The 59359-nt window shown below is 41.0% G+C and overlaps 3 protein-coding genes across 7 annotated transcripts in view; all 3 read left to right on the forward strand.

Moving 5' to 3' along the window:
- The first annotated feature begins 6650 nt into the window (after positions 1 to 6650).
- MED7 (mediator complex subunit 7) lies at positions 6651 to 14911 on the forward strand. Its single transcript, XM_021697418.1, has 2 exons — positions 6651 to 6718; positions 13889 to 14911. The coding sequence occupies exon 2, from the start codon at positions 13906 to 13908 to the stop codon at positions 14605 to 14607; it is 702 nt and encodes a 233-aa protein (XP_021553093.1). The 5' UTR covers positions 6651 to 6718; positions 13889 to 13905; the 3' UTR covers positions 14608 to 14911.
- Positions 14912 to 27432: 12521 nt separating this feature from the next.
- Positions 27433 to 41615, forward strand: HAVCR2 (hepatitis A virus cellular receptor 2). The gene is made up of 7 exons (XM_021697408.1): positions 27433 to 27635; positions 28865 to 29203; positions 30304 to 30387; positions 34406 to 34446; positions 36146 to 36272; positions 39566 to 39602; positions 41420 to 41615. The coding sequence occupies exons 1-7, from the start codon at positions 27581 to 27583 to the stop codon at positions 41577 to 41579; spliced, it is 843 nt and encodes a 280-aa protein (XP_021553083.1). The 5' UTR covers positions 27433 to 27580; the 3' UTR covers positions 41580 to 41615.
- A 13924-nt stretch (positions 41616 to 55539) lies between these two features.
- Positions 55540 to 59359, forward strand: part of HAVCR1 (hepatitis A virus cellular receptor 1) — a 17833-nt gene continuing 14013 nt past the window's right edge. For all 5 annotated transcript variants that reach the window (XM_021697362.1, XM_021697371.1, XM_021697379.1 and 2 more), the window contains exons 1-2: positions 55540 to 55604; positions 57896 to 58234. In XM_021697362.1, coding sequence (XP_021553037.1) covers positions 55559 to 55604; positions 57896 to 58234 — 385 coding nt within the window. In that variant the 5' untranslated portion in view covers positions 55540 to 55558. The remainder of the gene's footprint in view (positions 55605 to 57895; positions 58235 to 59359) is intronic.

The raw sequence follows: 59359 nt of genomic DNA on the forward strand, positions 1-59359 counted from the left end.
AAAGAAAGAAAGAAAGAAAGAAAGAAAGAAAGAAAGAAAGAAAGAAAACATGGGAAAAATCTTTGTCACTTTGGGTTAGGCAAAGATTTCTTAGACTACAAAAAGTATAAACCATAAAAAGAAAACAACAGATAAATAGGACTTCATCAAAACTAAAAACTTCTGCTCTTTGAAAGACACTGTTAAGAAAATGAAAGGATTAGCTACAGACTGGGAGGAAATATTTACAAAACCCATATCTGATAAAGGACTTACATCCTGGGTGTGTGTGTGTGCACCTGCGATCTTAAAACAGAATAGTAAGAAAACAGAAAAGCCAATTGAAAAATGGGCAAAAAATTTGAACAGATAGTTTGCCAAAGAAGGTACAAATGGCAAATAAGTACACAAAAGATATTCAACACTAGGGAAGTGCAAACTAAAGCACTACATAGCTATTAAAGAGTAAAAGGAAAATACCAAGTACAGTTGAAAATGCAGAGTAACTGCAAGTCTTAGTTTGCTAGCAGAAATGAAAAATGATACAGCCTCTTGAGAAAACTGCTTGACACTTACATAGCTAAACATAGCAATCCCATTCCTATGTAGTTATTCAAAAGAAATGAAAACATATGTGTATATGAATCTTTATAGGAAAATAACCCAAGCGTCCATCAACTGGTGAATGAAGAAATGAATTTTGGTGCATCCACACAATATAATTCTCCTTGTCCGTAAAAAGGAACAAACTGTTGATACATTCAACAACACTGATGAACCTCAAAGGTTTTTATGCTATGTGAAATGTCCACATACTGTATGATTTCATTTATATGACATTCTGGAAAAGGCAAAGCTATATGAACAGAAATCAGATCAGTGGTTACTAGGCGCTGGGGGTGAAGGGAGGGGGTTGAATACAAAGGATGCACAAAAAGAATTGCTTGGGGTGATAGAAGTATTTTATATCTTAATTCTGGTGGTGGTTGTTCTAGGACAGTATGTATTCATCAAAACTCATTGAACTGAAATTAACCTGAAGTTAATTTTATTGTATGTAAACTATTCCTCAATAAACTAATCTTAAAAAAAATCAACAAGGTAGAGAAAATATTTCTGCTGCCATTTAGGCTCAAATGATAAATAATGATGCCCTTTTATGATGTGCCAAACTCCTAAAGGTAAGATGCCAGTCACCATGGACCCCTGCCTGTTTCTGCCCCTCATCTACCACTCTTTCTTTGCTCATTAGTTGGAGAGAATGCAGGCCCCCTGTCTCTGTAACTCGGGAAGATCATGGCAGCCTGGGGCTCTTCGTGCCTGCTATCTTCCAGGACTTTGCATGGTTGTCTCCTTGTCATCATTCATGTCCTATCTTCAAAGTCACCTCTGGGAGAGGCTTCCCTGATCATCCTCAATAAAATAGCCGCCCCACCAAAGCACATAATTATCACATTATTTTGCATTATTTTTTTCCTCCATAGCCCTATCACTACCTGGAATTCTTATTTGTTTGCATATTGCTGTCTGTGTCTCTCCATTAGAAGGCAAGACTTTGTCTTTTTTACCTTCTAGTAAAGTGCCTGGCACAGTAGACATACAGTAAAGATTTGTTGAATGGACATATTCCTTGTCAAGCTATAGAAGGCATCTTTAAGGAGTAAACTTTCCTTTCAGTTCTGAAAATATAGCCACATAAATAAATATTTATTACATGCTATATTTTCACTAGCCCCTTTCACAATATGAATTTCATACCATTATTTATTTGTAGTTTATTGTAAAGAACACCAGACTGAGAGTTAAGAGTTCTAGATTCTAGCCTTGATCCTGCTATTACCTGAAAGACACTGCACCTTTGGGTCCAGCAATTCAATTTCCAGGAGTTTATTTCAAGGAAAAAATTGGACAGATGTACAAACAGATATGCACCAGGATGTTCATCCAGTGTATTAATAATAGCAAAAATTAGAGGAAGATAATTTCACACAATGGGGCTTTGGCTAAATAGACTGATTTATCCTTCCATGTCACACTGTGAATTCATTTGAAAATGATGATTGAATTCATTTTGTTACTTATACAATAAATGTCCATTGAGTACTTGCCGATTTCAGCCACCTTTCTAGGTGCTGAGAATGTAGCAGTGAATGAAACAAAGGTCCTAACATTCATGAACCTTGTATTTTGATGGGGAAGAAAGACAATAAAAATAAATAAATATACTTCATAATATGATATCATATCACATAATATGATATCACTTCATAATATGATATCATAATATGATATCACATATAAGTTCTATGAAGAAAGAATAATGCATTGTAAAGGGATTGGGGCATCCCCCAACAGAATGATTAGGGAACCTGCTATTTTATATAGTGACCAGGAAAGACCTCTCTGAGAGGGTCACATCTGACCAGAGACCTGAATGAAGTGAGAAAGTGAGGCATGTCAATATCTGTGGAAGAGAGTTCCAGGCAAATACAATGCTCCTGAGGCAAGAGTTATGGTGGCAATTTTGAGGGAAAGAAATAAGGCCTGGAGAATAGTGAGCATGGAAAAAAATGGTAGGAAATAATATTGGGGAAGCAGCCAAGGACTGGGTTTTGTAGGGCCTTATATAGGCCATTGTGAGGACATTAGATTTTTATTGTAAATATGACAGAAAACCTTGGAGAATTCTGAATAAAGATAAGTCTTATATTTTAAGACTGTGATAAGTAGGCTAGGGAAGGACAGAAGTAGGAGCAAGGAAACCATTTAGAAGGCTATTTCCGGTTTCCAGTCCTGTGGCATGGTACCATGGCAGTAGGAATGGTGAAAATTGGTTATATTTGGGACTTCTACTTATTCTAAATAAAAGTAATACAAAAAGAAGGTATGGTAGTCTCAGAGAAAGAGGAGTATAACATCTTTAGATTTGAGTCTTTGCAATTGAGTGAAGTGCAATTGAGTAAAGGATGTGTGATAGTGTTGGTTAAGGGGGTCCAGGGATAAAAAAGAGTGTGTTGTCAGGGCGTGGATATCACCTGGATATTATCACCTGGATGAGATCCCACTAAGAAGTGAGAACTGAGTGCTGGGGCAATTCAAAGGATCAAATGTGCCAAATGTTGCTGAGCGTGGAGTAAAATGAGGACTAAGAATAACCATGGGAGGGCCTGGTGTAGGTCACATTGAATAAGGAAAGGGTTAAGGTCCAGGCAGGAAATATAGGAGGCCCCTGACTCTCCTGACTAGGCTCACGAGGGGGCTACGTGACCAGGCTCACAGAAATCCCAGATGTGGAGAAATGCTGAGGCGTACAAAACCAGAGATAAAGGGAACAAATCAGACTGCCTGGCCCTGAATGTTAGGGAGTGTTTCATTTGTTTGTTTGTTTGTTTGCAGCTACATTGTAATCACAGAAACTGACCAGACCTCAAAGAAGTAAGCCGTTAAGGATGTTATCAACCATCCTTGCTCAAACTAAGACAGCACAAGATTTTCAAGGCCACAAACTTCCTGGTCATTTCTCAATAAAAGACTGCCAGTAAAAGCCCACAGTGGCAACTCATTTGGGACCCCTCTCACTCTAGAGAGTTTTTTCTTTCCTTTCTGTTCTCACCTTCACTTAATAAACTTTCACTTCACTTCACCTTTCATTCTTCCACTCTGTGAGACAAGAATCTCGCAACCCTGTAACAACATTAGTGTTAGTGGGGGAGAAAAGTCTGATTGGGGTATGCTCACAAGTGAATGGATTTTTTCAACAAATACATTGATATGGGGGGGAAATTGAGATTAAAAAGAAAACCACAAAGGGGTGCCTGGGTGGCTCAGTCGGTTAAGTGTCTGACTCTTGGCTTTGGCTCAAGTCATGATCTCAGGGTTGTGGGATGGAGCCCTGTGGGCTCCATGCTGTGCCAGGAGTCTGCTTCTCTCCCTCCATCTGTCCCTCTTCCCGCTCACATGAGCGTCATGTGCTCTCTTTCTCTAAAATGAATAGATAAATCTTAAAAAAAAAGAAAAGAAAACCATCCAGGTCCAAGGTGGAGTCACTTGCCTCCAGGATAGCAAACTAAGACTTAATTGCAGTTTCAACCTTTCCAGGAGCGGAATTTTGTTATTATTATTTTTTTAATTTTTAATTTTTTTAAAGATTTTTTTGAGTTTTTGATCTGAATTTTTTAAAAAGATTTTTATTTATTTATTTGAGAGACAGAGAGAGAGCGAGAGAGCACAAGAAGGGGGGAGTGGGAGAGGAGAGGGAGAGTCAGGCTCCCGGGTGAACAGGGAGCCTGATGTTGGGCTCCATCCCAGCACCCTGAGATAATGACCTGAGCCAAAGTCAGATGCTTAACTGACTGAGCCACCCAGGTGCCGCAAGGAGTGGAATTTTATTTATTTATTTATTTATTATTTAATTAACTTATTATGTTCAGTTAGCTAACATATAGTACATCATTAGTTTTTGACGTAGTGTTCAACGATTCATTAGTTGCTTATAACACCCAGTGTTCATCACAACACATGCCCTCCTTAATGCCCATCACCCAGTTACCCAATCCCCCCAAGCTCCTCCCTTCCGTAATCCTCAGTTTGTTTCCCTGAGTCCAGAGTCTCTCCTGGTTTGATTTTAAACCGATCCATCTGAAATTTTCTGGTCAGCACCAAATGAGGTAATCTATGGCATAGGACATTGCCCCTCACTCCCAAAGGAAGAAGAGGTAATCTTCACAATAAGGCCCCTGCTCTTCCCCTTAAGGCAATGTGACCTTGTGTGAAACAAAACTTTCTTTTGCTAATAACTTCTTTGCTGCACCCTCCTTTCTATAAAAACCTTCCATTTTATACAAATCCTTAGAGTTCCCGTTTACTTACTGGGAGGGAGTCTGCCCAATTCATGAATAGATTAAGATAGCCAATTAGGGGGCGCCTGGGTGGCTCAGTCGTTAAGCGTCTGCCTTCTGCTCAGGTCATGATCCCAGGGTCCTGGGTTCGAGCCCCACATCGGGCTCCCTGCTCCGCGGGGAGCCTGCTTCTCCCTCTCCCACTTCCCCTGCTTGTGTTCCCTCTCTCGTTGTGTCTCTCTCTGCCAATAAATAAATAAAAATCTTCTTTAAAAAAAAAAAAAAAGATAGCCAATTAGGGGCCCTGGGTGGCTCAGTTGGTTAAGCGACTGCTTTCGGCTCAGGTCATGATCCCGGAGTCCTGGGATCAAGTCCCACATCGGGCTCCCGGCTCAGCGGGGAGCCTGCTTCTCCCTCTGACCCTATCCCCTCTCATGCTGTTTCTCTCTCTCTCTCTCTCAAATAAATAAATAAAATCTTAAAAAAAAAAAAAAAGATAGCCGACTAGATCTTTTAAAATTTACTGGGTTAAATTTTTATTACTTAACAGAACCTTTAGATTAAAAGGTAATTGAAAGACACATCAGCCAGTCACAAAGGCTTATTGGCTCCTGAAACAATTGGTGTCCAAATAATGACTTGATTTTGATGATTTTTTTTTTTTCTTAGGGATAGAGAGGTGGGGAGGGAGGGGCAGAGGGAGAGAGACAATTTCAAGCAGACTCCAGGCTGAGCACAGAGCCTGACACAGGGCTGGATCTCATGACCCTGAGCCAAAATCAAGAGTAAGATGCTTTAGGGCGCCTGGGTGGCTCAGATGGTTAGGCGTCTGCCTTCGGCTCAGGTCATGATCCCAGAGTCCTGGGATCGAGTCCCGCATCGGGCTCCCTGCTCCTTGGGAGTCTGCTTCTCCCTCTGCCTTTCTCTCTCGCTCTGTCTCTCATGAATAAAAAAAAAAAAAAAAGAGTAAGATGCTTTAACTGACTGAGCCACCCAGGCGCCCCTGATTTTGAGGATTTTAAGTAATTACTAATTTATTTTTAAATGAAGTAATGGTTCTGTGTTTATAGGGGAAAATAAGAGTCCTATTTGAGAGATGCATGTTGAAATAATGTCTGGCTTTAATGGGTAGCTACTCATTGAAGGTGGATGAGTACACTTCTGTCTACTTTTGTATATACTTGAACCCCATAATTTTGTAAAAAATGAAATTCAAATAATCTTATTTTAAAGAGGTAAAGTTGAAAACTTTTTATCAGAATAACAACCTTATTTTTTATGTCCAATATGCTCTTGTAAGATCCCCACGAATTTATAAATTTGTGACTTATGAAAATTACCTCCGAAAGAAATTTTTGATACATTTTTTAATTTGTTAATCTGTTACCTGGAAATATAATTACACATGTTTCAATTTCTAAATGAGAATAAATATGAACGTATAGTGAAGAAATGGAAACTGAGAATGTTATTCCCAATCATGTTCACAAATATTTCCTGATTAAAAATAAATTTAATGTTATTTTTGACAGTGGGATTAGATATAATTTTAAAAAATTAAAACATCTGCTTATCTGTATTTTCTAACTTCATGTAAGGGATACGGATGCGTTGTTTAAAAAGGAGTGAAGCTACCAATTGCTACTTTTACTGATAGAAAGTACTAACACATACGCCCCCACCTCCAATCCCGCAGGCGACTAAACCTCCAACGTGCGGGGAGATATGCGCAGGCGCATTAGCAAGCTATTGGTTGGAGGAGGAACTAGAGCCTCAGCTAAAAGACAGCTCTTTCAGCCAATCAAAGGACACCGTCAGGGGCTTCTTCCTGTAGGAGGCGGCCGGAAGTCGGATTTCGGTTGCGGAGGCGAAGGCGGCTACGGTGTAAACCCTGAGCTGAGGTGAGTGGGCGGCGACGGCGTGGGGCTTCGTTCGGTGTGCATTACTCCTTCCGGACCTCGCGGCTTCCTCAAGGCGGGCTGGGAATGGGGAAGGCTTGGCGCGGGGTATACTCTCTCACCTTCCTCTCCCGAGTCCGTCGGAGGTTGCCGCCTCTCTGCTGCTCGTGGGGAGCCGGGTGGAAGGTGCCCTCGGTGGGCTTTCTCTGTGTGGGGAGGCTGAGCCGGACCTCAGGTTGGGAGACCTGAGTTCTAGTTCTGCGCGCCGCTGGTTTGCTAAGCTGTGGACTTGGCGAGTACTTTGGCCTCCGGTTATTGTCAGATTAGAGTGACCATCCCTGCTCTCCCTCCTCGGGGAGAGATGCTGAAACCGGCTGAGTTAGCCGGGGGGGGGGCGGGGAGGGGGCCTGTGTGAAGGAGGCCGGCTGATCCCAAGCCTAATGGTCACGTTCATCTGGAGAGTTTTTTAAAAGCTGCTTTCCAGGGGCGCCTGGGTGCCTCAGATGGTTAAGCGTCTGCCTTCGGCTCAGGTCATGATCCCAGGGTCCTGGATCGAGTCCCGCATCGGGCTCCCTGCTGGGTGGGGAGCCTGCTTCTCCCTCTGTCTCTGCCTCTCTCTCTCTCTCTCTCTCTCTCTCTCTCTGACTCTCATGAATAAATAAATAAAACATTAAAAAAAAAAAGCTGCTTTCCAGCGGCCCCATTCACCGTAGACGAAACGAATCACATGTCTGGGGGCGGGACCCTAGAATACCTTCCTTTTTTGGTTAAGCCCCTAGCTTGGAACATAAACACTATAGAAGGTGAATCTTGAGTCAGATAACCGACTGTAACGCTTGGCGGTGGTTTTACTGAAGATACTGCCTTTGAAAAGTTCATTCTAGAGAAGTGATAGAGAAATAAACATAACTTCTGTAATATGTCAAGTTCCTTTTATACAGTTAAGATTCATGGTTTACTGACTCAAGAGAGCTTATACTGTGTAACGAAAAGGACCCAGAATAAGAATTCTTGCTGTGCTTTTTACTACCCTTTTGATCTGGTGCAAACACTTCTTCTCTGAAATGAAATCTACAGTAGTACTTAAGAATTTGTAGGAAGACGGAGAGGATTTAAAACGCACCTGTCACGGAGTTGGCCTTTGGAAAATGGCAGCTTGAAAAGAGGAATGCACGTGGTGTTGGGAAACACAAAACAGGACGCCCAACTAAAAATGCTTGAGTGAGGTGAAACTTGGGCTGTCTGAAAGTGCTTTTGAAGTACCAGATCAATGCTAATTTTCGGATTTTGGTAGTAGTATGGTTATAAGGAAACATTCTTATTTGGGGGAGAACAGTAAGGCAAGTGAGGGAAAATGTTAACATTTGGAGATTCTGGGTGAAGAATATGGAATGTTCTTTGTACTTTTAATTCAGCTTTCTATAAATCAGAATTTACGTTAAAAAATTGTCACTATTTGCAGCTATCCTGTGTTGTAAATTAGTGAAACAGAACAGTGGGTATAACCTCCACCCTCATGAAGTTTTACCCCTTTTTCCTTAAGAGCTGCATAATATTATATAGAAATATTTTATCCACTCATATTGATGAAGTTATGTATTATTTCTGACTTTTCGTACTCTTCAAACATTGCTGCATTAAACACCCTTAATACACATTTTTATGTACTTGTGATGTGGAACAAGTGATTTTATACCTTGAGGTTGAGAGCAGTAAAGATAAGGGAAGTTCCAAAAGGACTTTCATATGTAAAGACTCGCAGGATCCTGGAAGAGTGTTATAATCTGCCTATCTCAAGTATTTGTCAATGGGCTGCAGTTTTATAAGGAGATTTAATTTTATCTACATTCCTTCTGCCTTTGTTTCCCACCTTACTTTCTCTAATTTTCTTCATTCAGAAGGTCATCCCAGTTTTAGAGCTGTTCTGGCCCTGTAGGGAAACTGGTTGGGGTGGAAAGGACCCATTCACCTCAGTTCTCACAGAAGCCATCATCACAACCACCCCACAACATTCTTGGGTGGTGGGCCAGTACTACCCAAGAGAATATGGGAGAATTCTCACACACAGCTGACAGGAAACAAATATATATTTGGAATTTAATTTGGCAGTATCAAAATTTTAAATGCTGATATTCTTTGAACCAACAATTCTAACTTCTAGAATTTTATCTTGTAAAAATATTGGTACAGGCGATGTGGGAAACAAGAATTACTAAATTTCCTTACCACCTACAGCCCATTGACAAGTCCTTAAAAGAGGCAGAGTGACATTCCTCTAGGGATTCAGCTGCCTTGATGTAAATATTTTGCTAAGGGCAACAGGTAATCTTAGCCCAACCCCCAGGATCCTGTGAGTCTACTTTAACATATAAAAATTCTGTTGGAAACTTCGTCTCTACCCCCAGATACATGTTAGCAATCATACTGATAGACATATGAAGGGTCTCATGACTTAGTTTTTACTAAGTTTTTACTAACCAGTAATAAATGACCTTTCCTAACAATAGCTAGCCCCCTCAGGATCCTGGAAACTTTGTTTCCTGGGAGGCTTACGCTATCCCTAACTCCCTCCCAACTTTATTTAATGGGCCACTCCTCAGGACCCCAGTGCAGTTCTTTCTGCCCATGGGTCCTGTCCCTGTGCTTTAATAAAACCACCTTTTTGTACCAAAGGCGTCTCAAGAATTCTTTCTTGGCTGTCGGCTCCAGACGCCATCAAACTTCACCAAGAACATTCCAAAAGAACTACATCAAAAGGATAATGTGACCTCTGCTGGAATCCAGCGCCTGTCACATGGAAGGTGTTCTATATTATATAAATATATAGTACTATATTCCATAGTGATGGAATATTTGAAATCTTGATAGTCTGTTAGATGAAAAGCATCCTTTTTAGAAATTTGCTTTTAGAAATGTATTAGTCTGAATATTTTCCTGCCTTTATTCAGCATATGCTTTTCCTCTTTTGTCTCTTTTTCTAGGTTTTAAAAAATAGAGGTTAAAAAAAAAACCTCATCCTGGGGGCTGTCCTGGGGGCCTTTATTGAGGATCTTCTGGGTGTTGAGATGGTGGAAGTGGAGTTGTGTACAAGATAGGCAGTTCCTGAAGTCCTGGTGCTTTCCTTCTGGTGGGGGTGGAGTCAAAAAATGTTTTTAAAAAGTCAAAGTAAAATTTCTAGTGTTTGCTCTTGGTTAGCTTGCAAGCATTTTTCTTCTAGAAGAATGGGATTGTCTTTTAATTTTGCTTATGATGCATTTTCCTATTTTTAGATTTATTTTTGGTAGTTAGATCTGTTGGTCTTTTGTAGTAGCCTTAGAACTTCGTAGTTAATTTTTGTCTGTTTTCCTTGATATTTTAAGCAACACTAGGATGGAGGGAGTGTTTTGTTTATCCTTGAAAGATAGTATAGTGTAGTGTTTGAGATCTTTAGACTCTGGATCCTTTACTGATGAGGTTTTGGGATACAGGTGAGGTTCAGTGGAGTGGAGTCCGGAGCCCACGATGTTTTATTAAAGCACGGGGACAGGACCCATGGACAGAAAGAGCTGCTCCACCGGGGTTGTGAGGGGTGGCTGATTTTGTACTCTGGGGTTGGGGGAGGTAAGGAAAAAGGGAGGTTTCCAAAAGAACTTTCATATGCTAAAGACTCACAGGATACCGGAGGCCTTGCCATTGTCAAGTTAAGGTGTTTACCCCTCTAGGAGGGCATTAACATTAATTAAGGTAGTTGGGAACTTCCTGGAGGAACATTACGCTGCCCACTTCAAGTATCTGTCAATGGGCTGCAGGTTATAAGGGCATTTAATTGTATCTACATTTCCTTCTGAAAGCTAGGTTATTGATAATAGGAATGCTTTGTTCTTGTAGATTGCTAAGACATTTATAAACTGAGGGAGACACCTGTCTTGTAGGATTGTGATCTAAGTTAACTGTTTTTCCTTTAGGGCAGCCAGGCGTGCCTGAGGAATGTCACATGTATCCTGGGGGAGGGGGGGTCAGCATCTGCTTTGTCATCAGCTTGCCTTCTGTTCCCTGATCATTTACTACTTAATCTGTGACTTTATGCAAGTGGTTCAACCTTTCTGAGCCACAACTGTCTCATCTCCAAAATGGAAAGAGCACCTTTTCTCACAGCCCTGAGAAAAGTAAACTGTCTGGCACATAGTATGTACTCAGATATTATCTGTTGTCAAAATCATCATCCCTGGATACTCATTGTCCTATATTAGACAAACAATAAAGAATCAAAAGAGTGAATACACTAAGGATGTTTGTACATATTTCCAAATTCCATTGATTTGGAGCCCTCTTGAAATGGATGAAGCTGCTCAACAAATATTTATGAAGCTTATGTGTGCGCAAGGTTGTGGGCGTAGAACTATGATAGAGTCCTTCCCGTCATGGAGCCTATAGTCTGGCCAGGGAGAGACATCAGATACTGGTTCAGAGAATAAAAGAGGGAAGGTAGGATCTGGTTTTGATGACTAATCAACTAAGTTATTTCTTTAGAGGTTACATTTTAAGCCACTGCCTGAAGCAGGAAAAAAAGCATATGAAAAGACCCAAAGGCAGAAGAAGTTGGTATAGTTAAAGAATAGTGTAGAAATACTAGATTAAAGACAGTATTGCTAGGATGTAATGAAAGAGAAGGAATGTTGGATGAAAACAGTTATGCTGGCTATTATGTGGAAGAACAGTAGTGAAAGCAAAAAGAGCCCTGGGGAAACCATTATATTCCTGGCAAGAAGAAATGGTGGCTTGGTCAGAATTGATGAACTTGAGATGGTGAAGGTGTGGAATCAAAAAAATTTGATAAATTTGGGAGGGGGGGGGGGGGGGGTCTGAATATTTTGTGAACCACCCAGGAGTTCAGGCAGTCTGGATTGGAGGCAGAAAGTACAGAGTCATAAACACAGAACAGGGTTTCTCCACTTTGGCACAATATTTTGTTGACATTTGGGGCTGGATAATTCTTCTTTGGGGGCTGTCATATGCATTGTGTTTAGCAGCATCCCTAGCCTCTACCCATTAGATGCTGATGAAGTTTTAGAATATAAGTGAGGTTCAGTGGGGTGGAGTCCGGAGCTGACGACTAAGAAAGAATTCTTGAGACGTCTTCGTTGCAAAATGGTGGTTTATTAAAGCACAGGGACAGGACCCGTGGGCAGAAAGAGCTGCTGCCCCGGTTGTGAGGGGTGGCTGATTATATACTATGGGGTTGGGGAAGGTAAGGAAAAGGGAGGCTTCAAAAGGATTTTTGTATGTTAAAGAATATTCACAGGATACCGGAGCCCTTACCATTGTCAAGTTAAGGTTGTTTACCCTTCTAGTAAGGCATTAACATTAAGATAGTTGGGAAGTGTGACATTCCTGGAAGAATGTCACACATGTCTCACCCAGGATTGGGGGTGGGGGTTGGTTGCAGGGTGTCGGGCTTATGCTTTGTCTTCAGCCAGCCATCTGTTCCCTCATCAATGCCAGTAGCACCCCATCCCCCAGTTGTGACAAGTAAAAATATCTCCAGACCTTGCCATATGTCTCCTGGTGGTCAAAATTGCCATTGGTTGAGAACCACTGGTAGAAATGGTGTTTTATAAAAGCCATGGAATTGACTGATATAACCCAGGGAAAACAAAAAGCAGAGGTCTAAAACTATTGGCCCAAAGACCACAAAGATTGTTGTAGACAAGTTCTTTTTGACTCCACAGAATTTGATAATCTCTGGAATTAATTACCAGTATTTACAAATTGAGAGATTTCTGCATAAAATCTGATTTTTGCCCTCTTTTAAGAAATCAAGAAACTGAGGAGCAATGAGTTCTTTCCCACATGAATGCTAACGGCTGGAGGCTTTGAGATTTGGCATTCATATGCTTAATTCATATGAATCCCTGCCCCAGAGTACTTCACTGTTTTAAGTTGCTTGCCTATTCCCTTTGGCACTTGAGTTTTTGATTCCTTAATTTAGAGTGAGAAGAGGGCCCCAGAGCAACCCTCTTGAGACAGGTCAACATTAAAATTTGGGTAGAGGAGTGGCGCTAGAGGAGATTGAGAGGGAGTGGCCAGTGAGGTAGGAGGAAAACCTAAATGGAAGCTCACAGAAGCTGAGGGAGAAGGGACGTGTGTTGAAAAAAGAAAATATTGCTGAAAGATTGAGTAAAATCACCTTAGAAAAATATCTATTGGATTTGCTCGTGTGGTGATTGTTGATAACCTTGTTGAGCAGTTTTTGTGGAGTTAAGAGGTTGAGGCCAAATTGGTTAATGACAAAAATGAATATGCAGAAGCAGTGAATTATGAATTGGTAAAATTATAGTAGATCATGATGCCTTTGACCACTGCCTCATTGGTTCTCAGCAGCATCCTGTTCACTGCTGTGGCTTGGTAGTACCTCAGGGCTGCTCCACAGTTGCCCTTAGTACCTCACAAATTCCCAGAGTAAAACTGTCTCCAGTGTATTTGTCATCTTTGCTGTTGGATGGTGGTGGTATACCTTGAAAATCTGATAAGATCAGTGTAAATGAGCAGTCAGGGTCTTCTCGTTTTATCATATACCTAAGCTTAAAATGGAACCTCTATTTAGAGCATATGTATAGAGGATACATTTGGGTTTGGAATTCTGCAGTTGATATAAAAAAGTTAACATGTCTATAAAAAATGTAGTGTACATTGCAGGGAAAAAGGTATGGAATTGGATCATCATTTCATCAAAGAAGCTCAGGTGATGATACCAGCTGTCTGAAATATGGCAATGTTGATGTTATAAGTAAGTGTTTGCTTTTGGAAATCAACCTATAATATAAAACAAAAGTGATTGTGATATGAGATGGGGAGATAGCATGTGTGATTTGGCTATAGAGGGGGTAGAGAAATGACATAACTGGTGAGGGGTGTGGGATCCAGATTTTATCTATAGATGAAAATACACTACATACATTTTTTTTGTGCCAATGAAAGTCTTAGGCAGAGAAGGAGAAATAGTTGGATGATTGAAGATATAATGCTAATTAGTAAAGATGGCAGCCTTTCCATGTTGTTTTAGAAACTAAGGAGATCATTTTGTCATGGGCCCCAAACTGCCAAGGAAAAAAAAAGGAAAATACTGTCTGTAGTCACCCAGTGTGACAGGTTTGTTTTGTAGCTCTACTCTAAATCTTTGGTTTCTTTCCATAGGTTCTTGATCTTCCGCAATGGGTGAGCCACAACAAGTGAGTGCTCTTCCACCACCTCCAATGCAGTACATCAAGGAATATACAGATGAAAATATTCAGGAAGGCCTAGCTCCCAAGCCTCCACCTCCAATAAAAGACAGTTACATGATGTTTGGCAATCAGTTCCAATGTGATGATCTTATCATCCGCCCTTTAGAAAGTCAGGGCATCGAACGGCTTCATCCTATGCAGTTTGATCACAAGAAGGAACTGAGAAAACTCAATATGTCTATTCTTATTAATTTCTTAGACCTCTTAGATATCTTGATAAGGAGTCCTGGGAGTATAAAACGAGAAGAGAAACTAGAAGATCTTAAGCTGCTTTTTGTACATGTGCATCATCTCATAAATGAATACCGACCCCACCAAGCAAGAGAGACATTGAGAGTCATGATGGAGGTGCAGAAACGTCAACGCCTTGAAACAGCTGAGCGGTTTCAGAAGCATCTGGAACGAGTCATTGAGATGATTCAGAATTGCTTGGCTTCTTTGCCTGATGATTTGCCTCATTCAGAAGCAGGGATGAGAGTAAAAACTGAACCAATGGATGCTGATGATAGCAACAATTGTACTGGACAGAATGAACAACAAAGAGAAAATTCAGGTCACAGGAGAGACCAGATTATAGAGAAAGATGCTGCCTTGTGTGTCCTAATTGATGAAATGAATGAAAGACCATGAAGGATGTTTCTTCTTTTTGCTTTTCTCTTTTCCTTTTCAGTAAATGGTATATACTCATTAATTTGCTCTTGGAGTGTCTTAAAAGAACTATAACTAGAAGTCATGTGAATGGCTTGACTCCTATCAATTATGGGATGTCACAGGCATTGCACTGTATGGCAAACATAGGGAAATGAGTATATATGTATACACTAAGAGTAATCACCTTGAAAAGGAAAGTGCTGCGATTGTGTGGAACATTCCTGGATTTGGAGTTTAGCTCATGGTCTCAGGGTCCTGGGATCGAGCCCTGCATCAGGTTCCCTGCTCACTGGGGAGTCTGCTTCTCCCTCTCCCTCTGCTGTTCTCCCTGCTTGTGCTTTCTCACTCCTGTTCTCTCTCTCAAATAAAAAAAAAAAAAAAGAATCACTGATAAAGGTAGTACCTTTTCCAGAGGTCTTCTTTTAATTCTTCCCTCAGTTCTTGGTTCCAAGTATACCACCCTTCAGGGATTTGCTGTATTGAGGTTTATAGTCCTAGAGCTGGCGAAGTCCAGTTTAATGTGGCCAGAGGCCTATTTTGTATATGAAACATTCATGCATCCTTTTCTTGGGAGTGTAGACTGTTGCCAAGTAGATACCTCTCTACTAGACAGGCAGCTAGTTGGGCAATTTTTTTTTCTGTATGTGTTTGATAAAGATTTTTGGGCACTGGGAACATAGTCCAGGCTCTCAAGATTAAATTGAAGGGGGAAAGGAGCACCTCGTCTGTGGGGGAGCAGCTGGATGTTGCATAACACTTGAGCAACTCTTCAAAGAAATCTCTCCTTTGGCCTCAACCATTTTATAACTTAGGATGTTGGGCTAGGAGGTACTAAACCAATTTTTGGCTGCTTCACAATTCTGGACAAATCTAAATGAGTCATGTAAGAGTCACATCATTTGTGTAAGAGTGTGTGTGTGTGTGTGTGTGTGTGTATGTAGGTAGGGAGGATTAGGGGTTAAAATTCCATGAGGAATCTAATTTGACTTTGGGAGGATCTGATCTTGGAGGCCTGGGTGGCACCTGACTAAAAACTAGAGTGCTAATGTGAACTGCAATTACAATGAGAGTGGGAACACTAGTGGTCTTATAGTTGTTACAAGTTTAAAAGTTACAGTCTTTCAATCTTGTGAGGGTCAAAATACATCTCTGCCTACCTAGTTATAGTGAATATTCCTGATAGACGGATTCCTCAAAGTGAAATCTCTGGAATAGCCTGGCACCTCTTGAAATTACTGATTCCCAGACTGCAGAGATTCTGATTTCATTGTTCTGGGGTGGGGCTTTGGCACTGGTTTTAAGAAATCTCTAGATGGCTTGACTGTGCAGTGGGTTAAAGGAATATTGTATTAGTACACTCTGCTCCACCTATTTGAAGCAAAAAGACAAATTTTTGAAAAGATAGCTCTGCTGTTGCATGATTGAAGGATAAATTGAACATCCAAACTATGAAGAGGACTAGGAGGATTTCCAGGGCAACTGGGACTCAAACTTCATTCAGATCCTTTCATTGCTTCTCCTGTCTGTTTTCTTTCTGTTAGCTCCATTCTCTTTACAAACCAGCCTTTTTGTAAATGGATGGAAAACACAGCTGCTAGCAGTTCCCAAGTGTTAAGTCTTCAGGCACCACTGTTAGAAAAAAGGAAGACTAACTAACCAGCCCTGAGGGGGAATTAGGGGTGGTATTTCGGATTCTAGCTGGGCCAGTCAGTTGCGGCCTGAATCCTGTAAGAATTTGGCAGTCCCCAAAATGTCCATGTATGGGAGAAGGTAGTCCACCTCTCAGGATGTAGGTGCTGAGTTGGTCATATTGTAGATATCCACTATAAATTGAGCACATGTGAATTTTTGATAAAAATAAGCAGGTTGTGCTTATTTATATTCCCAAACTCCCCACCATCACTGTTCATTTATTAATTGTATCCACTTAGTGAAAATTGTGGTCCTCTGCCTGACACCGGTCTAGTTACCAAGGAAATGGAGAATGGGGAGGAAAGTGAAAGATAAACAAGAACACAAATGAATTAGTTTTTGAAGTTCTAAGTTTGTGTTTTAACTATCCAGCCATTGCAACACTCAGAAGAATCTTGCTTCTAATTTTATTCCTGTTGCCTGCTCTAAATTCCTTGTCCACGTTATCTTTTCAAGTTATGTTTACATGTTCACATTTGTTAAGGGCTTTTGAAGGGAGCTTCATCTGTGCCGTGCTGTATTTCAAAGAACAGGCCTGGGTTGGTTCTGAGGTCACTGAAAACAGCAAGTACAAGTGTCTCATGAAGAAATAAAAAGCATGATTTGGGTGAGAAAGGCTGTTAATGGATGTAACGGAGGTAAGAGGTTGGAGCTAGAGAAGCAGATGGAGGGCAGAGTACAGGCCTTAGACGGTCAAGGGAGGAAGTCTGCTTTATCCTAAATTAGATGGGAAATCAATGGCAAATATATAGAGAGTTTTGCTAGCGCTGTTATCACTTAACATACATAAATTCGTTTTATCCTCACAGCATCCTAATGAAATCAGTATGACTTTTTACATCGATATTACAGATGAGGAAGCAGAGGTTCAGAGAGGTTATGTAATTTACCCAAGGTCACCAAGCTAGTGAGAGGCAGAGCCAGGATTGAAATCTAGTTTCAAAGCCTAAGCACTCGACCTCCATGCTTGAGCACCTTTCTCTACTCCATCATATAATAAGTCATAGTGGAGCCTAGAGTGGAATCCCATATGTTGACCCTAAAGTCCATACTCAAGACACTACACGATACTGGTCTAAGGGAGGAACAGATTTGTAGATGGAAATGATGAGCTTCCTTTGAACATGTTAAGGCGTTTATGTCTTAGACTTCTTCAGGTATCTTGAGATACTGTGTTTATAGCGCTAATCTTCCTCAAAAGCCGCTCTTCGTAGGTGTTCTTCCACTTTATGAGACTGCGGATCAGTTTTGTGGCTTGCCCAGGTGGTGTATCCAAATTAGAATCTAGATCAGGAGTTGGCAAACTTTTTCTGTAAAAAGCAGGTTAGTAAATATTTTAGGGATTGAGGACAATAAGGTCTCTGTCTCAACTACTGAACTATACTATGGTGAAAAGCAGCCAAAGACAGTATCTAAGCAAATGAGTGTGGCTATGTTCCAATACAACTTTATAGACACTGAAACTTGATTTTAATTTTCATGTTATGAAATACTCTTGATTTTTCCCAACCACTTAAATAACCCTTAGCTTGTGGACTGTACAAAAACAGGCAGCTGACCATTTGGCCCACAGGCTGTGATCTAGGTGGTTGCATTCAAAACCCTGGAGTGTGCTCACAAAACCAGTAATAGCCACAGAAATAAAAATTACAGGATTGTTGTAAGGCCTAAATGAGATTGTGGCTACAAAGCACTTCGCACAATTTGTGGTATTTAGTAAGCTATCAAAGGTCATAGTATCTTTCCTGATAAGTCCTTTGTCTTCATTTGGCATTTAGACTCAAGATATTTAAGAACTGTTTTCAAATTGCAATGTGATTAGTCTAACAGTAAGTGGCACTCTTGTCTCAAGTTTAGAAGCTGCCGCCAGGGAGTAGGCTGGAGACATTCACGTGCTGCTTATGATACTGAGCTTGTTTTCATTCAACCAGTGAGACTTGTTGCCTGTGCCTCTGGCCTACAAAATCTTTTCTCATGGAGAGAGCAGGGTGTGAATTTTTCAAAATACTTAGTATTATGTTGTGAATACAAGTCTTTTGATCAGAGCCCTTCTCTACTGGACAAGACCTGGGGAAGGCCTCAGCACTACTGGTTAGTACTGAGTGAATAATGACAAATGCTTCTCCCTTTTGCTTAACACACATGACCAAGGTCTATGAAGCTGCTGGTTCCCTGCCCCCCACTCTGATTTGGAGTAAGGGATGATATTCAAAGGATGGGAGTCAGATGGGGAGGTATGGCTTGGTTGACCAGGAATGCATTGTATCAACTACAAGGAAAGATGTCATTTGGGTCTTTACTGATTTTGTCATTCATTCATTCAACAAACATGAAGATCTGCTTCGAATACCAACCGTTAAGAGCCATTTAAAATGAAAACACTGACATGGAAAGATATTCTAGATATGATCAAAGTAAGTTTGTAGTCTGTAGTCTGAGTTCCTATTTGTGTCTATCTATATTCAAATTGGAAAAATAATGATTTTGTGGATGAAGACATTGAGACTCAAGAATGTGACTTGCTATACATCAAGGACACGTCAGCTAGCAAATGGCAGAATTAAAACTCAGGTTTAAAAGAAAAGAGATGACATGGTAGAATTGGGGCTCCACTATTTATTGGCTGTGTAGCCAATTGAAATTCAATTTCCTTAACTATGGTAATTCTTCTACACATCTCATTGGGTAAGTACTGTTAATGTTGAGAATGAAAGAGAAGACCCATCCTAATTCTTTTTTGAAACTCATTTGTCCCCAAGCCACATACACAGTTAGGTCTCAGGCTTGCTAATCATCTGTGCAGAAGTATCTGATCTGGAAGGGCTAAGGGGTTACCTGGGAGGCTTACGTGGTGCATGAGCCTGGGCTATTTACACGAGAGAGTGATAAAAAAAAAAGGAAGGCACAAATAATAGCAGAAATGAAAAAGGGACATTCCTATAGATTTTATAGACCGTATGAAATATGAAAATATTATGGAAAACTTTATACCAATAAATGTGAAAAATTAGACTAAATGGACAAATTCTTATAAAATTATCAATATTGGTTTAAGAATAGAAACTTGAATAGCTTTCTAATGATTTTTTTTTTTAAAACATACCAGTAGTCAAAATCTTCTCACAAAAAAAACTTCAAGTTCAAAAAGCTTTTCTGGCAAGTTCTACCAAACCTTGCCAGAAAAAAGAAAAACAAAACAAGTTTATTTTATATAGACTCCTTCAGAGAATAGATAAAGAGGGAACATTCTCTTTTTATGAGGCTAGCATAAATAAAATACTAGCACATTCAGCACAGGAATATGTAAAAATAAAAGGTAATGTTTTATGGCCAATCTGTTTATTTTAGGAATGCAGAATAGAAAATTAGTGTAGTCTGTCACAATAGTAGATTAAAAGAGAAAAATCACTTGATCGTCTCAACAGATGCACAAAAGGCATTTATAAAATTTAGTATCCATTCATGAAAAAAAAAAATCTCTTAGATATTTAGGAACAGAAGAGAACTTTCTTAATGTAATAAACAGTAGCTCCATAAAACCTACAGCATAAGCATAATACATACCCCAGGTGGAAGCTGAAACCTTTTTTGTAAGAGCTGGAATGAAACAGGATGCCTGCTATCAAAACTTTTGTAAAATAGGAACTAGATTTTCTCTCCAGCATGGTAAGGGAAAAAAAAAATGTAGGATTGAAAAGGAAGAAACTAAACTGTCATTACTTGCAGGAAATATGACTGTCTACATAGAAAACTCAATATAATCTACAGATAATGTATTAATAAGAGAGTTTACTGGTTGGAGGGGGAAAAAATCACCATTCAAAAATAAAGTGCATTTCAGAATACCAAAAACAAATGATATAAAAAGTTAAAAATAAGATACACGTAAAATAGCATCAATAATATGAAGTACCCAGGAAAAAGTCAAGGTATAAGTTGAAGATCTCTATGGGGAAAATCTAAACATTTTATTAAGGGATATTAAAGAAAATCTGGATATAAGAGATTAAAACATGTTTATGGATTGGAACACTCAATATTGTAAAGAGGTCAAATTTACTCCACAAAGTGGGAGAAAAATAGTGTATTTACAGCAGATTAAATCAGCAGAGGACTAGTATCCAAAATATGTAAATTACTCATAATTTATATGAATGATTATCAATTTATGATAAGAAAAAATTGAGAATCCCAACAAAAAAATGGGCAAAATAAGCATTTGTCCTCTTAGCACTCCCCAAATCCAAATGGTTCATAAACAAAAGAAAAAGTGCTTGTTAACCTTGGTAGTAAAGAGGAAAATGCAAATTAAAGACACAGTGAGATGCTATCATATCCTTTACGAGTTTGGGGGAAAAAAAAATCTGGTAATATTAAGTGTTGATGAGGATGTGGAATAGGAGAAATTCTTATACACTGCTGGTAGATGTCTTGGGAAACAGGCATTATCTCATAAGTTTTAGAATGCATATCCCCTCTGACCCAGTAATTTCACTCTCAGAAGTATACTCCAGAGAAGGTTCTGTATGTGTGCACCAGGATTTGTGTACGGGAATGGTCAGGGTGGCATTGTTCATGATAACTGAAACAGAAGGTGAAGTGTTTATCTAAAATATAATGAACAAATAATTTGAGGCATATCCATTCCTGGAAAAATATTCAGTAATGAAAACGAACAACCTACAGGAATACACGACAGCATGAATGAACCTCAAAAATACACTGTCGAGTGAAAGAAACAGAACACAAAAGCTTACAGATGATATGATATTCATATGATGTTCAAAAACAAGAAAGACTCTACATATAATTTTGGAATGCATACACAGGTGGTAAAACCATAAAAAGGACAAAGGATTATTGCAAAATTTAGAATAGTGATTATCTGTAGGAGAGGAGGAAGGTTTTGTGATCAGGAAGGGACACATGGGCTTGGAGTGGGTGTCAGCAGAACTTGAAGAGACTGGTAATGTTTTACTTTTTGTTTTGGGTCCTGGTTACCCGGTGGCTTGCTTTATAAATATTCGTACACTATAAATTTATATGTGCAATGTCTTGTACATCTCTTATGTTCCCACCAGACAAGAGAAGCTATATTGTGGCATCATCATGCACCCATCGTCTTGGAAAAATTCAAAGGTCCGACGGGACTGTAGCTGGCAAAGTCATGGAGCATCCTAAGTGTTATTATTCTCGTTGGCAGTGAGAATGTCAGGCCGCATAAGTACTTTGGAAAACTGCTCAACCACATTCTTGTAAAGTGGATGCCTATGAAAAGAGAAAAATGGGAATGTAGGTCAGGGATGAAGTGGGGGAAATAGTAAAAGCAAAGCAAAGCAGATAGCTCACCGGATTGATGAGGACTATGTGCCTTGAACTGAGGAGTATGATTAGCTTCCCTCTCTGACCCGAGAGTAAAAGACTAATAAGCCAACAAAAGAAAGAAGAGGAGCCCCACTGGAGAACATGCTCAGGAGGGGGGACCACTCACACAGCTCCCCACGCAGGCGTGGTCTCTGTCGGAAGTAGCGGGCCCTGCAGTTTCAAGATGGAACTGTGGGTAGGAGTTCCCGCAGTGACTCATACAGAGCTCAACAGAATTTTCTTGATGGTAGACCCCTTTTCATTTTTCAGTTTCGTCGCTGGGAGTCTCGCTGAGTTATTGAGGGTAAATAATTTTACAGCTTTCCCCACTTCCTCTACTCTGAAGAGGACTGGTTATGTGGGCAGGGGCAGCATTAACTTCCTGTAGGAGTTCCTTGCTGGGCAAATACTGCGATTTCTCAGAATGCTGACTTGTCCTTGCCGGGCTACTGTTTTCTATGCTGTGCAAAGAGCACTGGAGAGGGCTCTAACTGGCTCTTGCACTGGTTTGAGAGTGACCTTAAGCTTAATCTTGCTGGCATTCATCTGTAGTTACTAAAAATAAAAACTGTCGGGGCGCCTGAGTGGCTCAGTCAATTAAGCGTCTGCCTTCGGCTCAGGTCATGATCCCAGGGTCCTGGGATGGAACCCCGCATCCGGCTGCCCCCTCGGCGGGAGCCTGCTTCTCCCTCTCCCACTCGCCCTGCTTGTGTTCCCTCTCTCGCTGTGTCTCTCTCTGTCAAATAAATAAATAAAATCTTTAAAAAAAAATAAAAATAAAAACTGTCTATAAACATGAAAGCTCTTTATCATCTCCCCAGTGTTGTGAAGAGAATGTCCTTGTAAGTTAAAAAGCACTTTATTAATAAAATGCCATTTTTTTTTTTTTTTTTTTTGGTAAGAAAAAGAACCATGCATATTTGGAAGGGCAGGTTTTGTTTCCCTATCTTTCCATCCCATCCCTTTCTGGGAGGGCTTCTGTGGTGGACAATTGCTTCTGCTACCCAGAACCCATTTTTCCTCTTGAAATTTTGAGGGAACCACCTTCTTTCACTTTAGAACACAAGGTTTGGGAGTATGACTCAGGCTCAACCCAATTAGTCCTTTTTGAGCCTGTGGACACACATAGTTTAGGAATGAGTCTGTGACCCAGTGTGGGCTTTTGAGGGAACGTGAATCACTGGACCTGTGTGAGAGCAGCCCAAAGATGTTCTTGGTAGGTGGCTGTGTGCTCTGTGGGGACGGCAGAGGGACACCGTGGAGAATCTGAGGAAGGAGCCCAAACTGGAACCAGCCAGAAACCAGGTCACCAGTGACCTCATGGGGCCATTGAGTCAAGTCTGCTTTTCAATAATGTCAGTCAATAAATTCACTTTCTAGTTGACGCTAGTTTGAAGTTGGGCTTTCTCTTAACTGCACCCTAAAGTCTCTGATGAGGCAAAGGTTTATTGGCATAAGAACGACATTAAGACCTAGCTATGAGAGGCGGTCCGTAGCAAGGGAGAAATTTAGTTGTCTTGTAAATGTATCATCATTCTGAAGACCTTGAAGTCCCCATCAGATATACCCAGGATCTCTGGCCTGAAGTCACCCTCTTGGTGCGGGGCCTGCTGGGGAAGGCAATGCTGAATGCAACCTGATGCAAATGAGCTCACTGAGACCACAAAAATGAACGTAAAATAAAAACAACAGGACTTTCATCTGAGGTGGAGTCTTTGAACTGACAGGTGGTTTAATGGGGAGTATATAGATATGTTTTGTACCTTCTCCCAGATCCCCTTGTGTTCATGATGTTCCTAATTGTCCACAGGTGAGACTTTCCGGTGATATACCCACAAGACGTACTGACATGAACCTGTTTGTATATTTAGAGATGAACATGGAAAAATATCTAAAAAGAGATCCATTATGTTGACAGTAGGTATTTTGTGCTACTGAGATTATGGTATTTATTTAATTATATTCCTATTTTTTTTCAGAATTTTCTACTGTATGTCTTATATAATAAAGAAAGGCTTTCAAGTACTGTACAAACACAAGTTTACAAGCACTTTATTTATTTTAAAAGTTTTTATTTAAATTTCAGTTCGTTAATATACAGTGTAAAATTAGTTTCAAGTGTACAATATAGTGATTCAGCACCTCCATAAGTCACCCGGGGCTTATGACAAGGGCCCTCCTTCATCCCCATCACCTATTTCCCCCATCTCCCTGCCCACCTCCCCTCTGTAACCATGAGTTTGTTTTCTATAGTTAAGAGTCTGTTTCTTGGTTTGCCTCTCTCTCGCTTTTTTCCCCTATGCTCCTTTGTTTTGTTTCTTAACTTCTATGTGAGTGAAATCATATGGTATTTGTCTTTCTCTGACTGACTTATTCCGTACAAGCACTTTTAAAGGGAAGTCACGTGGCTAGATGCAATCTGGAAGTCAGAAGATCTAGCTCAAAATTGCTTAACTTCTTACCCTTAATATCCAAACTTAGTGCCTCCCTTTGCAAAATTTTGGGACTAATACCACATGGAAACTAAAATGTTGTGGTTTAAATAAGAGAGGGCTTTTGACTCAAATCAAGTATACACAGGATTCCTTATGTTGTCATCCCTCTGATACCCATTCTTCAGCAGCTCCTCCATTGTACAAAGTAGATTCTAATCAGACTGAGTTTTTCCAGATAATCCCATCTCTATCACCCATGTTCTCCTGTCTCCTGACCTGGGTTAAATTCTCTAACTTCCATTTTATGAATTTTGTCTAGTGGCCCTTTAGTTATCTATAATTGTGAATTCTAATTACACATAATCCTAATGTTTTCATTTGGTGCTTGGGGGCTATCTTTAAGGAGTCTGAGATTTTTCTGCTGCCGAAGGAGAAGAGCAAAAACACAAACTTAATCTGTATAGTGGTATTGTACGTAGCACCCCTCTACATGATTGTAGCCAACACTCAACAAGCACACCTTATGAGAATTCACAATACAACTTTCCAAACGCAATTTATTTTTTTTATTTTTTAAAGATTTTATTTATTTATTTGACAGAGAGAGACACAGCGAGAGCAGGAACACAAGCAGGGGGAGTGGGAGAGGGAGAAGAAGGCTTCCTGCTGAGCAGGGAGCCTGACGTGGGGCTTGATCCCAGGACCCTAGGATCATGACCTGAGCCGAAGGCAGATGCTTAATGACTGAGCCACCCAGGCACCCCATCTAAACGCAATTTAGAAATGAATTAATTCCCATACAAAAGACTTTACCAGAAACACCAAGGGCTCCTTTTAAAAAGCAAACTTCCATTGCACGTAGTTAAAGAATCATGGGCCTCTGTGGATCTTTTAGGATCAACTTGACAAACTGAGACGTGAAGTGTCCATTTCAAGGGCATGATAACATTGTTGCTTTCACGTAATGTTTTCATCCAGTGGCATCCACACAGGGCTGAAGAGCCTGAAGTTGGGCTTGATCCCAGGACCCTAGGATCACAACCTGAGCTGAAGGCAGACCCTTAATCGATTGAGCCACCCAGGCACCCCCAGAATGTCCACTTTCAAAAACCAAAATGCACACCGAAGTCTGTAAGGGTGAAATAACATGATCTGGGATTCATTTTAAAATAGAAGTTGATAATTTTGAATCTGTGTTTTGGGAACTCATACTTTTCTCTCTGCTTTTGTGCATGTCAAAGAAGTTTATTTTTTATAAAACAGTAAATAGAAAATGTAAGGTGCAACAGGGATATACAGTTTGTCTAAGAAAGGAGGGAATGAGAATATATATTTTATTTTCTTGTGTTTGCGTTGGGGGTATACACAAGAGACTTAGGAAAACAGAAACCTACAGGGTGGGTGGGGGAAATTGGTAGACTTGGGGCATGGTGAGAAAAGTCTTGTTCATAAACATTTGATATTGCTTTGAATTTTAACCATTTGGATGAATTATCTAAACAGTTGGGTTTTTTTTAAAGAAACAAATAAAAGTTAAATAAACATGAAAATGCTCCGAAACAGCTCCCTATACAAAGAAAAAAAAGGAGAAGGGGTTTAGAGTAGATTTCTAGGCTCCTTTTGTCTAGACTTCAATAAATTAATAGTTAATATTTTATAAAGCTGGTTCCAGTAGTAACTCTAGAGATGGACAGAAAACAGAGTAATAACAATAAAAAACAAAACAGAAAAAAATAAAAGAAAAAGAAAAAAACAGAACACAGAATTTGAGGGCTGAAACTTTTAAGAGTGTTGCTTGGGGTCATACAGTAAACATGACCTCTGACCCCATGTTTAATCCATTCTGCCTTCCCCTTGAACATGGACATTTGCTGGTTGTTATTAGTTATGTAGGCAGACGTATTAAGGGCAAATATGAAATTCGTAAAACAGTTTATAGTGGAAAAGAATCTGGAGGTTGGGGGACTCAGTTCTCATTTGAAATTACCAATCATATGCCTTTGGGCAGATTAACCTTATCAGGTCTCAGTTTCTCTATCCATAGGATGAAGAAATTGACTGAGATCTCTCGAGTAATGGCTACGTCTCTGATGTTAAGGAAGTACACACATAAGACGAGAGCTGGATATTTACATTGAATGTGTTTAGTGCCATAAAGATGAGCGACAAGGAAGTTCAGCAAGAAAAGATGGAGGAGGGCCACAGGGCTTTCAGAAACTATTTAGTCTCTGAGCTCACTTTTGTAAAGAACCATTGGCTTTTAAGGTTCCCAGACAAATGTCACTCTCCCAGGGCTGAGACTGTCGGGGTCTGAGATGTTACCTCCGTGATGGAGAGTGTGGCTGGAGCTCCACACTTTCTGACAATTCATGCCCGAAGCCCCTGGGGTGGGAGGCAAGGGGACATCTTGGGTACGTGAGATGACATAGAATATTGAGGTCCTCTCAATATCCCCCCACGGTGGGGGAAAAGAAACATTGCAGAAAGGAATGTGTCTTTCTTAAGTGGAAGGGTTTGAAAGTTCAGGTCCAGCCAGAATATTCGAGCAGGGAGCTGCACCTACGTTACCGAACACAGTTTCCTCATTTTATACATTTTACAAATGAAGGAACCGAGATCCAGACAGGTTATATGACACAGCCCAATTTGTGTCAGTACAAGGCAGTTAAACTGACATAAAATGTGAGGACAAGGAAGATGCCATTCATCGTGGTATTCTCCAGCTCCCTGTCCAGTTCCTGACGCACAGGAGCTACGAGCCTCATTAACATTGGTCACATGACCAACCAACTGCCTGATCTGACTGAATGAACGCATGGATGCTATGTTCCTACCTTGTGTTCCCTGGTAACCAGCCGGACCCACACACCACCCATTTCACACAGAGGATTATTTCACTGGAGGTGCTAAGAGGCCTCTCTCTACTTGCTGAGAGTTTTCTTTCTTTCTTTTTTTTTTTTTTTAAGATTTTATTTATTTATTTGAGAGAGAGTGCACAAAAGGGGGTAGGGTCAGAGGGAGAAGCAGACTCCCCACTGAGCAGGGAGTCCGATGCGGAACTCGATCTCAGGACTCCAGGATCATGACCTAAGCCGAAGGCAGTCACCCAACCAACTGAGCCACCCAGGAGCCTGAGAGTTTTCTTGACTGAGAGACACTTTGCTTCCTCTGAGTGTCATTTCCTTTTCGTTGATACTAAGGGATAAATACCAGAGACTGACAGGATGTCTGCGGTGTAGCATGACAGAGAACTAGGGTTTCCTTTGATGTAACTGTGTACTTGGCAGCCATAACAGAGCGGAGATTGGTAGTCAGATGCCCTGGTGTGCTGTGCCAGCAGTCGGGGACGGTGGCCACAGCTCCTGTGATTGCGGAGGAGATTGGATTGCAAGAGCCACCCAGTTCCACTAGAGAATTAAAACTAAACAGAGCCATTCTTTGACTTGGCCTCTTCAGAATTCATGGTTTCACCTCTTTGCTTTGACTGTGTCCTGGTGTGGCTGCTAGTACTCACAGGTAAGTCTGGGCACGGACTTTTACAATTGGATACTACAGGATAAAGATACAAGGATGGTCATTGCAATGTTTGCAGTAGCAGGTTTGGAAACAACCTAAATGTCCACTAGTGGGGGAGTAGGTGAGTAAGCTGTGATAGATGCTGCAAACAGGGAGGCCGACTACACATAGAGATATGGAATGTCTTTGAGTCCAAATGTCAGTTGAAAAAAGAAGGTGCGGAAGGACGCGTATATTAGACTTTTATTTGTGTATGTGTGTTGCAGGAATGGGAATACATGAGTGCTTCTTACTGTATGGACTCTGGGAAGGGGGACTGGAAAACGGGAAGGAGCAGAGAGAGGGAGTATCCTTCTCATATACCTTTTATATGGTTTAAAGATTTTACTATATACATATATTTATTAATATGTATATGTAAAGGCAATTAATTTTAAACCTCAAAATAGCCTAAGTGGTTTCAAATACACAAGCTTCTTATTCAGCCAATGGTTTTTTATTCATTATGTGCCAAGTGCTTAAAAAAAATGAGAGAGGGGCGCCTGGGTGGCTTAGTCGGTTGAGCGTCTGACTTTGGCTCAGGTCACAATCTCAGGGTCCTGGGATCGAGCCCCACATCAGGCTCTCTGCTCAGCAGGGAGTCTGCTTCTCCCTCTCCCTCTGCCTGCCACTCCCCCTGCTTGTGTTCTCTCTCTGTCAAATAAATAAAATCTTTAAAAAAAATTTAAAAATTAAAAAAAGAGAGAGAGATTTATGTCAGTTTAACTGCCTTTCATCAATGAGCAGCCGACTAGCCCAGACCCGTGAGCTGTTTTACTGGCTGACAATGACTCATTTTCTGATTATCTATTTCCATCGGCCTTGCCCTGCAGTGTTCACAGGGCTGGACCACAATTCTCTCTTAGGGCATTGGTTTTCAAAGTGAGTTTCCAAGACCGGCCATCTCAACAGCTCCTGGGAACTTGCTAGAAATTCAAATTCTTTTACCCCACCCCAGACCTATTGAATCAGGATCTCTAGCAGTTGAGCCCAGCCATCTGTGTTTTAATATGTCTTCCCAGTGATTCTGATGCTCCTCAAGTCTGAGAATCATTGTCATAATGAATTATCTTCCAACAGGATGGCAGCACTGGTTTGCTTTTTATTCTATAAGGCATTACTTACAGTTTTCTTGAAACCAACCAACCTCACTCATTGCCTGATCTTGCTTTCTTTCACTGTCTGTTCAGGGTCTTTGGAAGGGGTATACATAGCTGAAGTGGGTCAGAATGCTGATCTACCCTGCACCTACTCTCCAACCACTTCTGATGATCTTGTGCCTGTCTGCTGGGGCAGGGGACCCTGTCCTGTGTTTGAATGTCATAGTATGGTGCTCAGCACAGATGGAAGGAACTTGAAATATCAGACATCCAACAGATACCAGCTAAAGAGGAATATCCACAAAGGAGATGTGTCCTTGACTATAGCGAATGTGACTACAACAGACAGTGGGACCTATTGCTGCCGGATCCAATTCCCAGGCCCAATGAATGATAAAAAATTAAACCTGGAGTTGGTCATCAAACCAGGTGAGTGGACCTTTGCATGCCTTCTTGAATAAAATCACCTGCAGGTAATAGTAAATATACTGCTTGGTCTCCCTTCTGACCTCCCCAGTTACAGCCCTTGGGGTGGGTCCCTAAGACCTGAAGTTTAACATGTTCCACCAGTGATGGCCAGCCACTTTTAATTCCCCTCATCTATTTTAAAACTCATGGCCAGAATCTACAGAATGGGAGGAAAGGTCAAGATTGGTGGTTCAAGAACCTGATGCTCATTAGAATCACCTGGACAGTTTTTTAAACACCTATAACTCCTTGGTCCCTACCCACGAACCAGAGAAATTGGTGTCTCTGGAGGTAGAGCCCCAGCACTAGGATTTTACAAAGTCTACCTTAAATGATTCTCCCCTCTGTGCAGCCAGGATTGAGAACCACTGGACAGAGCACAGGTGGGGTGCATGTGCTCACGTGTTTTAAGATTTATAGAGCATAGGGGTGCCTGGCTGGCTCAGTCGTTGAGCGTCTGCCTTCAGCTCAAGTCGTGATCCCATGGTCTTGGGATGGAGCCCCGCATCAGCTCCTTGCTCAGCAGGAAGCCTGCTTCTCCCTCTCCCATTCCCCCTGCTTGTGTTCCCTCTCTCGCTGTGTCTCTCTCTGTCAAATAAATAAATAAAATCTTAAAAAAAAAGATTTATAGAGCATATAGTGTGTGGCTGATGGAGCTGAGTTTAAATCCAACTTTGCCTTTTAACTATCTGTGTGATCTTGGGCAAGTTATTCAAACTCCGTGAACTCCTCCTCTATGAAATATGGTAATTCCTACCACGCAGGCCCCTGGAGGGATTTTATGAGTGTTTTATGGAAAGCATTTAGCATGGCCATTTGGGTGGCTGTTAGTTCTATTATTAAGAATTAGACTGTGGCAATGATGACTGTAACACGCCTCTGCCCAACATTTTAAGAGTGTCGTACACTCTCAAGGAAGGTGTCCCGGTAGGTTTGGCAGTTGGGCATCTGCTTCTCTTCATTTGTCACGTTTCCTGTTTTTTCTGCTGCCCCTTTGATTCCCTGCCACAAGCTCTCTGCTCTCAGAGGAGCCGCATCCTTATGTTGTTTTCTGATATTAGCCAAGGTCACCTCTGCTCGGACTCCATGGAAGGACTTCACTGCAGCCTTTCCACGGATGCTCACCACCAAGGGACATGGCACAGGTAAGGAGGTGTAGCAGGAAGCCCTCAGGTGTTTTCAGAGTTCGGAGGATTCTGAGTATGGGAAAGAGAGGAGAAAAGGGTTTGAGTGGAGGTGTGAACGTCCCTGGGCACCTGAGATATGCGTGGGGAGGGGAGTGGTGGGGACAAACCTTTGCTGGGAAAAAGGGGTCCTGAGCTAGGATTCAGAATTAGTCACAAGCAGCCCTGTGACCTGGCTGAAACCTTTCACTTCCCTGGATCTCTGCTTCTTGTTCTCTCCAAGGAGAGGGTTTAGAGACTTTGGGTTTTGTAACCTAGTAAAATTCCCACTCCATCCAAAACCAAAATTCTGGTGATCTACATATTTTGCCAAATAAGAAAAAAAAATTCTATGAATGCCATTATTGCATTAAAAAAGACATGTTTATAAATTAAATAAATTTAATCTAATAAAAAACTCATTACATTGTCATTATTTTCCAATTGACTCCCAAACTGGGATGTTTTGTCATAGATTGGCTCCAGTCCATGTTTGGGGTTGGATTCGGTGATTTCAAGGATCTCTTCGAACTAGAATGAAGCCCACCATCTTCTTTCGATTCCATCCTCAGAAAGAGCAGCTAAATTCTTTGAGTAATTCGGCAAGGATTTTTTCATGCTGCTCTGGTGAGAAGATAGGGTCAAAAGAGCAGACCTCAGGTCACACTGAGCAGGGAGATTAATCTTAAACGTCTCCTGTCAGATTCCTGGTCCTTCTTATACTCTCTGGAGCTCAGTCTTCCATTTGGTAAGATGAGGGTAATAACCGGCGTATCCTGTACCTTAATCTCATAAATCTCTTAAGTCCCACCTCATGAGATATAAGTAAGAAAGGGTGTCTCAAGTGCTTAGCCCAGTATTTGATCATAGTATGTACTCAGTACATGTTGGTTATTGTCTTTAATGTTACCAGTAAGATCTGGAGGCAGAATGAGATTGTGGTTAAGTACGTCAGTGACAGGGTTCCAATATCAGCTCTTCATACTACCTTTGTGAGCTCAAAGGAAAATTGCTCAAACTCTATGAGGCTCAATTTCCCTACCTCTTCACTGGGGGTAATCCCAGTGTCTATTGCATAAGATTGTTGTAAAAATTGAGTGTGACAATGTATGCAAAGTGCTCAGTGTAGTACCTGGCTCACAGAAAGCACTGGAATATTAGTTATTATTATAAGTATTAACTTCAGCTCTCTACTGGCTTAATCTTTGGTGGTTCTTTAGTGATTGGTAGCCAACATCTTTTATGCAATTAGTGAGAAAACTAAATATGGTGGGACCAGATGACAACCCTCATCCCCAAAGGAATTTAAAGTTTAAAAACCACATTGATGGAATTGCTAAGTAGACATGAATCTTAACCACACGCAAGATTTTCTTATGTAAATCCAGTTTCTGCTTCCCTGTAATTAACCCTAATCAAGTCATACCCCATATTTATTGTGTGCCCATGTTCCCATCCTGGGCTCCAATGTTCTTTACAACGTCACCACCAAGTGGGCATTCACTCTATGCCCACACACCTTCCTCACGAGGCAGTGCCTTTCCTCAGGGTTGTCGAGATCATAAACAAGTCCTTTTCCCTTTTTACTTGTTAGTTCCTTCCCTCTAGGGAAACAAAGATGGGGTCTCCTCTTGCAAGTCAACTTGGTGTAGGTATATATACCTTTTCTTTTAGTGCGGAACGTGGGTACATTGAATATGTTTGCTATTAAGTGGAGTGGAACATTAACAAGTAAAAGTTCCAAGGGTCTTGGAAGCTCCTAAACATACCTTGAACACAAAACAATGTCCTGTCTCTTCCACCTGAAGGAGGCAGAACCAGGTTATGGTGAGTCCTCAGCTCTGAAGGTAGACTTGGTTTGAATCTCAGGTTTGCCAATTACTGGTTGTGTGATCTTAGGGAAAGTACCTCTTTGAGACTCAGGTTCTTCATCTGAAAAATGGAAAAATAATAGTACCTATATACTGAGGTGAAGATTAAAAGCTATTATGCAAATAAAGTGCTAAGCACCATGTCTGGCAGGTAATATGTGCTAGATGGTAACTACAGATTTATGTACTTTTAAGAACATCGCATCCCACCCCTACTACCCTCTCCACTCCAGCCGAGTCTTGGGTTCTCTAGGGAAACGAATGCAGATTTTTCTAACTGTCCCAGTCACTTTGGTTGATGGCTATCTATGTGAAATTAAGCTGTGATAATCAATAAATAGAGTGCTGTTGGAGTATTTTCACTGTAAATTGAAAAAAAAAATAGGAGAAGTCAGTCTTACCATTTAGACCAAGAAAAATAATTACAGGGAAGCAGAAACTGGAATTACATTAGAAAATCTGATGTGTGGTTAAGATTCATATTTACTTAGCAGTTCCACCAATGTGGTTTTTACACTTTAAATTCCTTTTGGGTAGTAATAAGAGCAAAGGTAAGTGGAAGAGAATTTCTTCTATTTCCTTTTTTAAAAAAATATTTTTAGGCTGAGAATATTAAAATTTTAATATTAAAATCATGGTTTGTTAAACCAAGGGCTCTAAATGAAAGGACTTAGACCTTTAGGCTTCCAGAAAGTGGCCATGACGTTTAAGAAGTTTCAGAGCCTGGGGTGGTGGGGGTGGGAGGGACGGGGCAGCTGGGTGATAGACGTTGGGGAGGGTATGTGCTATGGTGAGCGCTGTGAATTGTGTAAGACTGATGAATCACAGAGCTGTACTTCTGAAACAAATAATACATTATATGTTAAAAAAAAAGTAGGAAGGGAAAAATGAAAGGGGGGAATCGGAGGGGGAGACGAACCATGAGAGACTATGGACTCTGAAAAACAAACTGAGGGTTCTAGAGGGGAGGGGGTGGGGGGATGGGTTAGCCTGGTGATGGGTATTAAAGAGGGCACGTTCTGCATGGAGCACTGGGTGTTATACGCACACAATGAATCATGGAACACTACATCAAAAACTAATGATGTATGGTGATTAACATAACATAATAAAATAAAATTAAAAAAAAAAAGAAGACGTTTCAGAGCCTCTGACTCAGCCAGAGACAGGAGCAGGCATCCTTAATTTTCCCAAGGCTGACAATCTATTGATTTTTAGAAGGCTGTGTCTGTGAGGTCAGGACCTGTGCCCATTGCTGTTGGCCGCTCTGCCCCCTGTGCCTGGCACAGAGTCAGGGTATAGACATGTTCCATCAAATAGATAGACGAATAAATAAATGGGTAAAAAGGAAAGAAGGTGAGCTGGCAACTGGGCAATGGGACCACTTGATAGTGACTGTGCCAAGGCGAAGGTTGTTGAAGGCAGCATAGTTAGGAGTATATGTTTGAAGCCGTGCAGACCTAAACCGGAAGGCCATTTCTGTTATTCACTGAGCTGCGTAACCCTGGGTAAGTCCCTTTCCTTCCGAATTCTCAGCTTTTTCATCTGTATAATGGGGCTAATAGTCCCTACTTTAGAATAATTGTTTTGAACGCTCAATGAGATCCTTTGCTCAAAGAATTTAGCACAATGTCTGCTCATGGTAAATTAGAGCCATGGTTATTATTATTTTCCTTTTTAGACAACTAAATACCCTATCTCCCTCTTAATGAGTAAAGGTTAAACTTTTTCAAGAAAATTAACTTTTGTTATCTTTCAAAGTCTAATTGCAATATAATGCCTGTTTGAGTGTTATCAATGTTGTTGGAATTCTGCAGCCCTCTTTGGGGCCCTGTGGACACAACAAACCACATACTCAACAGAGGTCTTCCTGGTAGAGGTCTCCTTTTCATGGAACCTAAGTAGTTGGGTTCATTATCTGGTTAAAAAAAATATGGTCATCCTAAAATTGATTTGCAAGTGTTTAGAAAATTTTGGTCTCACAATAAATTATTGTGAAGAGTATAGAGTAGAATTAATTTCAAATAGGATTATAGACATAGGCATCTTTAGGATTTTTTTTTAAAAGTCAGATAAAAGAAAACATTCTAAGCTGTTCTATTGGCTATTTTTTTTACTCTTTATGGCAGAGACACAGACACTGGAGGCCCTCCATGATAACCAACAAACTGTAAGTGACTTTGTGTGTGTGTGTGTGTGTCTATGTGGGTGTGTGCACTAACCTCATGCTCAACTCAGAGAAAAGGAAGTTCAGCTTTAGTCTTCCTTCTTTTTTTTTTTTTTTTAAAGATTTTATTTATTTATTTGAGAGAGAGAATGAGATAGAGAGAGCACGAGGGGGGGGGAGGGTCAGAGGGAGAAGCAGACCCCCCGCCAAGCAGGGAGCCCGATGCGGGACTCGATCCCGGACTCCAGGATCATGACCTGAGCCAAAGGCAGTCGCTTAACCAACTGAGCCACCCAGGCGCCCTTTAGTCTTCCTTCTTGTTTGCTCTCTGCTTGGGGGAAAAAAAAATGCCTTAATCTCCCTTAGCCTCAGAGCCCTTGGCTGTCACATGTTAATGATACCAGTTCTAACTGCATAGGCCTATTGTAAGGGTGAAATGAGGGGATGGAGGTAAAGTGCCCGGCACGTGGTAAGTGCTGGGAAACCAAAACGAAGAAACACTACGCCCTTGTCCCTTTTCTCCTATTTCACAACTGTATGCCACTGTGGACGGTTCAAGGACCCTCCAGCTCCCTGGAGTATATTTCTTCTCATTTCCATGGCAACCCTAATGAGAAAGATTATTTAAATTTTTTTATATGCGACAAGACACCAGTCAGGAATATTTGAAGCCAAGAATTTCTATATCCAACTATAAATAAATCAATATTTTAATTAACCACAAATTTAGTGTCTCCCACCTTTTCAGAATAAAAGGGAATCCCCTAGATAGCAAGCTTATAGTAGCGACTTAGAGATTCTTTGGGGACATATCCAGGAGTCTGCCTTCATTTGACTAAGTCCCCTAGTTGTGTGTTCACTACTGAGGCTCAGCACTTTGTGTTTGTCCCTCCCCGTCTCTGCGACCAAGGACTGACTCTAAGTACCTCTGGACATCCATGGTGTTTAATGTGTAGTATCTTGCATATTATAGCACTCCTGCAGTAAATGTTTATTGAATAAATGGAAGATTTAATTCCTTTGACATCTTTGTTTTAAAAATGTTTACTATTATTGTTTTTAAAGGGGAACATGGGCTGAAGTTTTGGAAGCAGAAGAATTTTCTGCCTCTCAGTTAAAAAATCCAATTGATTAGAGCAATAGCCATAATAGTTATCACTGCTTAAGCATTTATTGTACACAAGACCCTGTGCCAAGCATTTTATAAATCTCATTACTTAATTTTCCCAAGAACTCTACACAATGGTGGCAGAGCTGGGGCTTGAACTCAGAACTGTCTGACTGCAAAGGCCCGGCTCTTAAATCCCTGTCTTTCTGTGAGTATGGGTGTTTCTCTGCAAGACACCAAGTTTCAACCACTCTGAAACTCCCTGGAATGCCAGGGACCTTGAATGAATGGGGTTCCACTCTAAAGCCCACTTTTATTTGGGGGGGGAGGGGATTCCATTTACTAAGGGCTCCTTGTGCCCCTAACAGCATAGAAGTGACACATTTTATTCCCTTACTAACTCTGAAGAGTATGCTCATGCCTTTCTTTGGTGGTTTGAGGCCTGTCTGGAAGGAGACACATCACGAGTAGTCTCAAGGTCCCTGCACCGCTGTGGTGCTGTGAAAGGGACCGTCTGATGCACAGGTCACGAGACTGGCTGAGCACACAACTGATTTCTGGCCATCTGCTGCAGTCCAGTTTGTGTTTCCCTAGCAAATACCTACATGGGCTAATGAGTTACAAGACGCTGGTATGACCACCAGAATGGCCGTCTACATCGGAGCAGGGATCTCTGCTGGACTGGCTCTCCTTCTCATCATTTGCGCTTTAATTCTCACATGTAAGTTGGTTCATGTTACTTCTCTCTCCTTCTGATGAGGAACTGTTAACAAAGGAACCAACACAAACCTAGATATAAATATAAGCTTATATTTATACCTGAAGGTGATAGCTATTTTTTACTCAACGTTTACCATGTAATACGTAGGCATTGTGCTAAATGTTTTTACCTACATTTTATTGTCACCATCTTATGCAGTAGGTAGTATTTATCACCGTTTTGTAACATAGGAAGTATAGCTACGAGAGAGTAAGCTGCTTTGCCAAGTTTTCAGAATCCCTAAGAGGCAAAGCTGGAATTCAAACCCAGGCAGGCTGATTCTAGCACCTAGTCTCTTACCTTTGGCTAGGAACACAAACCTCTTTAAGCCATGCATTAGGTTTATTAGGAAGCACAACAACAAATGTAATTTCTTTCTGTGCATTTTCCTATCTTATTTGTTCCTTAGGCACAGGTCTTTAGAGAGAGATGACAAGTCCTTTTACCAATGGGTCACTGGCCAGGATTGCAGCATTTGTGTTTTGTTCCTTCATGGCACTCACGCACACATTGTTTTCTAAGTTATTTTTATTTAAAAAAATCTTAAGGTATGGTTTATATACTCTAACTGCATATTTAAAGTATGTTCAACTTGATGAATTTCATTAGAGAATCACACTTTGGGACCTATCACTGCAATCAAGACCCAACTATTGCCATCGCCCCAGAAGCCTCACACACTGTTGTAATTGCGATATATTCTCTTTTCTTCGAGGGCAGAGGCCAAGGCCTTATACCCCAGGGCTTAGTACATTCTAGCAGCCTTTCCTACTAATACTTAAACATGGAGGGCATATCAGGTGACCAACCATCCCAGATTTGCCCAGGTGTGACGGGGTTCCTAGGAGGTGGGATTCCAGTGCTAAGACTGGGACAGTGCCAGGAAAACCAGGACCAACTGGTCACCCTAGTTGTGTGGCTTAAAGCTGCTGAGTGCTTTATGCGCATTAAATCCTCATAACTACCCTACTGAGAAAGATACTAATATTATTCGAATTTGCCAAATGGAGAACTAGCAGCTGTCCAAAGTCGTATGGTTCATTGACAGATACGGAATCTGAAGACAAGATTCTCCTGTTCCTCCCCATTATGCTGTTCTGCCATTATTGGTAAACGGATTGTTCAAAGAAAGAAGCTACCGCACCCACACTTACCTGGGTTTACTGAGAGGTAGCAGGGGAGTTTGTGAATTGATCACATGAATGTAATGCCTACAGATGATCAAGAGCAATAATAGCCCTCACTACCTTTCTGAGTTCTGCCATGGCCTGGATATTAGGGGCCATTCTAGTTTGTGTAAAGAGGCTTGAAGTGAGGTTTCTTCTCAACGGGAGAAGTCTGACACTTTGTACCCACATCTGTATTACTCCAAAAACATGGCTACTTAGAAAAACAGATGGGAAAGTCCTGTTTTATTTGTGATCTTTTCCCTAGAAGTTGCTGGAGAAGATCTTAAAACCAAGGTGACGGGTGTTTAAGTCAGGACATCAAAGCCATTAATTGGCAGCAGTACAACCAGCAATCCTGTATCTTTCTAGTGCACTCTCTGCAATGAGCATCCCACACCTCAGTACTACTCAAACCTCCCTCATTTCTCACTCAACCAATGAAGTATCAAAGACCTGTTCCTTCTCCTTTGCCTTAGCCAAGACTTCATTCCCCCTTTTACCCCTTTCTCTGGAATCATCTACCTCTCCCTTTCTATTTATTCTACTTTCATTAGCATAAAAATACGTTCTAACTCACACATTCCTCCTTAGCTACTCCCATTTCTCCTTTCTCCTTCACAGGCAAATCTCTCAGATGAGTTTTTCCTACTTCTTATCCCCTGAACTCTCCAACCCATCCTTTAGCTTCTACACCTGAAGCACCGAGGAAATAGTTTTAGTCAAGCTCACCGACGACCTCCATTTTCTAAATCCAGTAGACACCTCTGTCTTCATTGTCGTCAATCTTTTAGCAATATTTAACCAAATCGATCCTCACTCATTCTATAAAGTCTTCCTTCTCTGGGCTTCTAGAACACCACTCTCCTACTTCACTGGCCATTTCTTTTCAGTCATTTTTGTTATTTCTTTTTCTGCTTGACCTTTAGATGTTGATATTCCTCAGGGCTGGCCCTTTCCCTTTCTTCTACACCCTTTAGGTGATGATCTATATTTCCACAGGCTTACAGGTCATCCATAATTTCCCTCTCCAACTCAGAGTGTTTGTATTGTTGATACCTCCACTTAGATGTCTCCCACATTTCACATGTCCAAAATGGAGGTCTAGAGTCCATATTTCACCTTCCCAGAACACAACTTCTGCCTCTCTGGTCTTTCCCATTATAGTGTTTCTCTACCATCCATCTGGTTGCTTAAGCCAGAAAGCCAGAGGCCATCCTTGAATCCTGTTTCCTCCTAACACAAAATCCAATTTTAATTCCTGCAGACTTTCTCCAAAATACATGTAAAATCCATTTATTATTCTGCATCTCTCTTGGTCACCACCTTACTCTGATCTGAGGCATCATGATCTCTACTTCTTCATTTTTTTTTATACTTCCTTTTAATCTTTTCCTCACATAGCAGCTAGGGTGTTCTTAAAATCCAATCAGCTCTCATATTTCTGCTCTCCAATTATATCTTAAAGGTCTTGGAGTAAAATCCAAAATCTTGATTATGACTTAAAGGGTCCTTTGGAGCTAGCCCCAGCCTAGCTCTCAGGCCTTATCTTGGGCCACTCTCTTACTTCAGTTTCAGGAACCCACCATCATCTTTATTAGGGGTTCCCTCTACCTGAATTCTCCCCCTGGCTCTTCACTTGGCTGACATATTCTCTTTGTTCAGAACTGAGCTTAAAGTTCACCTCTCCTGAGAGTTTTTTCCTGACTGCCTTCTCCATCATCTGTTCCAGTACATTGTTAGTTCCACCATTAGAGATTATTATTTTAAATGCCCCCCTCACTAGAACACAAGTTTTAAGAAGTCAGGGCTCACAATTCACTTTTGCATCCCCAGTGCCTAGCATACCATCAGGCACATAGTAGATGCTCCATATATTTGCTGAATGTAAGAAATGCATCTTTATTACTTACTAGCATAATCCATGTAATAAATCAAGACACACACTAATAGTTTGATTTATTTCAATCCAAGGGGAGACCAGATTTCCCTAAACAATCCTTGCCTCCAGTGTGTTCATTTTATTTCTTATCTCATTTGTTTTATGAGAACATTTTTAATTGGACTTTTCTTCCACCTTTTACCTAGGGTATTCTTATAGAAAAGAGAAGTTACAGAATTCAAGGTAAGAATAATGGGTGGGGTAGGGGAAGGTGGGAATCTTGGAGGCCCCTACTCTAAGATGGCTTTGCTCTTAGAAGTCCTGCCCTAGGATTTAAACTTATACTTCGTTCTTACCTTAGGCATGGATTAATGCAATACCAGTTAAACACACTGCTCTGTTTTCCTTTCTGATTTCTCTAGCTTCATTGCCTAAAGTTATAGAATTCATCTCGCTATTGATAGGAAATGCTCTTTTTGTATATTAATGTTTTTTTTTTTCAGTGAATTGACCCTTCCAGTGATTGAGCTACATTCAGGCTCTGGTTGGGCACTGGGTTACAAAAGTGAGCAAGAAACCCAGAATCTACTCTTAGGGCTTTTATAGCTAAGCCCAGGCATTCTTAACTTACATGTCTATTAGAATCACCTAGGGCACTTGAACATATTGCTGCCAACCCCAGAGCAAATAAATCAGAATCTTTGGGGATGAGACCTAAACATAGGTGTTTTTCTAAAAGTTCTCCAGGTAATTCTAGTGTGGGAACAGGGTTGAGATCTACGGGTCTATTACACTGCAGTCTTGGTATCCATTTTTGACTATATACACATGTATACATATATATACATGCACACACACCTCCATTCCAAATACACAAAGCTTAAATAACTTCTAGTAGAATTTAGTGATATTTGGTACATGGGTAGAATGCAGTAAAAAAAAAAAAAGACTCTGCCTATTGAATACTATCTAAACCACAAGTAATTATAGACAAAGTATAGATAGTATATTTATGAAGACAAAATACAGTAAAAAAGTCCAACAAGGCCAAATAAAATATTTAATTATCATTGGCTTTCAATCATCTGTACCAGGATTTGTTTTTAGAGCTGAAACTTGAAACGTGATACTACCCATAGGTAATATTTACATTCATTAATTCTTTATTTGGTTGAAATTATTTGGTGAAATTATTTGGTTAATGTTCATCTCTATCTATATATGTAAGCTCCATAGAAAATTAGGGCATTATTGCCACATTAGTATCTATATCCCTTAATACAGCACATGATGCTTAGTAGGCACTTAAATATCTGATGATTGAGTGAATAAATATTCCTTATGGCAGCCCTGTGAAACAGAATTCTTATTATTCCCATTTTACAGACGAGGACACTGAGACACAAAGTTTACTAACATGCAGCCTTCATGGGATTTTTGTGCATTGTTCACTGAAGCATTTCTTGCTTCTTAGAACAATATGTAACACATTAAATATTTCTTGATTGAGTGAATGAAAAAAGAAACAACCAACCACCCAATTTACCAAAGGTCATATGACTGGTGAGAGACAGAATTCAAACTCAAGTCTGATTGGGTCCATTACATATTCATATTTTTTTTCTTTGTGAAATTGTTCAAGCCCACAGAAGAACAGAAGTTACCGTACAAGGAACAATAGAACCTTTCAAGGAAACTCGTGATTTAACATTTTGATGTACTTGCTTGGTCTGTTTCTCTGTTTATATACACAGTTTTTTCCTGAACTATTTGTAAGGGCATTTCAGGCATCTTGACACTTCACCTCAACACCTCATTCTGTCCCTCCTTATAATACAATGCCATTTTTGTGCTTAAGAAAATGAAGATGAATTCAAATTTCCTCAATTGTTCCACACATTATTTTATTGATGTTTTATGGCCTTTTCCTCCTAGTTAGGACTTGATCAAGGATCATGTGCTACATTTGGTTGTTGTCTCTTCAGCCAAGCTTGTTGTCTTAACTCTATTCTGTGCTGCCCAGGAGATGCTGAACTCAACTGCAACATTTCTTTCCACAGCCTCGTCACTTTGGCCAACCCCCCTCCCTCGGGGTTAGCAAATACAGGAGCAGAAGGAATGCGCTCGCAGGAAAACATCTATATCATTGAAGAGAACGTATACGAAATGGAAGATCCGTATGAATACTACTGCTATGTCAACGATGGGCAGCACTCCTGACAACTTAGAGGTTTAACCCTTTAAATGCCACCAGATCCTACTACGTCATTTTTGAGTGTGGTTTCATCTTTGGAACCTATGAAATGTGTCAGCTCATTGGTTATAGAGGCTCTGTCCACAGCCACCGAGCAGAGTTTTTACATTTTCTGAAGATAATTAGCTCCCACAGGGAGGGAACTGTGACCTGCGCTGCAGTTAGGCACAACATTACCTCTGTGTTTCAGCCACCAGGGCTACCCGACTCAGAGACTGCTAATCAGGGCATTAGAGCTCAAATGGGCTTTTATATAGAGTAGGAATTCTTAATATGCGGTCCCTGAAATGCCAGGAAATTCAGTCACATGATGGATCCACAAAGCTCCTGAAAATATAGGAAAAATTACATGCTGAGATACGTGCATGTCTTTTTGAACAGAAAGTCAAAAGGTGCTGCTGATTTTCAAAGAGATCTGTGACCTATAAAAAGTTAAGCTACTGGAGGAAGAGGAGATGGTCTTGAATGTTCTCTCTGAGTCTCAAGACTTAAGATTCTCTGAATACTGATTCTTTGACAGTAAGTGCCACTGCAGAGCCCTCCTTTGCCAGTTAGGTAGACTGCCCACCAGGTCCTGTGGTGTGGCAGGAGCTCCCAGAGAAAAAGGAAGTGTGCTCTGAGTGTGTTGTGCCAAGTTTTGTCTGGGGCACACTCAACAGGAAATATCTCCCAGCAACTTCTCCATTCATGGAGAGAACTGGAACTCTGTTTTTCATAGAAGAAGAAGAAGCAGTGACTGGGACACAAATTCTGTGGAAAGAAGGCAAAGGCCTTCACCCAGCAATCTATATTTATCAGCATCAAGTCCTTTGGCGGAAAGACTGTGGTCCCCAAGCTTCAATTTCAAGGTGGTGGTGACTCTGTTTATCTTGCTTATTTGTTGCCTGCCCAGTGCCTGACACAGCTCTTACACATCATAGAAATTTACTAACTATCTTTGGAGTGAAAAAACATAAGAAATGTAGCCTTCTGCAGTCTTTTCCATTGCAGGGCTTAGATAGAGCTCTTCTCGAAGAACTCACAGCTACTCCTAAGATCCCATATCTGCTCTTACCTAGTTCAAAGTGGTGTTTGTTTCTTAGCATCATCTCTAGCTCAGGAAGTCTATTACTCTCTTGTCTGTGTCCTCCTTTCTCTTCTTTTCTCCTCCCATCCCCTCCCTCCCCTCCCCTCTTCTCTTCTCTTCTCTTCTTTTTTCCCTTCCCTTCCCATCCCTTCTCTTCTCCTTCTCCTCCTTCTCCTCCTTCTTCTTCTTTTTCTTCTTCTTCTTCTTTTTTTGGAGAGGGGCAGAGGGAGAGGGAGAGAGAGAATCTTAAGCAGGCTTCATGTCTGGCATGGAGCCCCATGTGGGGCTCAATCTCACAACCCTGAGATCATGACCTGAGCTGAAATCAAGAGTCAGACATGTAACTGACTGAGCCACCCAGGCACCCCAGTGTTCCTCTTTCTGCTGAGCCTCCTTAGCACATAAAGAATCAACAATAAAGACCTGTTGCTGCCTTAAAACTGCCCCTCCCCAGGTAATAACTAAACAGCTACCATGCTCTATGCAGAAAATGTTGGTCACCAAGGATGTAGGCAGCCTGTTTTCTTCTAAGAGTCTTTCTGGCAATCTTGTGTGAGTCATAATGTTCAGGCTGCATTTAGACAGTTTTAGGAAGTACTGGCTTTCTACAGGGAGATATAGAAGGGAGATCATTTTGTAAAATTGTAGGCAGTAGCTCTCATACAAGACTAAAAGTTAATCATAAGTATTTTAAAGTTATGAAATTCTAGAGGGAAGGGACTTCAGAACATATTGAGACCAGCTCAATGGTTTCCCCAGCAGAAAGAGATTCTTACCCAACAAAAATCTTTAAACAAGGGTAATGTATATGGGATGATCATTGCAATGGTGCTTGTAAGAGACTTTTTTCATCAACTGGGGAATAGTCGGTTATTGTGATGTCAGCATGCTAGTGCAGTTAAAAAGACTTAAGTGGTTTCCTCATTGAGTTGTTTTGCTAATTAAATGAATATTTAAGTGTCTACTGTATGCCAGGTATTCTGTGCTGAGACCCTAGAGAGAGACCAAATAGACAGACATATCCCTGACCCCATAGAACTTGTATTTGATCTGATGTAAGAGCTTTCATTCCATTCATTCAGTCAGTGAGCACTTATTGGCATCTACTTTGTGCCAGACACTGTTCTAGTCCCTAGAAATACAGCCATGAGGGAAATAGACAAAATCCCTACTCTCAGGGTGCTATGTCACTTGTTTGAGGAGAACACTATCTTGCTAACAAAAAAGAAGGTTCTAGAACAATGTATGTAGTTGATGCTAATTTTTTCTTTCGCCTTAAAAAAGAAATCTGGAAGAATATACCAAAATTAATATGGCGACCCCATAGGGGCAAATGGCCATGAGACAGACTTTTTCCTTTTATGTGCTTTTATAATTGTTCAAATTATTTTCTTTTGTAATAGAAAATGAGATTTCAGCATTAGAGCAATGTTTTCCTGTCTGCCTTCCTGACCATAGAAAGAAATGAAGACTCAGATAAGTTAGATTCAAGGTCAAGGCTGGCAGTAAGCCAGGACTGGAATCCCGGTTTTCAGAGTAGGAACTACTCTATGTCAATGATGTGGAAAGGGGAAGTTGGCAGAAAGGAGAAAGAACCCCTACAAGACTACTACAAAGAACCCAGGAGAGAAGTGGTCACTTAATTAAAAACAGTTGAATAAGACTGAATGTGTGGCTTGCTCTTAGAAGTATCTTAGGATTTTTCTTCCATAGGAGATCCACAGGATGAGAGGGGGCTCCTGGATCTTTTGAGATTGAGAAACGTGGTGTAACTATGTTTTATCTGCATATCACTTCCTTCTAGATTTGGGATTCCTGAGGCAGAAGTTCCAAGCAGTTCAGTCCCTCCTTAGTTGATTTTTGGGTACCCCCTCATGCCTATACTCATTTAAACTTAATTTTCATTTAAATATAAATTTGAAAAATGAAGCTGAACACACTTTTGGCTCCAGTTTCTATTCAGAAAGTCTGTATCCTTCTGGAGATCAGTATAGATAGATGCCCTAGAGCAGCAATTTTTGAGATTTTTCCACCATCCTTTCCTGGGACCTAGTTGGGAGGAGAGGAAAAGGGAAGGGGCAGCTGGATCATTTGGCTGAAAGGTTCTCAAGCTTGAGGAGGGCTCAGATTTTAGTCCATTTTCACTGGAAAATCTGTGCCAAGAAGCAGTATGAATCAGAAATGTTTCAGGCTTGTAGATCCTCTGTGCCATTTCTTCAGTAATGGTGACCACAATTATAGAGATCATTCCAAGTCACTCATTTATTCATAGCAGTGATAATCTTTTGTGAATTCTTGTTCTAATTCCTTCTGCTTATGGTGTGACTCTCCTTTTCCAGAGAAAGCAGTGAGTTTTGGTGTTTTTTTTTTTAATGATTATTTAAGCTATTCATGTGTGGTGGCAGTGGGACATCTGTTTAAAAGTACACATTATTTTAATGTAATTGTTTTGTGGGTGGGTCACCTTTGGAAAATATTTCATTATAGTTTTATATTCTATACCTGCAACCTGTTTCATGATAAGTTGGTACATTGTCCTTTGTAATTTCTACATTTTGTGTTTGTACTTTTTCATTCATTTTAGACCCAGTTCATGTAAAATAGAAATATTTTATACTCCAATGCAGTGTTTACCTTCTTTTGGTCAGCTCTGAAATATCCATAATCTATACATCTATATCTAATCTGTTTTAAATTTTACTTGCGGTTTCATTTGCTATTACTGATCAACTGCATGCTGAATTTAGTTCTTGTTCAGAAAACACTTCAGTAAAAAGTAGTATAAACGTAGGGGAAGATTGTTTCCCACAGTTTTGTTATATTGTAACAAATAGACTATATACTCTAATATATATAGCTATATTATGATACAGACTTTTTGACTCATTTCTTTATCCCAAAGTTCACCACTATGTCTTACAAAAATTTCTTGACCTTAGTATTGGTTGAATCTGACAGTTTAAAGTAGGGATCCAAGGGAAAGGAGCTTAAAAGCCTTGGGCTACCTGGGTCTCTGGAAGGTTCTTGGGGGGGAGCGGTGCCTTCCATCATTCTCTCCAGCAACTCTCCGACTTCAACAATTCCTATTATGTAAACAGCAGCCAAATAGCTTCTGATCACCGTGGGAGAAAGGAGTTATCCAAACTTATGGAATCTCAGGTAAAAACTAAGAAATATGATGCTATCCTAGCTCCCTTATTTTAAGCAAGTGTGTTTACAAGGGGCAGTCTGGGTGGGACAGCCGATTTGGAGCCTTACAGTATATTGAGACTAAGTAAGAATCTCTATGAAATGGAAGACACACATCTTGTTAGATTGCTTGTTTCCCTTATTATTGTTTTTTAACTTTTTATTTTGAAATACTTTAGGGTTTACAGAAAAGTTGGAATGATAGTACAAAGTTCCTATATTCATTCACCAGTTTCCTCTAATGTTAACAGCTTATGTAACCCTGGTACATTTGCCCAAACTAAGACATTAGCATTGCTATAATACTATTAACTACAGACTTTGGAACTGTTATTGATTTTTAAAATTTTAAATTAAATGTTTTTTGATAAGTATAACAGAGTTTAGGTTAAAGGTCAGTGTCCCTATTACCCATCCTCTTTATTAAAGTTTCTTCCCAGTCCCACTCCCCAGGAATAATCAGTGTTATTGCTTCATTCTTTTCAGCCAGCACCATCTAGTAGAAATACAACGAAAGCCACATAGGTAATTTAAAAAAAAATTTCTACTAACCACATTTAAAAAAGTAAGAAGAAACAGGTGAAATTAATTTTTAGTAGATTTTTTAACTCAACCATCTGAAGTATTATTTTAATGTAGAATAAATATGAACATCCTTAATGAGTTCCTTTTTTCCCCCATTTTATGCCTTAAAATCCAGTGAGTATTTTTTATTTAGAGCACATCTCATTTCTGACTAGTTGCATTTTAAGAGCTCCACAGCCACATGTGGTTAGTGGCTACAGTATTAGTACAGTTCTAGATCGTTCCCTATTCTCTCTCATACACAAAGAAGCACATTGCAACTTCCTTTTTCCACTGTTTGTAGAGGTCCATCAGTCCATGTCCGATTATATGGGATAGAAACATTCATTGAGATAACTGTGTAGTATTAAGTAGAACAAATGTGCATAATCTATTAAATCATTTCTCCATGCATAGATATTTAGTTTTTTTTTTTTCCATTTCTTTTTTTTTTTTTAAAGATTTTATTAATTTATTTGAGACAGAGAGAATGAGAGAGACAGAGAGCACATGAGAGGGGGGAGGGTCAGAGGGAGAAGCAGGCTCCCTGCCGAGCAGGGAGCCCGATGCGGGACTCGATCCAGGGACTCCAGGATCATGACCTGAGCCGAAGGCAGTCGCTTAACCAACTGAGCCACCCAGGCGCCCTTTTTTTTTTTTCCATTTCAAATAAGGCTGCAAGGAACATCCTTTATACAAAAACCTGTGTGTACTTGAGTACTTCCAAGGCATAGAGTTCTAGATATGGAACTGTAGTATCAAAAGTTACGATTGTGTTTCAAGTATTATGACTATAGAACAATGTATATATATAAGCGTTTGTAGACTGACGGAATGAATCTCTGCCTGCTCTGTTACAAACTCAAGCCATGATACAGGTGCCACAGAAACAAAGATTTGTAAGTTTTTCCTTCAAGGAAGTCAGAGTTCATCAGGGCAGCCCCAAAGCCAAACAACTGATTACAATGAAAGACCGTAAGCATATAGCAGACCGGCCTACTAGATTCTGAAAAATACAGAAAAGCATTTTTTGGTGATGTCTTCATTTTTTTCCCTCTTTCCTTCCTATTCTAGTCCTTGTCTTTACCACTTCCTCAATATAACTCTGTAAAATTCCAAGTGACTCTCATAGAATAAAGATGGCCTGGCACACAGCACCTGCTCAATGAATATTAATTGGGTGAATGCATGAAGCAATACAGGTGTCATAGATTCTCTTTTTTTTTTAAGATTTTATTTATTTACTTGACAGAGAGATAGACAGAAGAGCACAAGCAGAGGGAGTGGCAGAGGGAGAGGGAGAAGCAGGCTCTGCACTGAGCAGGGAGCCCGATGCGGGACTCGATCCCAGGACCCCGAGATCATGACCTGAGCCGAAGGCAGACTGCTTAACCATCTGAGCCACCCAGGCGCCCCAGGTGTCATAGATTCTAACGGCAGAACCCCCGAGTAAACATAGAGTGACTTGATGTATTTTCTATTTTGTAGAAAAACATGTGCTTTACAATATAAGCACTTGTATATTTATTAAAGCATTATTTCATAATCTGCCATCTTTCTGGGTGCTTGGTGATGTCTGAATGTGGCTTTAGGCGACTTAAGCTGCTTTCTTTCCCGTCTGGGATAAAGAAGAGGATGGTTGTAATTAGGTTGTGAAAAATATGTTACATGAATGTAAAAGACTTCCGCTTTTGTGAGAACATGCAGTTTGGGGACTTGCTTGGTTTTTTAATTTTTATTTAGTTAAAACATTTTACATACATTATTTAAGCAGTATACTGGTACATTCTTGTTTTAAAATACTGAAATGAGGGCGCCTGGGTGGCTCAGTCAGTTAAGCGTCTGCCTTCGGCTCAGGTTGTGATCTTGGGGTTCTGGGATCGAGTCCTGTTCGGGCTCCCAGCTCAGCGGGGAGTCTGCTTCTGCCTCTGCCACCCCCCTCCCCGCTCATGCTTGTTCTCTCTCCCTCAAAAAATATTTTTTTAAAAATACTGAAATGATACATACATAGCCTTAAACTGAAAGTCCCCCTTGCCTCTGCTTGCCTCCCTGCCAGAGAGGACACTCTGACCATGTTGGATGGGTATCCCCACTGTTGTCATTTGGTCACAGTGTTTTTACAAAAATGGGTTTCTATGAAATAGATTGTTGTGTGAGCTTTTTTCCCCCCACTTAATATTTCTTGGGAACAGTTCTATGTGAGTGTTCCAATAAAATGTTGACACCCTATCAAAGTATATTATTAATGAACAGAGGGTGTTCCGGACATTGTTGAAAGTCTCAATGCCCACCGCCAACACAGTGCCTTGCCTAGGGTTTCGGCCGAAGTCAGTGTGTATTTTGCCTAATTGCTCCTAGCACAGGCAGTTTATTTAACTTGGTGCCGCAGTCCTGCAATGGTCTTGGTTTGGGAGAGTCCTTTTGAAAACTACCCTAACCCTATCTAACAAAAGCCCAATGCTGCTACCTGTCTTTGATCCCCCATTTCCCCTAAAATGGGTGTGGATGAAAAGTCTCAGGATCATGTGATTATGCAGCAAGACACAGGTGAAGACTGAAAGTTTTAATCCAAAAACAAATCTGTGATGTCGTTTTTTTTTTGTTTTTTTTTTTGTTTGTTTGACAGAGAGAGAGATAGCGAGAGCAGGAACACAAGCAGGGGGAGTGGGAGAGGGAGAAGCAGGCTTCCCGCGGAGCAGGGAGCCGAGCAGGGAGCCGAGCAGGGAGCCCTATGTGGGACTCGATCCCAGGACCCTGGGATCATGACCTGAGCCGAAGGCAGACGCTTAACGACTGAGCCACCCAGGTGCCCCGATGTTGTTGTTTTTAAGAAGACGACATTGTTTTAGTTTCAGACAGAAAAAAAAAAAAAGGCCTGCAATCTCATGTCTTGGGGAAACATTCTGCTTTATACAAATAGTGCCCCCTAGCTGTATGAGCAGGAGCTTGGCTCACATCCAGCTTTCTGACATTCTTGTCATACACAACTTCAAAACTCTGAGTCGCAATCAGCATGTTATTAACATCTGAAAGATGAATATATGAATTCCACTGGAGCATAGTATAGCTCTACTTCTTTCTTATTAAAGGTGGCAGCTTGTTTTCCTAAACTTCTGAGGGCAGAGACTGGAGATCCGCTTTATGTGCTTAGAATGTCCCATTGCTTAGCATGGGTGCTTAATAAATACTTGGTGAAATAATGTTTGTTGAGTGACAAGAATAGTAGAGTAGGGAAACCCAGCTTTCGCTACTGCATCTGCCCCGAGTGACCTCTATGGGTCTTACACTCTTCCTCTTTTTATTCTTCATTTTATTCATCTCTGGATTGAGAGGTTTGGCCCCCATTTCAGGTCCCTTCATGTGTAAGCAGTCTCAAAGTCTATATGGCTTTCCAGGCCTGAAGCCTGACCTAACACCAAGATCTGTGCTGAATCTTTAAAAAAACGACCTAGCAGAGAACACATACTGTTCCAGCACACCAACATCTCCTTATAATCTATGTGAGGTAGTAAATAGATCAATTCCAGCAAAAAAGATTGGGAGACTGGAGAAGCTTAACTTTCAAAGGTACGGGTGTGGCAAAGAGATAAAGAATGGAATGCTGGGAGAAGGTTGTCTTTCTCCAGAAAATCTTTTGAGGGACGATCAGTAACAGACCACCAGAGGAGCGGAAAACTACCTCCTAGCTTGCCTGTACGTAAGTCCTCCAGAAACCAGCAGCTTTGCTGCTTGACCTTTTTCAGTATCATGATCTTAGGTTAGTGATGGTGGAGCCAAGAGGAACTAGGGGAAATTTGCATAAAATTGGATAAATCTTCGCATTTCTTGGGAGGTAGATGTCTCAAATAGACAGAATCATGGACTTACACAGTCGGAGTTGTTTATGCTTTTCCTGGGCAACATCCGTGAGAGGAAGTGTCACTTTGGAGGCAGCCATATTCATTTAGTCTTACTTGGAGGCTGTGTGGCCTTAGAGTCAACACATACCTTTGTTGAGCCTCTCCTCATCTGTGAAATGGATGTGGATAATATTATGGAAATGGGAATATGTGTGTCTAGAGCATAGCTACATTAGCAGTTTGGCTTATTGACTTTTGTGATTTGTAAAGTAAAAATATTTGTGATTTGTAAAAGATAATTAGTTGTATAAAGCGTAATGATCAGTCAAGGAGGAGCCTCGTATCGGCTTCTGACTTTCACGGGTTTCATCGTAGTCTCTTCTGTGTCAGAAGTCTCTTCTATGTCTCCTATTATGGTGGGAGTTTTGTGAGGCTTGGGGTGGAAGGGTGTGGTCAGCTTGGGAAGGTAGGCTGCTTTCAGAGTTTGGACTTTGGCATTGGGAAGTCATTGAATGCTTTTAAGGTGGGGGCACTGGATTAGATTAGAGAGAGAGAGAGAGAGACTGGAGAAGATTAAAAAAAAAAAAAGCTGTACTCCGATGTGGAGTCTCCCACCCCTCTGCCATCGCCTGTGCCTACGGGTAGCTGGAGAGCACCGCCAGCCTCTTGGGCTGGTCTCATGTTCATGCCCCTACCTCCAGGGGCACTTTCCTGCTGCCAGATGGTCCTACATTAGTTCCTCATCCATTTCTTCTTACGAGGTGCTTCCCTTGTCATGTCTAAGTGAAATCCTGTGCTTGGACACTGGATCTCATCCCTCCATTACTCCACACATTTTTCCTCTCCTAAGTCAATTTTTCTTCCTCCTCTGGATCATCACCAGATCATAAAAACCTGCTGCTATTTTTTATCATTTTCAAAATTTTTCTCTACCCTTCTCCCCAACTCCCTTTTCCATTTCTTTTCCCTGTAAAACTCCTTGAAAGAGTTCCCTATCTCCAATTCTCTCTTGATTTTCCCTTTCCTTGTGAATGTCTTTCTCTGAGGGGTAACATCCATGGGGAAAGGGAATGGTCACTCAGCTGTTTGCACCACAGCTGCTTTTGTCAAGGTCATTGGTGATTCCCAGGTGGCACCGCCCGTGGACAAATCTCATCCCTTTCCTTTGTAACATTTGCTGCATGATCATTGCCTCTTCATTGGATGCATTTGTTTCACTGGACTTCCAGGATCCCATTACCTTTTGCTTTTCTTCCTACCTCCTTGCTCTGCTTCTCTGTGTGTGCTGGTGCCTCTCCCACTCCAGCCTTCTGGGGAATGCCCCTGGCCCTAGTCCTTAGCCGCAAGCATTCCCTTGAGCGTCTCGTCCAGGTTCATGACTTTGAAATACCGTTTCTGTACCCATGACTCCCAAATATGTATCTTTGTCCTAGATCTGTCTCCTGAACTCCAACAGCCTCTCCCTGAAACTCAGCATTTTCAAAATCCAGACTGTTCCTTTCCAAACCCGCGTCACATACAGCTTTCCCTGTGTCAGTTGGTGGCACTTCCAGTTTGTCCAGTTGCTCAGGCCAAAATCCCTTGGAGTCATGTTTAAGCTCCTACACCTCATATCCTGTAAGAACTTCTGTTTGCTCTACTTTGTAAACATCTAGAGCCTGAACTATCCACTCTCATCCCTTCCTCTCTCCTGACATGCTGCAAAAGTCTCCTGACAGGGGGCACCTGGGTGGCTCAGTCGTTAAGCGTCTGCCTTCGGCTCGGGTCATGATCCCAGGGTCCTGGGATCGAGCCCCGCATCGGGCTCCCTGCTCCGCGGGAGGCCTGCTTCTCCCTCTCCCATTCCCCCTGCTTGTATTCCCTCTCTCGCTGTGTCTCTCTGTGTCAAATAAATAAATAAAATCTTAAAAAAAAAAAAAAGTCTCCTGACAGGTCTTCATGCTTCTCAACTTAGCAGCTACAGAGCCCTTCTCAAAGGTAAGCCTGATGTTGTCACTTCTGTGCTCCTTCTCAGGTAGAGTAAAGCAGCCGGAAATTCGTGTTTGGTGCCTGAGCATTGCCACCCACTGAGCCTGACCCCTCAACTCGGGGTGTAGCCTTCAAGGGGTCACAAAGTTGGCGCTAAAGAGTAGTGATTCATGGAGGTTGTTTAGTTCAAATTAAAACCAAAACAGAACAACACTATGCTTTTGGGTAGCCTTTGGGACACAATAGAGGTTGTCATGGGTGTTGGACTTGCCAGAAAATTCAGTCCTACAAAATTGTACAGTCAATGGACATCTCGGAGCCTTGGTTCTGTGTCCCTATTGTGGCTTTTGCTCATTATTACTTCCACTTAAAACACTCTCTGCCCTTCCCCCATTTTCTGATGATGAACCTCACATGTCGCTTTTTTAAGGGATTTTTCTGCCACTCCCTCCCATCCCCCCCACCCAATGAATGATCTCCCCCCATGCCTTCATGCTTCCATTATTTAATCAATACTAATTGGATCCCTTACAATGTTTCAGGAATACAGCAGGAATACTATCTTAGAGGAGACTATGGTCTAGAATTGAGTACTTTCCAAGACCATAGCCATGCATGGCTATTTAAATTAATTAAAATTAAATTAATTTTTTTAACTTCTCAGTTGTGCTAGTTACATATCCAGTGCTCAATAGTCAGATGTGGCTAGCAGCTACTGTGTTACAGAATACCCATGTGCTGGATTAACCCCATCTTTATGGAAAGTTATGACAGTACAAGAGAGGGCGGATGAACAACACACACACACACACACACACAGAGTCAAGGGAATAAATGCTGCGTAGAGAATTGAAATAGTGTAGTAGAGTGACTGATTGGCTATTTTAGACAGAGGGACCGGAGGGATGTCTGAGAAGGTGGCATTTAAGCAGGGGTTGAGAAGAAAAGGAGAAATCTGAAATTGGTGGGCTGAAGGAATGGAGATAAGGCAGAGGGCACCACTAGGGGAGAAGTCTTAACGTGGGGACACATTTGAAAGAACCCCAAATGGCTGGAGCCCTGTGGGAGGGGAGAGAGACACAGAAGAAATCTGAGAGGTAGGCAGGGGCCTGGATCACTGTGAGGGACTTTGTGAATTTGGGTAGGAAGTGAGTGCTTTTTTTTGTTGTTGTTGTTTTGTTTTCTGAGACAGCCATGGGAGTGTTCCAAGGGGAAGAGTGACACAGTCTGATTATATATTTACCATTTACATCATTCTACCCGATTTTATTAGTTGCTTACTTACCAGTCTCTCCACCTGATTGCACAATCCTGGGTTTTTTCATTCTTAGTTTGTTGAGTCATGTCCTGTTAGCCTCCATATATGGATAATAACTGTGGTAGGATTGAATTAAATTAGAAAAATCCTTATCACTGACCTGCTGGGCTATGGCTGAGTCTCAGAGCATAACAAAACTAGGCATGACATATTTTGCTTCCCAAATAAATATAAGGTATGACCTACTTCTTTTTGAGGCATTTCAGAATTTGTCCCCTCACTTTTGGTGGTGGTCAAGGTGGGGGTCAATATTTTTCCCTCCAAGTGTATAAAGGTGGAGAATAAGAGCAAAACGCGTGTCCAGAAATGAGCGTTTCCCTCGTGAGAACTCATCTTGTTGCCTAATTGAATTCAAGTGTGTGGCATTGAAAAGCCAGGAGGGCTATTACAGATCATATAGTACAACTGTTTTATAGAAGAGGTGAATTTCAGCAACTGGGCCAGGGGACAGCCTGTGTGAAGTCCCAGTGTCAGGAAGGAACTCGTGTTCATGGAAGTGGAGCCGAGTCTAAAGCAAGGGCCTCCTCTAGCCAAGGCTTTCTGTAGACAGGGCTGGACCAGTGTGGTGGCAGGCTTGAGAGGGCACACTCTAAGGGCGCTGGGTGGATGGGCCATGTATGGCCATCTAATTATATCTCATAACAAAGCTGAAAAGCTGAGTTCTCACACGGGCTCTCTAGATTTCTAAATCTCGGCCATTGATTAAGAAATGAATTTTTAAACACTGTGGTACAAAGTACTTCTGTGGGCCAAATATAGTCTTCGGGCCACCAGTTTGTAGCATCAGGCTCTAGGTCTTTCTCCAAGTGCGGAGACTGCTGGAGTCCAGGGTTCGTGTTCCCAGGCAGCACAGGACTCAGTGCCAGAGTATATCCCGCCCATCGTCCACGTCTCCATGAAGCCTGTGATGGGCTGCAGGCAGCCTAGAAATGAGCATCAGTGCTTCCTTGGGAGGAAATTACTGAATCTTTAGACCAGAAAGGCAGTTAATGAAGTACTAGTCAGGCTTACACATAATTGTATGGCTCAATAATTAAGAGCAAAAACCAGAAGATCTGGGCTGGAACCCCGGCTCACTTAACCTCCCCAAGCCTCAGTTTCCTCCTCCATGAATGAGGTTAGTAGCAACACCTGCCTAAGGGGGTCTGTGAGGATTGAGTGCGTGTGGGTGCTTGGCATAGAACCTGCTACACAGTCAGTTCTCCAAAAATCTTGCTTAGCATTAATGCGTATTTAGGTTTCATTTTCAAAGGTCTCCCACATCCCTTTTGCTCATTATAACAATCCTTTGAGGGAGACAGAGCAAGCATTTTTAATGCTATTTTTACAAATGAGGAAATCAAGGCTTGAAGGCACTCAGTAACTGGCAGGTCTACCCAGCTTCGCAGGTGGCAGAGCTGGGATCTGAACCCAAGTGTGGTCCAGAATCTGCTTCCTGAAGCATTCTCCTGTCATCACTCAGTAAGATGTGGTCTGAGTCATCACTTCCGTAACACGAATGGTTGGGCACAGTGATTAATTCTTGCTACTGGCAGACTTGACAGTATGACAAAGACTGGGGACTGATCATTGTAGCCACAGAGCCCAGGGTACCCTGCACTCACCAACAGGCCAGTTGATGCTCCTCTCAGAGGCCAAGGGTAGGTGAAGACTAGCCTTTGCTGTGATGTTCCCCTCATCGAACCTGCCTCTGGTTTCTTTCCCGTTTGCTCCCTTATTCCCTGTGTCGACATCAGGAGTCAGTTTGGACTCTGTGGGGAGGGAGCTGAACCTGAGGGGCTGCTCTCTGTTGCAAGGTGCAGAACCATCAGCCACCGCGGAGCTAACCGAGACCTGCAGTTGTTTTGCTTGGTCTCTCATCGCTAATGGGGCAGGCTCATGTGATTCACCCAGTCAGGGCGAAAGGAGAAGTTGCAAACAGAATTAAGACTTGTTCTAAGACCATCTGGTAAGGGGAACACCTACCAGTCTGCTTTCTCTTTCTTTCAGGCCTTGACCATCATGCAACCTTGGGTAACCATCTCCAGCTTCATACTACTTCTGACAGGTAAGTGAATAGGTGGGCTGGGATCTGGAAGTCCTGAGGATGGGAGAGTGTAGATGTGTGAGTGTAGTGTAGGAAGATGGATGTGCTTGGGCTTTGGTGGAAGCTAGTGGGTCAGCTAGTGAGCAAAGAACCAGGCTAAGTCTTACTCAAATAAATTGCTTAAATGCTATGAATTGCAAAATCCATGGGTAAATGAACCAGGCACAATGCAGAACAGTGTATCATATCTTGCCATTTGTGTTTGAACGAACAAACAAAAAGGGGTGGGTAGATAGCCCTGTGAGCATGGACTACTCAAGTGTATGTAAAACATAGTAACAGTGTTAGCATGGGTGGGAGGGGATGGGGAGAAGAGACTGGACTAAGATGGAAAGGAGACCAGTCCTTCACCATCTTTTGATTTTTAAAAAATGATGTGCAACAATCTCTTTTAAAAATATTTTAGTTCAAGCATTCCATGAGATAGAGGGGAAAGTTAGGAATTGACGTAATCTGAAATTTTAAAAACAATAATCTCCAAAAGTCAGATTATGGGGGAAAGTTCATTTCTTATTATAACTTGTATAACTTGATTTTTATGATTAGCATATTATTATATTTATAATCCAAAAATGATGTTAGGCAAAATGAAATATTATAAGAATTCAGTGAAAAAGTCATTTTCTAATTTTATGTAACAATGACCATTTTTATTCCCAAAGCGTTTCCCAAAGTCATAGCATTACTAAATATGAGTGATTGGTGAATTTCCAATTTCTTTTAAGGGCTACCTTGACTGCATTTGGCACTATAGGGTTTTCATGCCACTGTTCCAGAAGAGACTTCTTGTTTTATTTTTTAAGTGGCATTATTTAGTACATGATCGAGTATTTTTCAATTCTCTCTTTTCACGGGGAAAGTGGGCCTTGCTCAATTGTGGGGCTGTTATATACTTAGGAGAAGGGGTCCCTATTGGATTTTTTTGGACTGATCCTAAAACCCCTGGTAAACCTCAGCTCCTCCTAGAAGTATTAGAAACACATTTTCTTTTCTTTTTTTAAAAAAGATGTTATTTATTTATTTATTTTAGAGAGAGAGTGTGTGAGCGGGGGGGGGGGCGCAGAGGGAGAGAGAGAATCTCAAGCCGACTCCTCCCTGAGTGCAGAGCCTGATGCAGGGCTCGATCTCATGACCCTGAGATGATGACTGGAGCAGAAACCAAGAGTCGGATGCTTAACCTATTGAGCCACCCAGGCGCCCCTAGAAACCCATTTTCTAAAAGTTGATTTCTGAAGAGTTTACTAGACTTCTGCCTTTAAATCAATAATACTTTTTTAAATTAAGTTTTTTATTTTAATTCCAATATAGTTAACATAGTGTTATATTAGTTTCGGGTGTACAATATAGTGATTCAGCGTTTCTGTACGTTACACAGTGCTCATCATGATAAGTGTACTCTTAATCCCCATCACATATTTCATCCATCCCTTCACTCACCTTCCCTCTGGTAGCCATCAGCTTGTTCTCTATAGTTAAGAGTCTGTTTCTTGGTTCATCTCTCTTGCTTTCTCACTCTCTCTTTTTTTCCTTTGTTCATTTATTTTGTTTCTTAAATTCCATATATGAGTAAAATCGTATGGTATTTGTCTTCCTCTGACTGTCTTATTTTGCTTAGCATTATATATACTCTCTAGCTCCATCCATGTTCTTGCAAATGAAAGCCAATAATACTTTAAACAAAGCATTAGCTCTGCTTTTCTTATAAGAGAGGTGTGAGGTGACTTCACTTGCAATAGCAGTTTAAAAAGTTGTAATAAGAATTAAAACTTTAAATGCAATAGAATTTTTCAAACATATTTTAATTGAGACAGTGACTGAATCTGGGGGAGGGGGAAAGCCACATGTATGTATTACCTATTTAATAAGCATATATATAACTGTCAGACACAGAATGAAATACACACTCATGTATTATTGGAGTGTCATTTGGTTCAAACCTTTTAGAAAGAAATTTGGCCATGTTCATCAAGAGACTGAAAATATTGCTGCCCTTTGTCTTGGTAATTTCTCTCTTAGATGTCTCTGCTATTCCTAAATACAGAAAAAAAGTTTAAATTCTATTTTATCTACAAATATAAAATAAATAATGCTTTTAAAGAATATGTTAATGTAAAAATGCTTATAATTTTTTAAACTGAAGATACAGAGTCCTATCATTACAAATGAAATAAACCGTGTAAAAAGAAAAAAGTGAAAATACATGTAAAATTGAAAGACTGAGGCCTCATGCTCTGTTTTCTCTTTATTTACAGATGCTGTAGTTTCTCACACTCAAGTGACCGGAGTGGTGGGTCATTCCGCCATGCTACCCTGCACCTACTCAACAGCTAATGGAGTCACAGCCATGTGCTGGGGCCGGGGGCCGTGTCCCATGTCCCATTGCTCAGATGAAGTGGTCTGGACGGATGGATCCCATGTCACTGTTCAGAAGCACCCGCGTTATAAGCTAAAGGGAAACATTTTAGGAGGGAACGTGTCTTTGACCATAGAGAACGTGGCCCAGACTGATAGGGGTCTGTACTGCTGCCGTGTTGAGCACAAGGGGTGGTTCAATGATATGAAACTCACCCTATCATTGGAGATAAAGCCAGGTGAGCTTGTCTTTCCATCTTCCTTTGATCACTTCATATGGGTGAACTGAGACGTTTCCTGTTTGGTAGTAACTTTCTCTTCCTTTAATAGGGAAAGGGGAGGTTCCTCCAGTCTTGTTTTTCAGTAAGTATTGGAAAATAGAGTAACTTCTCTTGGTATAAAATGAAGTGTTCAGACCAATCTTGAGCAAGATTATAGGTGCGAGGATCTTTCCAGTCAGCAAACTATCTCCTAGAGCAGGGCTTCAAAAATGCTAGTTGGTTCGGGGTGTCTGGATGGCTCAGTTGGTTGGGCGTCTGCCTTCAGCTCAGGTCATGATCCCGGGGTCCTGGGCTCGACCCCCAAGTCCTGCTCAGCCGGGAGCCTGCTTTTCCCTCTCCTCCCACTTTGCTATCTCTGTCGCTATCTCTGTCTTTCTGTCTCAAATAAATAAAAAAAAAAATGCTAGTTGGTTCATGAAAAACATTCAGTGTTCCATTGTGAAATAGAGTGAACATTCCTATGAAGCTGAATTTGCTCAGCTTAAAGAACTGCCCTTTTTTTCTCTGAGATTATGTTTTAGAAGAATTTTTAAATGTCCTTAACATTTTAAAACTGTTTTGGAGAATTTCAAACATATAAAGTAGGTAATATAATATAGGGTCTTATCAAGTAGGGATATCACCCAGCTCTAACAGTTGTCAACTCGATCTAGTTGCATTACATCGTAAAGGGATATATAGTTTCATCCTTCCCTCTGCCCTGCCTGGGATTTTTTGAAGCATATTTCATATCATATCACAAAATTGCTTGTTTAAAAATTAAAGGGACCTATTGCAATATGAAAACATTTATATCCCAACAACTATTCAATAGTTGCTTTTAAGAATTTGATGAAATTCAAAAATCTGTCTTGATGTGAACATCCTTATTTTTGTTACCTTGGATGAATGGAGTGGATTCTTCAGGATTTCCTGGTTTCTGGTGTTCCTTCCTAATGAATTTCCTTCCACTAAGCTCTGATATTGACCATAGAACCCAATACCTGTGGCCTTAATAAACTATGTGTCTTTCTTTCTTTCTTTTTTTTTCTTTCTTTCTTTCTTTCTTTCTTTCTTTCTTTCTTTCTTTCTTTCTTTCTTTCT

This window comes from Neomonachus schauinslandi, chromosome 7 (genome assembly GCF_002201575.2).
Source record: "Neomonachus schauinslandi chromosome 7, ASM220157v2, whole genome shotgun sequence".
NCBI classification, from domain to species: domain Eukaryota; kingdom Metazoa; phylum Chordata; class Mammalia; order Carnivora; family Phocidae; genus Neomonachus; species Neomonachus schauinslandi.

What these genes read in the sequence shown, in the direction of transcription:
- MED7 (XM_021697418.1), top strand. Translation starts at nt 13,906, where the DNA reads ATGGGTGAGCCACAACAAGTGAGTGCTCTTCCACCACCTCCAATGCAG.
- HAVCR2 (XM_021697408.1), top strand. Translation starts at nt 27,581, where the DNA reads ATGGTTTCACCTCTTTGCTTTGACTGTGTCCTGGTGTGGCTGCTAGTA. An exon ending in GGAGTTGGTCATCAAACCAG is followed by an intron (nt 29,204 to 30,303) that starts GTGAGTGGACCT and finishes TTCTGATATTAG; the next exon opens with CCAAGGTCACCTCTGCTCGG. An exon ending in CACCAAGGGACATGGCACAG is followed by an intron (nt 30,388 to 34,405) that starts GTAAGGAGGTGT and finishes TCTTTATGGCAG; the next exon opens with AGACACAGACACTGGAGGCC.